At 43.7% G+C, this 67560-nt stretch overlaps 1 protein-coding gene across 7 annotated transcripts; it reads right to left on the minus strand.

Moving 5' to 3' along the window:
• Nucleotides 1–33704: 33704 nt before the first annotated feature.
• On the minus strand, nucleotides 33705–59300 carry abi3bpb (ABI family, member 3 (NESH) binding protein b). Of its 7 annotated transcripts, XM_080835698.1 has the most exons (22): nucleotides 59106–59300; nucleotides 53234–53413; nucleotides 51404–51472; nucleotides 51193–51325; nucleotides 49929–50110; nucleotides 49453–49508; nucleotides 48183–48216; nucleotides 47791–47868; nucleotides 47444–47518; nucleotides 45009–45200; nucleotides 43517–43702; nucleotides 42780–42845; nucleotides 39528–39590; nucleotides 39236–39352; nucleotides 38742–38831; nucleotides 38220–38429; nucleotides 37760–37865; nucleotides 36702–36781; nucleotides 35425–35454; nucleotides 34493–34651; nucleotides 34148–34270; nucleotides 33705–33905 (listed from the first exon to the last, which is right to left on the minus strand). In XM_080835698.1, exons 1-22 carry the CDS (start codon nucleotides 59185–59187, stop codon nucleotides 33790–33792), a joined length of 2427 nt encoding a protein of 808 aa, XP_080691824.1. In that variant the 5' UTR covers nucleotides 59188–59300; the 3' UTR covers nucleotides 33705–33789. The 7 variants fall into 7 exon arrangements, with proteins under 7 accessions (XP_080691824.1, XP_080691827.1, XP_080691826.1 ...); XM_080835701.1 differs by lacking the exon at nucleotides 45009–45200; XM_080835700.1 differs by lacking the exon at nucleotides 43517–43702.
• Nucleotides 59301–67560: the final 8260 nt, after the last annotated feature.

A 67560-nucleotide genomic window follows, 5' to 3' on the forward strand; every position in this document is an offset into this window, starting at 1 on the left:
TTACGCCGCAGACACTGTCATGACCCATATGGCTATGAGCCTTGTCATTCTGGCTTTGGTCTCCGACACTACTCTACCCTGTCTCTGTCTGTCTCCGAAAAGAACTGTCGCATTCGCATGAGGGATTCTCTCGCTCTCTCTATCTCTCCATCTCTGTCTCTTTCTCTCCATCATGAGTGTCATCAGGGTTTTTGAGGCTCCCCCAACTAGGTCGATGTGGGTTGAGGACAAAGCTGAGGCTAAGCAGCCCGACAGATCTGTGGAGCCTCACAGTGTAAAAATAGTCCCCAAATTGATCTTCAACACCCTTCCCATCCAGATGCCTGACACACACACACACACACACACACACACACACACACACACACACACACACACACACACACACACACACACACACACACACACACACACACACACACACACACACACACACACGCGCACGCACACACACACACACACGCACGCACACACCCTTTTATGATGAAGAGGGGGGTGGTCTGTGCAGTATCAAATGTGATGGGGTTTGAGTAAGCCCTAAAGATGGCACTTATCCCCAATCAAACTCAAAGCACTGCTTCTTATGGTCATAAATCATTTGTGTACTAAATGATGTCCCCATCTTGCAGACCTTTCACTGCAGTGTGCATGCAGATTACACTAGCCAGAGGTTACCAGGCTTTGAATGTCAGCTTGAATCGAGACCAGTTAAAGAAGGCTACATAGATTTATAAGAGTACTAAAAATACTATGTCCTAAAAAATGTTTAATGAGCATATCAATAATCACCTGTAGAACCCCAGAAGAAATTACAAATCCCAAAGAGAGGAAGGGCTTTTATGTCAACCCTCTGGGTTTGCCAAATAGCACTGTTCCCTGAAAATTTCGATTGCCTTTATAGATATCTGTCAGTTTACTGCATTAAAGAAAGGATTGAGGTATCTTTACTTTCTTTGCAATAAATATCTTATACCTCAAAAGACAGGGAGTCTTCTCTTTATGAGATCTCAATAGAGTCTGGCACAAGTTAAGCTTTAGCCTTTGTGAACACCTCAATGATAAAGCTCAGCTAATTAAGGCAAATATTATCTCTCATGTCTTTCAAATTTGAAATATCAAATGCATTTTAGCCCCTGTATTCAGTGTTTGTGTATCCTATGCTACATGGCTAGACGACCTATCAGATAACGATAATCAGCAACTACTGACTAGCCGGAATGTAAACATTTATGACATAGATTTGCAGATTAGGGTTATATGCACTTATGTGACACAGTGTGTCTTTAGAACTACTGCAGTAAAAGGACTAGAAGTCAATATGATTGAGACACAGTCTACATAACCCACATCGCCCGACTCATTTAACCCTAACAATAAGATTAGTGAATGCTGATTGTTCTGCCGACATCAGTGGATGAGCCATATAGCAATGACTCAGCCGCTAAATTGCCTGTAAACTTCTCCATACAACAACAGTCCAGATTGCCCACAGCCTCCTCACATTATATGTCTTAGTTAATGAGTAATGAGAAACCTGTCGCTGGAAGATAAACTGTTTTACAGATGAAAATGAAGTAGAGATAACTGACACGTTCTACTGAATGACAGATAGTCTCTCAGATTCTGATCATTTACAGCTACACGGACTTTACTTGTTAAAAATATCCTTGCCAGATTAGCTTCTGTTTCATTTAGTTAGTCTCTAATTCAAGTCTGTCCTCCAATCCCAAATAACTGTACTTCATAAGGAGACATGACAGTGAAAGAGAGAGATTGAGAGAGAGAGAGAGAGAGAGAAAGAGAGAGAGAGAGAAAGAAACAGAGAAAATTATAATTTTTTTATCTGCATTCAGGATGAGGTTATGGGAATAGTGAGCATGAAATTCAGGCCATAAATTACTCCCCCTCTTGAAACTGTGCTTCTCTCTAAATCTGAGGTTAAATGAAAAGATGCCTGAGTGTTAAGGTAGTCTTGTCAGAGCAAGTATTTTGCCATCTTCTTCTCTCTCTCTCTCTCTCTCTCTCTCTCTCTCTCTCTCTCTCTCTCTCTCTCTTTCTCTCATGGTGCTGTTGAAATACTCAGTGTTTGACAAATACACTGTGCACACTAAATCATCCAGATAGATGAAGACAGCTGGCTATGATCACTCTCTTTTTGTCTTATTTCCTTCTGCAGTAAATCGTCACTCGGAATTTCTGATAACCAATAAAAAAAAAAACACATTCAGATAAACATAGCCTACCATTGTGTTTTGATTTTCTAATACAATAAGGTGTCTACTAAGAATGAAAAAAGAAAAAATCGATTCATGTTTCCCCCTCCATTTGTCTCTCTCTCTCTCTCTCTTTCTCTCTGGCTCTTGACTTTGTTCAGGCATGCGTCAAACAAAACCAAATACTTTCCCCTCATTTGAAAGGCTGGCAAGCAAGGGCTGCCATGTCTATGATGGATGGCCCTTTGTCTGAGCGCGGCAATGCTAGGCAGGTTTATTTCACCCTGGCAGATACGCAGGCTCCCCCACGAATCCTTGTCAGAACTGTGCAATAGTGCATTGCTGTGTGGAGTAGAAGAACATCACAACAATGTAGACACGGCACTCAAAACTTTGGGCATAATGTTTGTACATAAGGCACAGGTTATTAGACGATTAACTGCAATATTAAATAAGTAGCATGCTTACATAGCACATTTCACTACAAACTGGTTACTAGATATCTATGATGTGAATTAAAGCACATTTATGCCCCTTGACTGCCCATTTCTGCAGCTCCCTATTTAGACTTTTTCTGAATGTTTCAAAAATGTCTTTCCATAATTGAAGTCGTAAGCTGGAAAGGCTGGGATAGTAGCCTGTGGAGCATCTGTGGTAGCCGCACTGCGAATCCCACGCCGAAGCTCAAGGATGTGGTCTCTTTTCAGCTGGGTAGCAGGGAGTGGCCCTAAAACAGTGCATTATTGGCATTTAAAGTTACAGCAATTCCGTCAACCACTTTTCCTGTAAGGTTTTGCAGTCCTATCTCATTATGTGCTAGTTATTAATCTGTCATCCTAATAGGGGGGGATAGTGGGCTGCCAAAACAGCAAGTTATTACAATTCAGCCAGCCAGCCAACCTTCATCCATTCATCATGCTTTAAAATAGTGTTACAATACCAATATAAACTGTAATTTAAAGGTGTCATAAATGATCAGTTTCAAATATCTGCACTATTAAAACAAAAGGCTATGTGTCACTGTTGCCACTATATTTGTTTAATATTTTGTAAAGGTTTTCCAATGGACTATTTTGTATTTGTATATAGCATTACTGTGTAATAAACAATAAGACTTTTATTTTGGAGCCTCGGTTGAGCTGCTGGTTAGAGCGAGAGACACAGAGAAGCAAGCAGATGAAGTTATACACACATCTAAGAGTTAGCTAGGTAAGAGAAATATTAATGCCTTTAAAAAGTGAAAATAACTTGTTCATGTGCTAAATAGGTTATCAATTTGGAGTCCAAATTCCTCATGAATTAGGAATTAATACCTGGCCTTTATAATATATTTTTACTGTTTTCCTTTTAAGAGATAATGCAGGAAAACACTCCAAAAGCCTTTCAGTCAAGAACAACTAACCCAACAGCAACAGGTGGACTCCGCTCTCATATAAACGATACAGTGGTCCTTTCCCTATGCACATCCAGGGCAATCAACTTTCATAAGCCTCCGTGGGGCTCGGCAGAACCCTCGGCCAAGGCTTTTCCTCCCTGTTACTTCGGTTGAATGAGGTATCTAGGGAAGTGTGCAAAAGACAGGCCCTTGATAAGACCCAGAGCCTATAGCCAGAGCCAACCCTCATCTCAGGCCTACAGATCCCACCTGATCCACTGTGCAGATGTGCCCGCGCCACACTCCCTCTGGACACCTGCGCGGGTTGAACGCAGCAGAGCGGGTTGAACGCAGCAGTGCGTGCAGTCCGGTGCAGCCGTGCAAAACAAACCAGCAAAGCAGATGTTTGCGTAATTTTTTATTTGCGCTTGCCTCGTATTGACAAGGCACATGGAGTCTGTGCTGCAGGCTGTGGTTGCTGTGCAGGGTCTGGGGAGCTCTCCTCGTCTGGAGGTCTTTGCTGACTGCAAGGTGTTTGTGATTAGGTAAGAGGCAGATCCTTTGCAAAATGAAACAGTCTTGTAAAAACTAGGCAAAACAATACACACAGTGATTTGCAAAACACGACTACAAACACACTTGTATACATTAGACACTACACAAGACCAATGCTGCAGACAAATATAATTTATTTCTCTCCATACCCAAATCAGTCAACTAGTCAACATGGAGAATCACAACAAAACCTGTCCCACTTTTCATGCCACTACAGTAGTGTGCATAAACCTGTACGCTCAGCAAATATCATGCATGAATATGGGCACCCTTCCTCCTCTCAAATGAATTAGATACATTTGGTCCTCTTCTTCTTTGAGCATGTTTTCCTCCTGCTTTAGGTCTTCCTCTTCCTCTGCCTCCACCTCGACCTTTGGCACGGCCTCCGCCTCTTCCTCCTTCTCCTCCTCCCTGGATTCCCCCTCTGACCCTCACTCTTCTTCCTCTGACTCTTTCCATTTTGGTTGAAGATAGGTGTTTGGTGTGTCTACAATTACAGTTTTTTACGATCGGATACACACAATTTTGACTGCTTTGTTTTGCTTTTCAATCGCCTCACACAATAAGCACAACCACACACCCAATGAGCAAAAACATCAGATCCATTGCAAAATGAAACACTCTTGTAAAATCTATACACTCATTTAACAAAACCATATTTTGTTACCATATGAAACACACACATTGCATATACTGAATTCTGTTTGTACCACTTACACACTTCTGTTATAAACCTAAAACACTTTTAGCAATACTACTTCTCAGTGATTAGAGTAGTGTAATTGAAGTACACAGAGAAAGTGAAAATACACAATACAGTAAAAACACTACCCAAGACCAATGCAGATGAAAATATTATTTACGTAATTCTCTCCATATACCCAAATCAGTCAACATGTCAACATGGAGAATCACAACAAAACATGTCCCAGTTTTCATGCTACTTCAGTAGTGTGCATAACACTGTAACTCAGCAAATATCAGACAAAGGTGAAAAGATGTTTCCAATACAGGTTACAATTCCATTTACAGTAAAATGTACAGATTTGTCAGTGTCGCCAGCAGGGGCGGAGTGGGACACAAAAATCCACCGGGACAATTCTGACTGCACCGGCCCACCACGTGCCCAAAACTGGCCCAACCCGCATCCCCTCCACCTCCCATATCAACTACACAAACAAACGGGAGGCTTTTGATCATTATTGTTAGATTTAGTGTTGATGTGTGGGTGACAGACATGACAGTGACAGTGTATTTGTATATGTACTTTTATGGAAATACGGAACAAATCGCGTCCCGTATTGGCTCAAATGTTATGCTAATTCGCAACAATGTGTCCTGTCAACTCACTCGCATCTCGTTGACGGCTGGTTGAATAAATCCGGAATTCTTGTACATTTTGATGCACTTTCCTCCAGCATCCGCCTCTTTTTCAGTCTGGCCTTTTTGCCCCCTCCTTTCTAGCTTTCTCTTATGTCCCTCCATCAGGTCCGCTTCACATGCTCTCTCTCCCTGATAGCCGCTAATTTATCTCCCTAGGTTCACTTGATAAAGGCAGAGCGATACGCATTTCCCATGAGGCAATTTGCTCCGACCATTCTACATTCAACAAAAAAACGAATTAAATCGCTGGCCAATTTAAATTTTTGGTCATGAAAGTAATGGAGCGTCTGAATAAAAAGAATCACATCAATATAGGAGGCTAAACAAAAATCAGAAGGTTGGATTAATGGGAGTGAGTTTGACACACACCATAGGTGTGATGTACAGAGACAAATAGTGCTATAAATACTGGTTGGACTGCTACCTTGCACAACTCTCGGAGAACTTAAAGATTTTCACGGGACCATGATTTGACGTACATGCAATCTCGATGGGCCGCTCATGAATTTGACACGACGGCTGCGAAGGCCGGTCTGCAGGCTGGTTCTCGATAGATTATTGGCCGACCGGCCGACCGGGAAAAATCCCGGTGCTCCCGATGGCCACTCCGCCCCTGGTCGCCAGTGTTGACTGAGAGACCTGATGGATATTACTGTATTGAAAATGGCATGGTCACGATAATGTTTGCCTGAATTTCTCTGAGCCTGATAGCATTACGTATTTGCCAAAAGCATGTTTATGATCTCTATATCTTGTTCTTGAGTGAATATGGGCCTGTCTTCCTTTCAAGTTTACTGTATTTGATACATTTGGTCTTCTTCTTTGAGCACATTTTCCTCCCGTTACAGGTCTTCCTCTTCCTCTACTTCCACCTTGACCTCAGCCTCATGGCATGGCCTCGGCCTCTTCCTCCTTCTCCTCCTCTGTGGATTCCCCCTCTCACCCTCACTTTTCTTCTTTTGACTCCTTCCATTTAGGTTGAAGACAGATTACAGTTACTCATCTGCTGCATTTCTATAGTGCTTAAACCTGTTTGTTGTGTCTACAATTAAGCAATCATGTGTTTGGGCACTTGATGGCTGTGTTTATTTGACCGGCTCATAGGTGTGGTAACTTGACAGAGTGTTTTGGAATTGCAAGGAAGTGACCTCTTGATATACGTCTGTGTCTAAAGCATAAAAGTGTGTTTAGTGCTTTGCAAATCACTTGTGTGTATGGTTTCGCAAAAAGTGTGATGTTTAAATGTGCTTATAGTTGTGCAGATCTGAGCCGTTGTTTTGCTCCTTGAGTGAAGGTTTTGATAATTGTGTTACACTTTTGATTTTAGTGTGTATCCGATTGTAAAAAACTGTAAGCAATCATGTGTTTGATGTCTGTGTATAACCAATGGCACATAGGTGTGGTAATTTGACAGTCAGTGTCTTGGAATTCCAAGGACGTGACATCTTGATATACTTCTGTGTCTAATGTATATGTAACCCTCTCTCTTACTATCCAACGGCCCGCTGCTACTCTGCGTTGTGTCGGTTGGTTTTATGTTAGCGGGTGGTTGGGCGCACCAAGGAATTGACACGGGAGATGAGTCGGTTTGAAATGTTTTTAAATGTTGTGTGGCTTACCTAGAGGATTGATCGCAAACATTAAAGATAAAATTGTGTCCTAGGCAAAACACGGGTTATCAGAAACACTACGGGTTATCAGAAGGTACAACATTTATTCAAATAAACAAATTATCAGGCAACACTGCCTTACATATACAAGTGTGTTTAGTATTTTGAAAATCACTGTGTGTATTGTTTTGCAAAAAGTGTGAGCTGACATTGTGGTTGTAGTTGTGCAAATCTGGGCCGATGTTTTGCTCCTTGAGAGTAAGGTAAGATAATTGTGCAATACCTTTGTTTTAGTGTTTATCCAATCATAAAAAACTGTAAAAGGAAAATCTACTGCGGAGCAAAGTTGAGTCATTAGATTCACATTGTGAACTGTCAATGTTTATAAATACGTTCAAATTGGCATGTGAGCAGGGGGCTTGCTTAAAGGGATAATATTGTCCATTTTCTTTCCAATAGTTTATTTTCTGTTTGGGGATAAACCAGGCAATCAAACCAATACAGGATATCAGTTAAGATTTGATATGTGTGTCCATGTGTTTTACTGTGTCTATAGTCTATATGTGTGTAATAAGTTGATGCTGTTGCTATGAATGTGCCTATATTTTAGGAGAATAATTTGTATTAAGAAAGTGCCTCTGTGTGTGTGTGTGTGTGTGTGTGTGTGTGTGTGTGTGTGTGTGTGTGTGTGTGTGTGTGTGTGTGTGTGTGTGTGTGTGTGTGTGTGTGTGTGTGTGTGTGTGTGTGTGTGTGTGTGTGTGTGTGTGTGTGTGTGTGTGCATGTAATGATGGGGGGTTCACCAGTGGTGTTTGAGGGTGTCCTGTTCACTCACACTGTCTGCTCTTTAATAAATCACACATGGTGTTAGTAGTCGGGAGAGTGTGCACAGGTGGACCCCATGTCATCCACACACGCGTGCACACACAAGCACACACACACGCACACACACACACACACACACACACACACACACACACACACACACACACACACACACACACACACACACACATTCACACCTCATTCCTTTTCTGGACTACTTGAACACAGCTGCATTCAATGTATCCTATGTCATAGGAGTGTCACAGTTCAAGAATGCCTTGCCTGTGGGAAGAGCATCGAGAGGGTGGTAATCATGGGTGATGAGGAAAGGGGGCGTTGACACCTTCCATATGCCTTTCACCTCCTAAAACTCACACAGCCATAATACAGTCCTGTGCCATTTCCATTGTATTGTATATTTATTTTGTATATTTATTAGATTTATTATATGTTTATTGTATGTGTAATTTATGTTTAGAGGTCTTTTATGTTATGTTATGTTATTTTATGTTATGCTATGGTAGTTTGTCGTGCGGCGTCTTGTCCTAAGAATTTCAGTGCCCAGTCTGACGCTGTTTTTCTGTGCATCTGACAAATACATACTTGAACTTGAACTTGAAACACATCAGAAAATATAAGACAACAAAACTCCTCTTGTGCTTTGAATTTGAAACGGCTCCAGGCCACTAGTCAGCAGATTCTTAGTGAAAAGGAAAGGAACGTCTACTGCTCATGCTGAGCTACTCCATTAAGATAATTAACGCGCCACTGAAGCAATCATTCGCCATTTTAGGCCAAGGCTCTAATAGACTGATTGTTTACACTCCAAGTGTGGAAAACAAACCATGCTGCGCCGCCATGTTTTTTTGTTTCATTGGCGTGTTATCACACCAGCACCACACCTTGGCTTGGCCAGCTAGCTAGCAGGTGGAACTGTTTTCCGTGGCTTAGTCTGGGACTGTAATTATGCCTTTTATTAGGTGAGTGCTTCTTGCATGTTACCGTCCAGACGACTTATTTTGAAGCACATCATATTTTATAAGGCCTTAGCATGTAAATATTTTGATGCGCTCACCAGATGTTGGTTTAAGAAAAACAACGCTCGCAACATTGCCATGCCTTCGTCATCGGTCTGTGTTTCCTCATCTGTGTCTTTGGGTGAGGGTGTGTTGTGTGGACGGGTGTGTGCGTCTTCTCCTCACATCGGCGGTTCACTTTTCCTCGCTCCGTGTTTTACGTACTCTGCTATCCAGATGAACATCACAGTGGTCATAATCCATCATGATCACCAAACCTTAGGATTCTACTTTTATTCTGTTCATTTGGAATCAGCATTTCTTTGTTTCATTTTAAGGCTCATTCCCTCAATTCGTACCAGTGGCACAGGACAACTCCTTGGACCACAGACCTTTGAGAAGCCACATGGTGCAGTGGTAAAACCATTCCAATCCCCTCTTACCGCAGTGTAACCTTCAGTGGTACTTTGCATGCCCACACTTAAGAAACACGCCCTCATGTGGTGAAACCATGTGTTTTGGGGAGGGAAACTGCATCCTCCTTTCAGAGTGTCATCTTCCTCTCAGTTTCTCCACGACGGTTTTGGTATGAGCTTCGGATAGCTGTGATGTTATGTGGTGCCACCCTTACGGTTTTGACCACGCTCCACTGCTCCTAAATCCAAACCACTTCCAGCATCACAAATAACTCAATTCCCGCCTCTTTAGAACCCCACATATTAATACTGCAACACCCCCCCCCCCACCCCCCCACCCCCTTTGTACCCTGTTTCTGCTCTTTGAAAACCACAAAGTGCAGGAAGCAATTTGCCAGAGTCTGAGGTCGCTCTGCGTTTCTGTTGTTTGTTTGTTTTCATTAGTGTGCTAGAGTGTTGTGGGAGAGAAAGAGAGACAGATACATCTCCTCTGGAAACATCTTTTTTCCATCTGTGCTGTTGATGGTGGTGGTAGTGGTGGAGGTTGGGGCAGAAGAAGGGGTGTTGGAGCTGTAAGCACTAAGGCCCCATCGAGGGGTTTCTTAGAAATCACCTGCGCTGGGAGCTTTTTCTTTTTCTGGGTGATTGTACACAGCTGCTTTGCTCATTGGTCCAGGGTTTTTGTGGCACGTCATCACCTAAGTCCTGTGAAGCCTGGGCCCACAGTACAAACAACAGCCAGAACAGGTTTGATCTTGGAGGAATTATTTGGGCTTTTCCTTTGGGAGGTGCTGACATGCCTACATTTCATGTTTTCATCTGCTTGCTGTACATCATAATTACATTTGGATATTAAGAGGGATTTCTATGATCATGAATGGCATTTGGCAGGATTTATAATCTACACATAATCGATCAATTCATCTATCAATGACACATTCTTGACTCTGGGTCAAGGTTTTCAAACTGTTTCCATCTGATGATGAGTGTTCTGGATTCATTTAACAAAGGAAATAAAACACCTGGGTTTTTTAACAGGAAATTTGTTTAATTACATGTTTAAGTATTACCAAAGTGGCACTTTATCTGTCAAGGGTTAACTGGTAGGCTTTACAAGCGCAACACACAACGATCGTCATTAGCGATGGAGGAAACAGTGCAGCATACCCGAGTGACCGCTGCAGCTCCTGGATGGCCCATCAAGCTCAGCAGGGGTGAGACTTAGCGTTGTTTTGGAAATTCAATCTGTTTCCTGACCTGCTAGATTCATTAAGGTGATTGTTATACCTCTACTCACAACATCCCCTTTCCCCAGGCCAACTTCCAGTGGGCTAGCCTTGCAGGCGAGACTTAGGGGGGCATGAATTGTCTCCCTGTTTCAAGGGCTTGTCTGGCCACATCTTCTTGATTGCTCATCATGGGGAGATGGAGAGCTGTTTTCAGTGCACTTGACAGGGGAACAGATCTCCCATCCCCTAATGGGTTCTGACAAGAGATGGTGTTTAATTTCCTGGCCCCCCTTTCGTCCGTCTCGGGGCTGGGCCAAGTCGCTCTGAGCTTTCTGAGGGAAAATTGCTTCAATGCAAAAGAGATTCCTCGCCCTCCCCTCTCCACATTTATTTTTGCTGTACACTGTATGTGCGTGAGCCATTTACTGAGCAACACATTCGAACAGTCAAAACACCACACACAAACAGAGGGAGTTGTGTTATATATTATGTCAAAATTACTTGCAGGAATTTTCTAAATAGCCTCAAATAATGTTCCTGGGTGGTTTTGAGGAAAAATAGAACAAGAGCTCTAAACCTCAAATATTAGCTCATCGTGTCTAACCTTGGCACATAATAGTCCCAACTGCCTAATCGGCAAAGTAAAAAATATGCGATACTTCACTGCAAAACACTCTGGCCATTTTAAGGCATTAAACCTCACTTTAAACCTCTCCAGCTTGCATGATTAGCTTTGGATTTGGCAGGGATGAGATGCCTGGTTTGGTTCAGAAGTTGTGATCCCTGGAAGAGCATGTCGTATCTGTTTTTGGAGATCGCCATGGAGGTTTTTCACCAAGGCATTATATCCGCGCTCTGAACATTTGTCTTTTTCAAGTGGTTCTGTTGGTTGTGTCCAGGATATTTATGGGCCCAAGACAAGGAGTACATATTTGCTGCCTGGGTCTTACAGTCCCTCTGCGTTATTCAAAATGGACTCCCTACTTAAAGATCTTGGAAGGTTCTGCACCTGTTACCTGGCAACAAGCTCAAGCATGCATACCTGATGGGAACAAAATAGAACCTTTCATTTTCCTTCTCAATTGCTCTTGTCTCTTCTTGTTTTTCCAACCTTTCTTTTGCTATCCATTCACCCTACCTTCCTTACCCTTTCTCTCAAAACTGTGGAGAGCTGTGCTGATGGGTTGTTTATTGTTTTTATGTATTTTTTTTCTGAATTTGTCGCAACCTCAAAGCGCATCAGCTCCTGATCTTCCTTTAATCCTTTCTTATCCTTCCTTTCTTTTTTGCTCTCTTATTATCCTTACCATTTTCCCCTACTCTCATTTGTTTGTGAACTTCAGGAAAGCCCTTGGGGATGTCATCAAGTACGTGTAATGCCTTTCTGAGGTAGACCACGCTCTCAGAGGAGGGCGACTGAGGCAATCACGCCGAAAGCATTCCCTAATCATCGCACGTCCGCACATCCGCACCACAAAACCCACCAACTCCAGGAATGTAAAGAAAAGACTCAAGTTACATGATGAATTTTTTTGCTTAATATCTCAGTGGTTGGTGTGCGGTTCTCCTAGTTTCCTCCTTTCCTCTGAGGTTGGCACACTCCTGGGTGTTTTGAACTTGCGAGGCGGCGAAGGGGTTTTAGTGTGGTTTGCCCCGTGATGAGTCTACACGGTGAAGCCAAAACCTCTGCGGCGAATGTGGCTGGACCACACTGACAGGTAATGATAAAGAAAGGAGTTCATGCACTTTCAGGACAACAGAAATCTCCCTCCACCATGCCTAACTCCTCCACCATGCCTGAGGCGAGGCACAGTAGAGCAGGGTGCACAGTGGGCTTTACCTCTACGGAGCTCTTAACAGACTATGGAAACTTCTAGAAACTTCTTTACTAGCTCTGTAAGTGTTGGCCTTGGGCAGAATGTCTGCATCTAAGGCAGGCCTTCCTCAGTTTTACCTCTAATGGAATTCTTGGAAGGACTGGGCCAGTGCCACCCAAAAAGGCAGCCCCTCACTCTCTTTCTCTCTTCTGTTCATGTACTGTATCTGGTCTTGCTCACTCCATCTTGATTGTAATTGTTTCCATATTCTATCACTCTTGTTTTTCAACTCCCCTCGGTGCTGTCTGCTCAAATGGGCACTGACGCAGTGCAAAGCCCCTCTGGGACAGCAGCTGGGAGAAACATGCACTCAAGCAGACAAGAAGATAACTGACCGTGCAAGAGAGCAACAACACAAGGCAAAGAGATTTTTCAAGGTTCTTTCAGTGACTAATCATTGTGTACACACAACTATTAGTGAGAGGGTTTCACAAAGAACGTGAAACAAATATTCATCAGTGCAACTTTCATAATTGATCTCGTGCAGTGAGGGCAGTAGGCCAATTTGTTGACCACCATGGTAAAAAAAAAAATGAGGGAGAGTATAGTGAGATGGGTTGTAGTGGTGTTGTGGTTGAAGAGAACCACTGTATGTTTAGAGGCTTAACTGGACTTTAGGTTTGGTTTCATTTCGAACATACCCAAAGACTGACCTGCCTGAAACCATCCATCTCCATCAACCTTTGTATTTCTCTCTCTCCCTACATCTGTCAACAAAATGTATATTCTGACCAAACTAGCAACATGTCCAAATTCATCACAAAACAGAAACGTGACTTGCTTTTGCACGGTGCATATTTGTGTTTCTGACTCTCTCGTTCACTCTCTGAGCTTCTCACACACAGTGTGGTCCGTGCTACATGGGAGACCATCCGCATCACTGTAGCATTTGGCACTACGCTATCACGAGAGAGGCACTCAAGCTATTCAATGCCAAGTCTGATCAATTGGAGCCATGTGCTGCTCTCTGTTACCGAGCCATGCAGTGTAACGGGAGGCTACAGTAATTAGGAAGGGTCTTCTCTCAGCACAGATTCTTCGGCTCACCGAGTGGCACGGTCATCAATCTCAATTCATTTTCAGCTGAAGACACAGAAAGGTTAGTTTACCATGAAAAGCATAAGCCTGTTGAAAGACTTGCCAACAGACTCAAAAAATGAGTCAGTGGAAGAATGAGTAGAAATGCTGCAGTCCCATTTCTTGTTAAACCATGTCTTTGATACGTGCAAGCAGATGTTTGTAGATAGATTTCATAGATACTGTAAACTTTGACAACAGCCTTAACAATTGATGTATGTTTACAAAACTGTATTAAGCCATAACACTTTGAGACAGCTTTATGTTATGCTCATTAATCTAATAACAATCTAATTGGCCTTTCTGTAAACTTGTCAAACTATTGGGTGTTTTTCTTTGACAATTTGCCATCTTCGCTGATTTTCATGCTCAGCGCTTGATAGACGTTGTATATGACTGTGACACAGACTTCTGACCTGGTACAGAATAGGGGCAGCATTAGCAATAGTATGTGGCCTGGTGATCTAGAACTACAGTACTGAGCTATCATTCCAGTGCAGTGAAGTTCCGTCCACAGAGGCTGGGTCATGAGCATCTGAGACTGACCACTGTGTGCACTACTCTCAGAGAACAGTGATGGACGAAATGATGGACCAGAGATTAAGGAAGAACAAATCAGCCAACGGATCAACAACCAAATCACCTGGAGAAAAGGAAAAAAAAACATAGCATACAGTATACTGTACATTGTGTGTTGGTGTGGGTGAAAGGACCTTAACAGATAAACACATTGGCGATCAGCATTCAAATATCTATGCCTCACTCTTACTGTTTTGGTTTTCAGTGAAAACAGCTTTTTTTTTTTTCAAGTCAGTCTGATGTGACCAAAGTGTGACCAAAAGCATTACAGCTCCCTGCATTCCATCCCGATCGCAGCCTACTATTCAATGAGATCACATTTCATCCCTCAAACCAGTGCAAATCAGGTTTGCAGACAATTACCATTCCCTCCCCTCCGAAATGAGCAACAGCTGCTTTGTCCACACAAAATTTGAGAAAGATGTCTTTGGGCCAACAGCTTTTTTCCTTTTTTTTTTCTTGCACGCAGCCCTCTTCTCAAGAGCAAAACATCTCCACCGAAATGAATTTATCAGCTATGAACGAAAACACGGCTTGATTGCTGACTGAAAAAAAACGAGAACTATGTGTTTCCTAAGATTTTCTATGAATTCCTTCTTCACTTTCAATGAAAACTATGCATGGTGTTGTGACTGGCAAGTAGCAAGAGAGCTATATGAATGCCTCAGAATAGATTTATTGAGCAGGTGTGGAGTCTACCAAAACTGAGGGGCTTATATATCCTTTACAAATGTAAATGGTCGTTCATCACGTCTTGCTCCGTCACCTTCAAGGTAATTGAAGACATGCTGGCTGGAGTTTTGAATGCAGTTTCTGTGCATTTCTTTCTGGTCACTTGAGGTAACGGTTACTTATTCTTTTCTTCTAGACTGAAGAGGTGCGGAAAAAAACAGGATGGAACAGTTCACCTGTCGTTCTTTTCGGTAGGGGTGAGGAGATTAAGAGACTAAGAACATTGGTTGGTGATCTATATTTTTTTGATATACATCTATACTGTCTCAGTGGAAAAGAAGGCTGGTTTAAATCTAAGGAGGTACTCTCTGAGTGTCTCAGAAGGAAATCACACATCACATACAACCCACCACACAAGTCACCATGTCAAACTCTTATTAGAAATGTGCAGAGAGGTCAGGGGTCAAGTTATGCTGCTTTGCAGGAAGATAGGGGGTGTACGTTATTATTATATCGGGGTCACTGGGAGTGATTGTGACAAGCAGTCTGTTAAAATAATAAAATATGGTCCTTCGAGGGCGGTCTGCTCCTAATTCTTTCTGCTAATGTTAACACTTCATTGCTGCCTTCCTTCAAACCTTGGCCTATTTATGTCATCTTTATGACAGCTTCTCACCTCATTTTTCTCCATTATGTGATTTCTATGCTCTGTCTGCAGAGAAAGAACCCTTACACCAACATGCTGGAGCCAAGCTCAGGGATCAGAAGGTTGAGAGGGCCTCAATCGTACCACAATCCTGAAATGCTTCAAATATTCAGGATTTTAATGTTTCAAAAAATTCAAGATAAAACATTTTAGTAAACATTTGTTGCTTGAAATACGACTAGGTGGGCACATTCCCCATTAAACCAAATTATGACCCTGGTAGTCCCCCAACCTTGTGTTCTCAGCATGTAGTGGTACAGAAGTACATTCAGGCTTAAGGGACCTATGGTCATCTGTCTTACTGTCTTCCCCTTTCCTCTCAAGACACCTTTCATCAGCACCTTCACAACGTTCCTATGCACAGCAAAGTGAACGCTCCCTTGGCCCCCACACACACAGAGTTCTGCAGTTTTGCTTAACTCTGACTCGTCCAACACATACACTTTAATTTATGGTGCCGTTTGGGGAAATCAGTGAGCTGTAAAAGTGTTTTTTAGAAAAGATCGATCCCTGTCAGAGGTGGTGGTGGTGGGGGGGGGGGGGGGGGATGCTTCTCTCGATGCTCTCCACTGTGCCCTGTGTGAGAGCGAACCCAAAAACAGCCAGGCTGCCTCACCATACTTGGCTGTTTCCGCCCTTTCCGCCAGGTTATGTAATGCAGTTATCTGGCCCCAGGTAAAGAAATAAAAACATATGTAGGTGGGAAGAATGGACAATTGCAGCCACAGGGTGCTGCAAAATGATGACTGAGTTAGCGGCAAGATCCTAAAAAATTACGAAGTCAGGCCCCAAGACTCCCATCCGACCCCTCCGCTTCTCGCTCACCAGACTGCGGGAACCCCTGGTGCTTGACCTTACAACAGCATCATTTAACGCGATTTATGGATGGGGAGATTAAGTGGGATCTTTGGCTGGAAGAGCCGACCACCTTGGCGTGTGGCTAAGATGCATCAGTCTCCCACACTCTTTCGCGCTTCAGAGGGAGTGAGGGGTGAGAGGAGAGGAGAGGAGAGGAGAGGAGAGGAGAGGAAAAGACAGAGTGCACGTCCAAAGGGCTTAAAGTTTACCCGAGCGTGACCGCATCAACGACATGTGAGCCTCCCTGCTTGTGAACTTCCATAAACAATGCAGGCACTTGGTTTAGAGTGATAATACAGGTTTGGTCTTGGAAGTCCACATGAGCCACACACACACACACACACACACACACACACACACACACACACACACACACACACACACACACACACACACACACACACACACACACACACACACACACACACACACACACACACAAACACACGCACACACACCCACCCACACACACACACACACACACACACACACAGCAGACTGTGCACCAAGGACTCAAGCATACAACAAGTAAAGTCTTTCTAAGAACACAGCAGAGTACTTCATCAGAGATCAATATCCTAATGTAGTGCATTGAAATCCAATGTTTCTTGTGTTTCCAGGGATGGTGCCAGGTCATCCACTTTATTGCATGGCGCTCCATTTTTAGTCCCAGAGCACCCATGACATAATGGCAACAAATGGGGCCAAATGTGTCGTGTTGGCTTAAACTGGAAGTATGTGCATCTGTCATGATGTGGTACTCTTAAGCTGATCCAATGGCCAGACACTGGTGGTGTCCCATAGCTATCTGTGGAGAGACAGTGCTTAAAGGGAAACTAAGGGGATGATGATGGCAACCTGGTATCCAAAAAGCCTGTGTTGGTTACTCATCACTTAACCAATGCTAATGATAGATGATGGGCCTTGCAGCTGTTTTCATCAGTGCTAAGGCTGTGTGGTTGATTCTCTGACTTCTCGAGCATTGCATGTTGGTTGTGCGAATCGTACCATTTGTGGTGACTGCCGGAGGTTTCGATTCCAATTTTAGATGACTTTCACCCCAAAGGTTTTCACTGATCCCCTATTCCTCCTATTTTTTTATGCATCACCACCATTGGTGCTGTAAATCTCGATTTTTGAAAAGATCTACAGTTCGCTTCAAGAGGACATCTCTCGAGCCAGTTATGGCTATGCTTGTTAATTTTGTAACATTCGATACTTCAACACGGGTGATTATTTGTGCGGGCTGGGGTGGGTTTTTTAATGTTGATCCATAATAAAATGTTTGGCACTCTCTTCCAGGGGTCCTTGCTTCATTGCAGTTGGATGCCTCGTCTTTCCCTTTGATGTTTACATCAAAGCACTTACCATATCACTTTGATGTATGGGCTCTGTGGAACAGAGCACTTTGTAACATAAACGCTTTGTGCGTACACGTATCTCTGCATAGGTGCTGAGGAGCGACATACGCCCCAACCACAAATACACTATACATGCTCACTCACTGGTAAATGATTACACTTAGGCTAGCACTGTGTCATTATCTACACATATAAAGACACACAGACTCATTAAAAGGGGACTTTAAAGTTGTCTGTATGTTTTGTTGGGGGGTTTGTTTTTTTCTCCCTTCCTGGAATTAGCAAGCCACAGCTTTTCATCACAGCGAACATTGAAGAGACAAGGGCCTGGGCCTGTCGCCTGAGAAGTTCTAGGTAAGCGTATATCCTTGTCAGTTGCACCATGCTACTTATCCTGACCTGGAGAAGCCATGTAGACGGACCCCCTCATCAAAAGCAATCATACCGTGCTTGGATGCCGTCAAGCGAATTATGTAACCCTTTCTGAGGAGGTTTTCTCCCCCCTTTCATTGTAAATGAGAAACATGCTTTGCGGTACTGTGCATCGGTCTGGCTCTGGTTTGTCGTACAGTCCATGGGACTTTGTCGTAAAACGTAAGCAGACAGACCTGGCGCTGTCTGTACACGAGGCAGCTGCCTCGCCCGGAGCAAGGCCGGCGCAGAAGTCTCTAATGTGGTCCATGTCTCAGAAATATGTACAGAAGGACTGAGCTTCCATCCTCATTCCATGACTGTGGTGTCACGGAAGCAACAGCAGAGACATAGGCCTGTGTGTTTGGAAAGATAATAAAAGTCCAATTATGGTAATACATCATAATTTAACTTACATTTTCTGTAGGATAATACCACCAATCTACGAAAGATTACACAAGCAATTATCTACGCTATAGAGGTTTGTTATGACTTTTGTTGCATTGAGTGTTGCAGTGAGAAGCTTTCAGTGCTGTACAACATTTTCTTTACTAATCGCATATTTCTAATCTGTCAACCTTCGACCTGTCTGAGCTACATTGAGTGTGTTTACTTTTGTGATTTAGAAAATGCCATATCATGCCGACAACCAACTAACCAACCAACACAAATAAAGATCTCTTACTTTTCCATGTCTACTGTGATCAAAAAAGCATACCACATGGTAATGTTAAATTCTATAGCATGACAGTGAAAAACAGGCTTATTTAAAGTCACTGAGGTGTGATGGAATGATCGGTGATGATGGAAGAGAGGAGGGGGAGGCTTGCTGTGGTGCCTTGGGTGATGGCACAAGAAATCCACACCAGATAGACTGGAAGAATACACCACCACTATTCCACTCTGTGGATGTATAATAGTCCTTTTCATGCATAAATCTCAAGGCCCCTGCTGAGAGTCCAGATCAGAATGCCTCTTCTGGGAATACTTCTTCTCCCATCCCTACAGTCCCCCTTCACATACACACACACTCACACACACACACACACACACACACAGACACACACACACACACACACACACCGAACACACACATAAACCTACGTGCACTCACACACACACCCACACCCAAGCCACAAACACATACACATACACGCACACACACACACTCACACAGACAGACATTCTCAGAGATGTAGAGGGGAATACTTCTCCTCCTGTCCCTACAGTCCCCCTTCAAACATACAGATACAAACACGTGCACACACACACATGCATTTACACACACCAGCACACGCGTGCACACACACACACACACACATATAGACACTCTTAGTGTGAGCTGTTAGGAGCTGTAGAAGCAATCAGGGAAGGAGAGGTTTTGGAGGATTCACTCTCTGTGTCCTTTTAGTCTGTTTGAACAATCAAGTTCTGGACATGACAGCGAGTTGGCCCGGGCGACTGCTGCAAGTCCCCGGTGTAAGATCCCAGTCCAGCGCTGATTAAGTGATGTCTTTTGGAAGCTCCATTTAGTTTAGTTATTTCTTTTGTTGGAAACTCCAAGGAAAATCTCCATGAGAGCAGATGGCTTGCAGGCAGGATAGAGGGATGGAGGGAGGGAGGGAGGGAGGGAAGGTGGAAGGGAAGGAAGGCACGACAACACGTTATCCAGAAAATCACCGATGGCGTGCCGTTTACGACTCATCAAGAGTTTTGTTTACAAATAGGACTGAGCCATTTGGTTCAGTGCGATCCAGGAGGAAAACAATGAAACTCTGGGGCCACCTTTGGCCTGTTGAGATCTGTGTTTTTTTTTGCTTTTACTCTTTTGGCCTTCGGGGGGATGTCTCTCTGAGTGCTGGAGTCTGAGTTGAGTGACTGTGCAGAGATAGCACAACTAGAGGTGAATAAACTTTATCTCCCTCTGGAACGAAATACTGTTTTCTGATTGGCTAATGGGGTGTACATTAAGTTTGTATAACCGGACACCTTGGACGTAGTCCCAGTAGAAACGTTAAATCGCCGTTCCATATCAATGCTCTTGAATGGTTACCATTGACAACCAACGTAACGTTTATTTTTTGACAGCTAGGATAATTTGAACCAAGATGGCGGCGTGTTGGGACAAGTTAGTGGGCAATGTTTTATGTCAATTAAGCTATCTACACGACTTTTTATACGTCTAAATTGACTCAGTTAGTTGTTTATGTTCTACACGAATGTTGCAGAGTATTGTAATTCTTAACTGAAAGTCTCGAATATTATTTGTAGGCGGCTGTTAGCGCTTAGAAAAAAAAAACATTGAAACAGATGGTAGCTCACACGGCTAACTAGCCGGCTCGATTGTGAGCCTTCGACCAAAATTACTAAACTTGACCTCCCTGTTGCTCTGTCCAACTTCACCATCAACGGAAACGTGGAGTTCAACTGTAAATAGTAAAACCTTATGAACAATACCTGTGTCCGTGTGTCTGTTTACTTTACAGAGGTGAGCTCATGAGTGTCACTTTGCAGCAATGCCCGGGGAAACTAAAGGTCCAGTTCCACGCACTACTTTCTCACTACTTTCTCTAACGGGAGCACTCGGCTTCAAATCAAGAATTCATCAGGTTATTTTGCATATTAAATGTCCTAAAGATAAAGTAAATTCTAAATAATAATAACAATAATAATAAAAACATTTGGATGTTGTAAACGGGAGATAAGCGGGATAACGGCCTCCGAGCTGTCCAGTTCTACGAAGTTAGCTCCGCGTCGTGGTGTTCTTTGCCCCGCAGCGTCCATTAACTTCGTAGAACTGGACAGCTCGTCGGCCGTTATCCCTTACATAACACATCACATCATCATTTTCCCATATTTTTTTCCAAATTTATCAAGGTGTTATTAAGCCATGATGTTATTTGTCCAAGTCCATGTCTTTACTGAGTTATTCTTAGGTCATAGTTGTGAGGTTTCTTTGCTTTGGGATAAATTCAGGTGAATTTCTGCAGTGCACCATTGCAGATTAGTCAAACACAGGCTACTGGTTTTAAATTGGAGAGAGGAGGACGAGGTGTATTCAATCCAGTGTACAAAAGGTCCATTATCACAGTTGAACCCTGAAAGTTCCGTTTGCAAAAGTTATCCTATAAGGTTCTAAAAGACATTATAATAATTGTAAAAAATTGGAACCTTCTAGTTCTTTTACCACATAGCACTGACTGTTTTGTTGAAGAGGATTAAATAATGTTTTGGTCACACTGCACCAATGTGAGTCGAGAATGAAGAGGATTAAGGAATCGTTAGGTTACTCTGCACCAATATGAGACCAGAATTGTTTTTTTAGTGGGCTGATCTTCCAACCCTCTGCCCTGTCAACTTGACACAGCACTCAGTAGCTCAGAAGCTCTATTGTTTGCCGGTGTTGGCCGGGACTACACGCATGGGCAGATGGTGAAGTCATTTATTTCTGGTTTTTGTTTTTTAAGAAATTGGAAAGGTGAGTTTCAGAGTGGGCCGTGGCCTGTCGAGAAAATTCCTCCAGAGCACAGAAGATTTTTCTGAAAGCGTGGTCTTAAAATCAAATATATTTTCTCTCTCTCTCTCTCCCTAGTTTTTTTTCTCTGTGCACATATTCATGTGCTTTTGCTCTCTCAACACGATGAATGATGCAGTGTCTTTTTCTGATCAGGCACGATCAAATCCCTCGGTTGATTGAACATGCATACATGTCATGGGAGACATTCTGTGCATGTAATGTAATGCCAGACAGCAGGTGCAGTGGAGGTGCTATAGAAAGCCCCAGGCCCACAGAGCTGTTAGCCAGTGCCAGAACCCAGATTCCCTGTACCCCAAGACAATTACTAATGCAATTTTTCAAGAATTACCCCTAATTGGTAGGTAGTTACATTAAGAGCCGTTTGACACCCCATAACCCATAAAACAAAGTTACCTACATTAAGAGCCGTTTGACACATGTGAACCCATAAAACATACTTACCCACATTCACACACAGGGACGTGCACAGGAGTGGGCCAAGGTTGCTCGGGCAACTGCCCGTTTGAACTCCTCGACTTAAGTTGTCCCACTGAAGGAAATTCATATAATGGCGATCAGGGGACGGGGGCGTGGCAGTGGTGGTTAGTGTGAGTTGAAAATGATATTGGCAAAATGTGCGATCAGGGCACGGGGCGTGGCAGCAGGTTAGTGTGAGTTTAAAATGATATTGGCAAAATGTGCGATCAGGGGGCGTGGCAGCAGTGGTTAGTGAGAGTTTACAATTATATTGGCAACATTTGCGATCAGGGATGGGGGGCGTGGCAGCGGCGGTGACACAAATTTACGTGTTGCTCCTTTTTTCCAGGGCAGAGCAACTGCCCTTCAAAATTCCTGTGTACGTCCCTGTTAACACACATACACATTCACATACGTACACATTCACACACATACACACATTCACACATACACATACATTCACACACATACACATACATACACACATACACACATACGAAACACACACATTCACACACATACACACACATACACACATTCACACATACACACATACACACATACACACATACACACATACACACATTCCAACATACACATACATTCACACACATGCACATACATACACACATTGTACACACACACACATACATTCACACACATACACATACATACTTACATACACAAATACAGGCACACATTGGAGTAGACTGACTGTACATACATACATACACACACACACATACAGACGCACATTGAAGTACACTGAAAAAGAAACCCGTAAGCCCACACACGTGTGAGAAACTGGGTCCAAAAGCACATGTAAACACACACACACACACACACACACACACATCTGCACACACACACACAAACACACACACACACACACACACACACACACATAAACAAACAAACAGGCAGTCCCGAATCCTACTCTCATTAAACAGAACTGTCTTTGGACTTAATGAGGAGAAGATGGACGCAGGGTTACTGAAGGGCCAATGAGACCCCCTCTCCCCCATACACACACACACCACCACCACAACCCTACCAAACTCAAAAAGAAATGAACTCCCCCATGCAATGAGCCTTGACAACAGTGCCTGGCCAAGCAGCACTCTTTGCTTTCCTGCGTTATGTAACTGGGCTTGATAGATAACAGGCCATGGACAAGGCGCAAGGGCCAAGTGGATTTGCACATGCCGGATCTCTTGCAGGTACGCCGAGTTCAATCTGCGCAGGCCCCTTTGAAAGCATGCCCGCCCAAAAGCCGAAAGCCTTTCTCTCCCCATTCATGGATTACTCCTGCGTTCATGGGTCTTACGCAGTCATTCATGTTTCTGATTGGCATGACATTTGATCTACAAGGATATCAGAAAGGGTGAGCTTTGTGTTATGCTACTCTCGTCATGTCACACTATGAGAGAGAGGAGAGAGAGAGAGATGTAGGGAGTTAGAGAGACGTAGGAAGAGATAGAGAGAGAAATGTAGGGAAAGAGAGAGAGAGATGTTGGGAGGGAGAGAGATGTAGGGAGAAAGAGAGAGAGAGATGTCGGGAGAGAGAGAGAGAGAGATGTAGGTAGAGAGAGAGAGAGATGTAGGTAGAGAGAGCGAGAGAGAGATGTAGAGAGAGAGAGAGAGCCCTAGGAAATGCTGTATGTAATGGGGACGTGCAGGAACATTATGGCATGGCTTATCTTATAGGCCATATGCTGCTGAACCAGACAGACAACCCCAGGGGAGCAGAGGAGGCAGGAAGCTGGTCACAATCCCAGATGTAGCACATTGTCCATATGCTCTTTGTCTCATTCTCTTTCTCTGTTTCTTTCTATCTCTACAGCTCTTAACTTCTTTCTGTCTTACTTTCTTTCAGCCTCTTCTTTCAGTGTCTCTTCAGTGTGTATTTTTTTGTAGTTGACATACAGAAAGCAGCACATCGTTCCTTGAATACTTCTTTCTCGCCTTCCTGTTCGTCTCCATATATCTCCTCTTCTGGTTTCCTCTGCCCCACTATTATTTTGGCCTCTATCTCACTCAAATCTATTTCGCTTTTCTTCTTCATTCCATCTCTTTTCTCCTCTTCTTCCCTCTGCCTTGATAATTCAAAAGTGTTTTTCTTCCCAGCTGTTTGTCTGCCGGACTGGCTGCTTCTGGAGTAATGGCCTTGATTGAACCCTGAGGTGCTAGGCGAAATAGTAGACAGTCCAGCGAGCAGCTGTTCGTCCAGGACCATTACTGTTTTTGAGCCTGATTGTCAGACCATTTATCCAGCCGGGGCTCTGAAAGAGAGAGAGAGAGAGAGAGAGAGAGAGAGAGAGATAGAGAGAGGAAATAGAGATACCAACATCAAGAACCAAAACTTTTAGCAGCAGCCGAGAAAAAAGGGAGTACCTCCAGTGGCGGTCCGTGCATTTCACGACTAGGCCTTCAGCGATGTCCTACCTACACGATGTTAAACTGAGTGAATCCACCTACTAATACCATCATTATGACGCCATGGCTCTCGAACCATTATATTTATACAGAAAGGCAGTATAAGTGAGCATTGCATCACCTTAACATAGTCGAGTACAACAGACTTTATTAATATTTCCGGAGGATTTAAAATCAATACACCCGTATTAACAATACATTAAGAGTAGTAAACTCTCAGTTATATGATCGCTTGGATATTACTGTCACAACTTAAAAATAAAAGGCGATTTTCAGGGATTAGTCTACAAAGTTTTATTAAGTCCACCGAAAGTAGCCTATGTGAGCTGTAACAAGTTTGTCCACTAAACATCGCATTGTCCCACCTGCAAAGCAGTTTCATTAAACTTCCCATCCTCACGATATCCAGTTTTTCTTGAAAGTTCCGTCTTGAAAATGGCGTTGTAATTGTATCAAAAACTGGAATTATCAAGTTGGTGTAAACTAGTTTATTTGAGTTGGTTAATGTAATTATATTTAGTCTTACCAATTGAAACAACTAGCATAATAAGCATTGAAACCGATGTACGTCGTTTTCGCATTAGCCAGCTAAACTGAGCACTGAAGCACTGCACCGGTCTGCCTCAGTATCCAATCAAAGGACGTTTACGTGTCACATTCAACGCGAGGAAAGAAATCTTCCGGGCCTTCTAGAAGGCCCAGTGTCGCCAACTCGAAATCTGATTGGTTGTCACAACTGTCTGTTTCAGTTCATTCAACTTAAATGAACTGAAACAGCCAGTTGTGATAACCAATCAGATGTACACGGGCCTTCAATGTGAATTCTGAAGGCCTCAGGGAAGATTTCTGCTCTCGGGGAAGGTTTCTTGGAGCGTGGCAACACATGATAGCTGAAATATGATTGGATGAAAGCTCGTAAATTAACAACGCTGGAAGCTATGAAATGAAGATAATGGACTATGGGGAATAATTTAATACATATTTATGAAAAGAAAATATTATTTATTTTATTACATTTATTTTCTGATGATGTTTAGGCCAGCAGAGAAGGCCTTGAAGGCCCTGACGGACCACCACTGAGTACCTCGCATGCAATGGTGGACGCTCACAGCATGGAAGGCTGTTTAGTTTTAATGGTAGATGAAAAATTAGTGAACCGTTTATACGGCCTTTGCTCATTTTTTTACTGTGTCTTTATTTTTATGTTAATGCCCAATGTTGGGTGCCAGCAGTTTGATGTATGTCAGGGGGGTGGTGCAGGGTGGTAAAGGGGAGGGGGGGGGGGGGGGAGGGGGGGCAAGGAGGCAATGCCAGAAACCTCTTGCTCCAGGAGGCCAAGTGGTTTCCATGTTGTCCATAATTTGCTTGCATGCTGTTAATTCCCTGGCTTGAATGTTGACAGGCCCATCTCTATCATTACAAATGTCCTGGGCACCGACCTCAAAGTGTCACACATGCCCACTCAAACTCACACAGAGAGACAGACACGCAAACACACAGGAGCACATTAATATTCCCCAAAACAGACCAATGCATGGACACACACACACACACACACACACACACACACAGCCACACAGAGAGAAGTGTGCTTACACACAAACTGACGCCTACAGTTCCAAACCACAGTTTCATAGTCACCAGTTCCCCTTCTTTTTCTCTGCCCAGTTTAGTGAGTAAAAGCTTGGCTCCCTCTGTGCCCATGAAGAATCATTGCCGTGTCTCACACAAACTGTGAAAAGAAAGTTGTTGCAGTCATGACAATTACATCACAGCCATGTTTGTGATTGCATACAAATATTAATAAAAAAATAAGAATAAGACAGTGTTTGTTAATAACAAAATCTAGTGCCTACCACAGTGGGTCTGTGACAGTGACAATTGCATTTCCTTGCATTTTTTTAATGTAAGTATCATTTCTTATTCTAAGTAAGCTCATTAGTTTCTGATGTTACAACTTAAGTATTGATTTTTTTAACTTAAAGCCTAACAAAGTTTGTGGGGACCTTTCTATCCGTAATGTTTGAAATATCAGCCAACTTTAAATCACTTTGGATTTTATTTGATATACAGTATTTATTTGTTTTGCATGGGCAGGGGGTGGGGGGGCATTAGCAACACCATGATGACTGTACTGTAAGTGCATCTGAATACAAGCATCTGCTTAATAAATAAATGCAGATGTTAAGTGCAACTAACTATTTGATTCCCCAGACGCTTTTGTCCGGGAGGCGACTAGACACACTGAATGAAATATGAAAATGCACACATAAAAAACACAATGTGTTTAAAGCACATTGTGTCTATGTATGCTATATGAAATGCAGTGGCGGTCCGTGCATTTCACGACTAGGCCTTCAGCGATGTCCTACAGTGTACCTACACGATGTTAAACTGAGTGAATCCACCTCCTAATACCATCATTATGACGCCATGGCTCTCGAACCAGTATATTTTATACAGAAAGGCAGTATAAGTGAGCATTGCATCACCTTAACATAGTCGAGTACAACAGACTTTATTAATATTTCCGGAGCATTTCAAATCAATACACCCGTATTAACAATACATTAAGAGTAGTAAACTCTAAGTTATATGATCGCTTGGATATTACTGTCACAACTTAAAAATAAAAGGCGATTTTCAGGGATTAGTCTACAAAGTTTTATTAAGTCCACCAAAAGTAGCCTATGTGACTCAATGTTAAGTTTAACAAGTTTAACAAGTAACATCGCATTGTCCCACCTGCAAAGCAGTTTCATTAAACTTCCCATCCTCACGATATCCAGTTTTTCTTGAAAGTTCCGTCTTGAAAATGGCGTTGTAATTGTATCAAAAACTGGAATTATCAAGTTTGTGTAAACTAATTGATTTGAGTTGGTTAATGTAATTATATTTAGTCTTACCAATTGAAACAACTAGAAGAATAAGCATTGAAACCGATGTACGTCGTTTTAGCCAGCTAAACTGAGCACTGAAGCACTGCACCGGTCTGCCTCAGTATCCAATCAAAGGACGTTTACGTGTCACGTTCAACGCGAGGAAATAAATCTTCCGGGCCTTCTAGAAGGCCCAGTGTCGCCAACTCGAAATCTGATTGGTTGTCACAACTGTCTGTTTCAGTTCATTCAACTTAAATGAACTGAAACAGCAAGTTGTGATAGCCAATCAGATGTACACGGGCCTTCAATGTGAATTCTGAAGGCCTCAGGGAAGATTTCTGTTCTCGGGGAAGATTTCAAGGAGCGTGGCAACACATGATAGCGGAAATACGATTGGATGAAAGCTCTAACATAAATGAACAACGCTGGAAGCATGAAATGAAGATAATGGACTATGGGGAATCATTTAATACATATTTATGAAAAGAAAATATTAAAATTAAATTTATTTTATTACATTTATTTTCTGATGATGTTTAGGCCAGCAGAGAAGGCCTTGAAGGCCCTGACGGACCGCCACTGATGAAATGTGCTATACAAATAAACTTGACTTGACTTGACTTGACAATGCAGTCGCACTAGACCAGCAGATCGTCCAGACACAGCACCACCGCAAAAGGCCATAAAAAATAAACACACAAAACAAAGCAATGTGTTTCACGTGTGGCATGTTTGCTGTTTGTCCTCTGCTGTCCGTCATGTTCTTGCGGACTCCAGTGTCAGAATGAGGTAAGTGGAGTTGATTCTGGGCGAGAGCTGTGCACTGTAGTCGCGCTGCCTCCATTACCAATTCCTGCTGTCTCCAGACATGATTAATGGATCAGTGGATCACTCGCCTGGACTAACAGCAGCGTGCTCCATCACATGTCTTGGCCCCATCGCTGGAAAAGTGTGTTTGTGTTCAAAAATAGCCATGTGAATAAAAGTGCTTGACAAGGGTGGGGTAAGTTTGTGTGTGTGTGTGTGTGTGTGTGTGTGTGTGTGTGTGTGTGCGAATGTATGAGTGTGTGTGTATGTTTTTCTGACTCATATGATACAGCAGGAGAGTGGGGAATACTGTGTTCAATTAGAGCCTCACATCGTCCACAAACTCTGTTTTGGAAATCCTGAATTTCTCAGTTTTTTTCCCCTCTTGTTGTCATGTTGCTCTTTTGAGAAGAAGTCTTTGACGGATGAGCTGCGGTCCGAAGGAAATTCCCTAATCCGATTTGGCAGGGAATTCCCCCATTTTGAAAAAAGAGAGAGACAAAGAGGAATAGGTTTTTGAGGGATGACCTGAGAGAAAAGGAGAAAAGGATGGAAAGAGGAGAAGATCGGAAGAGTAAAAGCATGAAGAGTGCCTGGCGCTGAGAAGGGATGGCCCACAGAGAAAGAAAGAAAGACAGAGAGAGAGAGTAAGGGAGAGAAAGAGAGGGGGAGAAAGGGAGAGAAAGAGAGGGAGAGTAAGGGAGAGAAAGAGAGGGGGAGAAAGAGAGAGGGGGGAGAAAAAGAGGGAGCAGATCGATGTCCCCTCTCTCTTGTCCTGCTGATTTGTCCGCCGGCCAGTAGGGCATCCTATGGAGATGTGATGGTCTTAGCAGGCTCTTGTCTCCACATGGGTTCTCTCAGCACACTGGTGAGCTAGCCTGGGCCTGTGGGTATTCTGCCCTGACATGACATATTACGCAAACTAGGCGCAGCGAAGATGTACCTCACATAGAATCTCCCAAAGGCGTAAAAGTGAAACCCTCTCGGCCATTAAGAATGCCACACTCTCCATCTTCACCTCTCCATTCATTTCATGTCTCTCTCTGCCTATTTAAATGTTGGACAAAAATAAAAGGCATTGTGGCTGCATCTGCAGTTCCATAAAAAGTCCAGTGTCTGCTTATTTAGTCATCTTGTTGGTTTGCCTGTTTTAGTATTCTACAAGCTGTCATAACCGGATTTTTAAGGAACTTTGTGAAGCTTTTCAGATTATGCCTGTTGCAAGCTTTTCCGTGTTCACTTTGAAGCTTGTCAACAGAACGCATTGTCAACAAGTGCACATCTGTTTCTATTCAAGTGGATGCAGTCCATAAATAAATAAAAGTCAATATAAGACTGCACTAACAGCGTATGTTTATACGTTCCCCTTAAACATTTTTCTATCCCGTCTGCAACACATTTAAAATAAAACTGAATTATTTGACCACATAAATGTTGCAATGTGCCTACGATGTGAAGGCTAATTCAAAACAAGGAATATACAAAAGCGCCGTGACTTTAAGTAAAGACACTGGTTCACCCAAACAGATGTTTTACAGAAATGTGATGTATCTTCTCAGTATATCATCTTCTTTGTCTCCAGATGCCCCCACTTTGAGGACAATGTTGTGGATCACAGAAGGAACAGCCAATCAGATCAGTTTAATGTGAATACCACAATGTCATGGTTGTCTAGTGCTTTAAATGAAACCCAAAACATGTTTTCCTCTTCACATTTGGACGCCTTTAAAGCACTGATCTAATCAAACTGGGTTCCAAACACAGGCCTACAGAACATTTGAATTGGACATATGCTATGCTGTTCCTATCAAAAGGGTCTACAAGACATTCTTTAAGCCCAAAAGTACAATATATGATCAGTTATACAATCATTTTGGGGGAAACGACCTCATCCTTCATATTCTGAAGTGAGTGATGTGTCATCGTATTCTGTGTAGTATGGTCAAGGGAAATCCACCTGAATGAACCCTTATGTGATGAGTATAAGCACTCGATTAAGTACGTGCCTAATATTAGAGTGATTTGTGGTTAAATATGGCAACATATACAGGCATACAAAACTATGCAGTATTTTGTTTACATTGCTTGTATTCCTTACACACATCCACTCTTTCTCTTAGTACCAGGGTTCTCAGTTTCCATGCACTGACAGTGTGAAGGAAAGACAACTGTTTTTTTTTTTATCACAAGTTTACATCACGTGTTCACTGGTTGCAAATCAATCTAATTCAGTACTTATTGTAGTTGTTTCTGAAGAGAGGGAATTATTTCCCATAAACAATGAACCTTCTCTCACACACACACACGCACACACACACTCTCACATGCACACACATACAGATACACTCACTCAATCAGATGTATGTATTGTTTTTATGGAGGCCCACTGACTACCAAGCGCCCCAAATCACATGCAGTTTCCCCGAATCTCTTTGGCCTACAAGGAATGCACTCACAAACACACACACACAAAGAGAAAGAGGGATAGAGAGAGAGAGATGAACACATTTACACACATACGAAACATTACGTAAAGCAATTCCATACTGTTTGGTTAGGCCGCCGTGCGTTAGCACTGCATGTTTTCGTCCTTCGTGATGAATTGGTGTGGCTCACCGAGAGCGAAACTGTGCACACATTCTTCTCCGCTGCTTGGGTTTCACTAAAGGTTCACACAACTTCAGACTGGCAATGGACTACAATACACACCGCGTTATAAAATATGGAACATCTGGACCTTCATAGGACAAATTATTGAGAAGATGCATGGTTTAATCACACTGAATCAGAGTGGCCCACATCCATCCTCATCATCTAGAACTGTCATCTTAATTGTTGTCTGTCCTTATGTATTTGCCTGCAGTGTGTTTTAGCAGTCCACAGGCTAAAGCTACATTTATGGGTGGCTGACTGGCTCAGCTGGCAGAAATCCATTTTGTGTCTGAGATTCAGACAAGACTTATGTTGAATTACAAGGTAAAGGTTTTAGGACGACTACATTTTTGTCAACATTTTGAATACTGGGTTGGGGGTACAGCCATTGAGCATTGCACTATTGCAAACTTGCAAAATCCTTGAAGGTCACTGCAAAGGTTTTACATTGTTTTTACAGCAATTCTTTTCCAGAACTTCAAACCATGACCAGTTTTGATTGATGTTTCTAAGCATCACAACTCTGCAAAAAGACATGCATGGAGAGTAGACACTACATACCATGGTGTCTCCATTCCCAATAGTTACCCTTGATGGGCCCATGTTTAACACATCCACATTTTATGTTTCCTTAAAGAACGCTTACACAATCAAGTTGGCTGTCATTTCCAAATTCGATAATGAGATCAAACACTGTTGAGAAAACCTTAATTTTAGTGGCTTCTTCCCCCTAAGTCTCTCTCTTTCTCACACACACATCAGACGTTTCTTCTTGTCTTTCTTTTTCTTTTTCTTCCCCACTTCTCACAGCTGGATACATCTCCTATCTGCGTGAAAGTTCCACCTCAAAGTGACATTAGTTGTTATGCCCAGGCTATAACTTTCTCTTGGAAAGCTAATAAAGACATGGAGAGCCATTTTGAAGTTTTCATGGGATTTCTTTCCTGGCCCTGTGGTTTTCAGAGAATGTCCCTGTGTTGAATTTGGCTCTCAGAAAACTCTCTCTGTAGGTCTGGAAAACTGTGGTAATCCATGTATTTCTGTTGATTTTTCTAATTGGGGCTGCGGTTCGGCACAGACGGGGAGCGAGAGAATGCACCAGAATGGGAGCGCACCGCGAGCTGCCTGGCTTGGCGGTGGTCAAAGTCCCACAGGTCACCCTGTCACCGAAAGAAATGGTTGGTCGAGCATAAAAAGAATTATAGCTTTCACCTAATAGTACGCCTTTGCTAAAATAACGGCAGTTAGGCAGACTTTGGGCTGTTAAAGTCCAAGCCATGCTGGATTATGAAGCAAGCAGAAAAGAATGGCTATTACACCAGGAGACTTTTGTTTTTTATAAAAAAGGAAACAGAACTTTCAACTTTATTCAAATAGATACAGACATGTAATAAGATACAAACATGTAATAATGCATCAAAAAACCAGCATCAAGTTACAAAAAGTAAAAAACTAAAAATTAGGGGTAAGCACCTTTCTGCCATCCATAGAACAGAAGGAGTATTTCTGTACAATCACAACAAGGACAATTTTCTTTTGCTTCTTATTGGAAAAACAAGAAAACATAGTTTCAAAATTGAAAACAAAGTTGAGTCCATTTCATCCAACAAATACAGACACACCTGGACATGACTTACATCTGAGGTGCTGCTCATTCGCTGATGTACACACTGATGCAGAAAGGATTAGTAAACTTTAACTTGAGTTTTTTTGTCTTGTACATTTGCAAAAAAATATTTCTTCTCCATATACATATAAATACATTTATGCTGTGCAAATTGCAAGTGTGATGTTCTCCAAACTGCTGCTAGCCCAGTATACCAAAGCTAACAATGGAGCACATGGTACAAGACTTTCACTCTCTGCTGTGTGTTTGTGTGCGTGTGTGTGTGTGTGTGTAACTGTTCTATATGTGCATGTATGCATGTGTGTCCGTGTGTGTGTGTGTGTGTGTGTGTGTGTGTGTGTGTGTTTTTACTGTGATTTGACCAAATAAATCAGGTCACTAATAGACAAGGGGGTTTGACATGACTGTTTGACCTCACAGCTCATAGTGTGTTGTAAACTCAGACACTGTGGGCCTTTACCCACTCTGTTAAAATGTACTGCCACGTACATGTATTGTATTTCTCTTTATATACGAAACGGATGCCAACACCAGTGCATTTGTCAGGAGGGCACAATTATAAAGCCAACCCTTCCAGATATACATATTGCTATGTGCTGAGTCTATGCTAACGGTCGGCACTTGTGACGTATAAGAGACTTAAGGTATCCGGAGCACATCTCAGGTGATGTATAAGCTAAATCTTAGCCCTTGTGTCAAACCCGAGGTCCCCTCAGCTAAAGCACTGCGTCAAAATGGCGTCTCCTACCGCTCGCTGTCAAGCCAGCATGAGGAAAATGGCGCCACAGACTTTTGATAAATAATATTCGACACAATATCAAAATAGTTTTAGGGAGCCAGCTTCCCAATATTTAAAAAAATCATATTTTAATGTGTTTGTTTACCTCGCTGCATTTGAGGTAACTTGACTCTTACCTTTTTCTCTCTTTCTCTCTTGAAGTTTGCTCTTTTTTTTGTTATGTTTGATAAATAGTGAGATGAGATTAAGTTGCTATCAAATGCGCTCAATAAATTTCCCTGCCACTTGGATTCTGTACATGTTTATACATGGTTTTGGGGCGGGAGGTGAGTTGCTGTCTATGCTGTGCACTCTGTGATTACCCCCTCCCCCACTTTCTCCCCCCTCCCTTTTGGTGTTAATCAATCACAAACCCCCTTGTAACATGACAGCCACATGTTCCAGCCAATGAGATTCTTTCCTCCTGACTCCCCAAGAATTTGAATGGAAAACTACCACTTCCCGGGTATAGGTGTGCCGCATTCGTACCATGATACATAAGTGATGTGAGAATTTCCTCCTATGTGACCAAAGTTGACTGGCTCTTGTCTCATTGCTCTGTAGTACCCTGGAAAACAAACAAGAAACTTCAGTCAGGCATGTATGTTTTGGACCACACAGAAGTAGACAGCTATCATTGAGTAAACTGTGTTAAAGTATCAACAGAGACCATGCATTCCATACACAGACACCATACTTTGACATATTGTGTATTTAAGCATAAGTCTCAGCTCAGTCAGGTTTTTATAAAACACCCCTGGAGAGAGCTCACTATCACAATGCAGAAATGTTTGCAGTAAAACCCTTTACCTGATCTGGCTGGCAGGCTATCAGCAGGCACCTGGGAGCCTGTTCTACCATCAAGGAAGGAGTCCACAAACTGGCAGTGGTCTTCTCCATGGCCCGTCTGGTCTCCAATGTTGTAGAATTTACCTGGGAATACAATCAATGCAATATTTAAAAATGACTATGGTCTGGAAGTTAGTTGTCTGAAGAAAGGTTGTTGTGAGATTGATCTTTTTCTAACACATTCTGTCTGTATAAGACTCGTTTCTTCCCTAAACTAGACAAAAGACTTATTAACACGTACAAATACTGGCATTCAATAATGAGACTTCATTTTAATTGCAAAGACTTAAAAGGGATCAGACTAACCAGTCAAAGAGTCACTCAGGTAGATCTTGTATCTGAGAGAGTTGCAGATCTGAACCCCCACAAATTTGCGGTACCAGGTTCTCTTTACATACTGCTTGCCATTGCATTCAGAAAATGAGTCAGTCTTGAAGGGGAACTGCGTCCAAATGGCGTCTTTTCCTAAGGGACAAATGTTTGACTTGTCATTGCAGTCTTGTAGATGAACGAGCAAAAGCACAGCACACTTCTATGGGATCCTCATGAATCCACACAGGGAAACAGCTCATTGTGATCTAATGCTTCTTCTTTTAGCAGTTTATATGTGCCATTTGCTACTTTTTCTACCAATAAAAGTGCCAGACGTGTAAAAGGTTAGCGTGCACTCTGTTAGACACTATTTATTTTTGTTGGCCTGTCTTCCATTACATTTGAGGGCTGGAGTTAAGTTTTTTAACTTTTGACTATAGCCAGACTGCAGGAATAACAATAAGAGATAAACATAACACAGGGCACCCAAAGAAAACATTTATTTGAGTGCATCAAGGTAATTGTCCCTGTGTATGAAGGAGCTGTATGGGGAGAGGGGCAGCTGAAATAAAAAGAAAAAAGCCGCCTTCATTTGCTAGTCCTGAGTAAATGTTTTGTCTGGCTGTGTGTATGATGTGGAAGAAGTGAACTCATAGGATAGGAGAAAGAGAGCGAGACAGAGAGAGGGAGAGAAAGAGAGGGGGAGAGATGTGGAGAGACCATATGTGAATTTTGCAAAGAAAACTCTGTCTCGGTGGACTGTGTGCTCTAGTCTTTCTTCCTCCCCTTCCTTCCTTATTCCCTTCCATCTTTTCTATCTGTCTGCCAGTGCTACTCATTAAATTATCCATTCATTCAGCACAGAGGAATGTGTGAGCCGAGAGCAAAGCATTAGGGGGAGAGAGAAGGGAGAGATCTGCTCTTACCTGAGACGTTTTCACTTACTCGCGGATCGGCTGCATGGGAGAGGTGGGAAAGGAAAAGAGAGGATTGTGAGTGTTAAGAAACAAGTCCGTTTATGCAGCAAACTCTCAGCTACTAATCCTTGTGGTAACCAAACTAGTTAGAAGAAGAGCAGAAATTAACCAAACAAAACAAAACTGTGTGTGGGCAGTGTTTCCTACTGCTCCTCCTCAAAAACAAAAAGCCACAATAGATCAACAAAACATATTTTAACAGGAGAACTTTTTAAGAGTGGCGCGGATGGACTTGAGGGGCTTTTTCCAAGTCCTTCTCAGCCCCATACCTCCACAGAGAGCAACTGGCAAGACGTTAGTGGGGGAAGACGTTAGTTAGGGGAAGGGGTGGGGGGGTGGGGGTTGTGTCAGACTCTTGGAGCTCGGCGGAGGTTGGGGTAAGTCATCAGACCCTCCGTCAGACAGGCTCAGCTCACACGTGGAGGGGTGCCGGCAGAGAGTCGGCCTAAGCTTCCCCCTAAAGCTAGAGGTACGCCGCCGCCATAAAACATAAAGATGACGTGAGTCTTTATTGGCTATTTATTTATGACATGTTGTTAGTGAGGCCTGGACCTCAGCCCACAGTTTGTAAGATGAGGGCCGGCGGGGGGGGGTGGGGGTTGGTGGAGGGCAGGATAGAGGGGGTGGGGTGGGGGGAGGAGCTGGCTCAGTGACAACGGGCCGGGGAGGCTTTGACAGCCCTGTGCCTTGCGGGAGCCAAGGTTATGAAAATGGAGGGACATGCTGAAATCATTAAGTTAATAACGAGCGGTTAATTACATACATCTCTGAGAAAGGTAAGAGAGGGGGGACCACAAAACGGGTCTGGCAGGCCTGCGTGGCTGTAACGTTGGCCTCCTTGTACTGTACCATATGCACTTTGCGTGTTTGCATGTGTCAGGGATCTCTCAACATTAAAGGCCTTGTCACTTAATGGGGATAACTTTTCGCCTTAAGCCAACACCAATAAAGGGCTTAAAGGATTTACAAGTGCTTTGTAAACATCTATTATTTCAGTAATAGGTGCTTAATACTTTCAACATGCATATGTTCACAATGACAATTTATGTGATTGCATCTGGGCTCTACTATATTAAAGACTCTGTCACATCAGGAGGAGACTATATGTATGTTTTATAAATCAGAGTCCCCCATCGCTATTCATTTGTATGACCTTTACCTTTAGTCATTTGCCAGATGCTTTTATCTGATATTAATAGTATTCATGCGTGCAGACTGGGCTGTACCTGATTCAGTGTTGAAGGAGACTGGCTCACTGGAGGGACCCTCTCCCAGCTCATTCTTGGGCTTCACTTTGAACTCATAGCTGGGAAGTTCAGAAGAGAACGGGTCAGGGTGGAATTACAGCAGAGATCCCAGATATCGCATCAAAAGCCCCCAAATCACTTTCACTTCCCCTCTTAGGCCATATGCTTTTCACAGAGTAGGAATTGGACTTAATGCGGAGGATATTAAACTGGATTTGGTATGAATCTAAAGGAAATATGGGATTCTCTCTTTCTCTATCTCTCTCTCTCTCTTGTTCTCTCTTTCTCTCCTCTGGTTGAAAAGAAATCCAACCCCCCCCCCCCCCCCTGCCCCCACCACCACCATCTCCTGGGCCCTGACAAACGATACATTTATTCTCCAGACTCGGGCCAGAGCACGCCAGCGACCTCCTCTATAATAGCTCTTCCAGACAAGATGTTCAGATGCTGGGATGATGGCCCATGGGTCTCCGCTCCACTCCTAGGAAGCCCTGGTTTATATTCTGTCAGTCACTGTGTGCCAGATCGCCATCCCTCATGAAAAATCTTGCAAGCGTGGCGGCCCGCTGCCCGCCAGCTTTCGCTCCATGAGGCCCGCACCTTTTTTTTGCCCCAGATAAGCCGCTGGTCCTAGCGCCCCTCCCCCCATTCTTATAAAACTCAGGAGCACTCGTGGCAGTGACCAAGGTCAACTTGAAGTCACAAAGAAAAGATACTGCCATACTATTCAACTCTACATAAACTAAATAGATTTTTTTTTTATCATAGCGATAACAGTGCATACAGTATACAGACTGCCAAACAAATAGAGTTATATAGAGTTTGAATGAGTTTTTCTTGAACAGTTAGTTAGCCCCGCTGCGGAAAACTTTATAAACATGAAGTATATACTTCACCCTGTAAAGGACAATGTGATGAAGTAAACAACCACAGCTGAAGCAAGTTGAGGGCACTAAATTGAGGGCATGGGGTTATTTTTTTTCTTAGGACTGGCTGTGCACACCCACGCTACATTCTGTGTCTGCTTTGATTAGTACCTGCTCTCTGGTCGGAGGTTCTCCACGGCGGTGTGCGTCTGGTTGGTAGTCAGGATGGAGACCTGCTCACCATCTGGGCCTTTGGTGGTGGAGATGACCTCATACTCTAGAGCACATGCAAAAAAACAGCCCAATAGTTTTACCAGCAATGTAATACGTAAGTAAGTAAGTAAGTAAGTTTTATTTATAGAGCACATTTAAATACAGCATAAACTGACCAAAGTGCTGTACAATGACAATAAAAGGTAAATGATACAATATAACAATACAAATTGACCATAAGTCCTAACATCCAATACAAAGTGCATTGGAAATAAGCAGGAAGCAGGAAATCTTAACAATAGAATTCATATGCTATATTGTTTATATTCTTAAATTCGTTAAGGTTATCAAAACCCTCTGACACCTTTTTCTTTATCTCTCGCTTCCCTCTTTGTCACCTACTTCCTGTCTCTCTCACCTGTGGTGTCATTGTCCGCTTTCTCCCAGTCTAGGATGATGAAGGAGGGACAGCCCTCCACAGTGACTACAGTGAGGTTGGACGGCGCAGACCTCGGTGGGGCCGTGACGTTGGACTCTGTGGCCTCGCCTTCGGGGAAGTACGTGAGGGAGGTGGTGATGGAGCAGGGCTCTTCCGGTTTCTTGTCCGTCTTGTAAACAACATGAGGAGCTGGTGGCAAAGATATTTGTCTGTCAATGATAGCTATGGCTAGGCTATGTATGACCAATGATAAGTACAGTTTCTCCTAAGTTATAGACATAGACAAAGTCCCAGTCCAATATGGTTATTCATGTGATCTGCAGAATGAATACATTACACCATCTTTTGGCTAAACACAATGTGATGTGGATTATATACTGTATATAAAAAAATATATAAAAAACAATTTAGTTCAATTAATTCAAAATGAGACCATACGTCATTGCCTTTGCACAAATGTTACACGGTGTATCGGAATATTACTAGAAAAATATACTTTACCAATATAGCGTTTCTTGCCCAAAGCATCAACCTCAGAGGCAGGAAGGGAACTAAAAGCTGAAGAATTCTCCCAGCTTTCAGAGCGATTGCCTGTGGGAAAATAATATAAGACACTTTTAAGACATTTAAGACTGTAATTCAATTAAAGACCTAAAGTTTCTCATACCACTGATTGATAGAAAGATATGACTAAACCCCTGTTATATTCCATCTCATATTTTGCTTGTGTACTTAATTGAAAGTGACAATGTAATGTCTATGATGACAAATCACTCGTCAAATAGCTAGCATAGCTATTGCTTAGTGCCATACATTGCCTTTTACACACTACAGCAAAGGTCAGTTATGAATTTCAAAATGTCTGACCCTAAAGTTTTGATTGGTAATTAACAGATAGCCCATAAATGGTCACATAGCAAGTGACATAGCTGGCGATATCCTAGCACAATGCTAACTGATTTTGGAAGTCAGCATGACGTATAGTTATTTTTTACCGTTTGTAGCTGGGTCAGCCGTTGTCTTGCGCTCTTGCTTGACTGGCTTGGGTGTTGGAGCTGGGAGCTTGGGCTTGAGAATATCAACCTTGTCTTGTTTCAGGTCAATCACCTTATCTGGAGAAAACAAAATAGCATTGTGTAAGACATCTCTGTCTCTCTCTCTCTCTCTCTCTCTCTCTCTCTAATTACTCGGGTGATAACTATGCCAACTGGAACTTAGCTTAAGTCAGGAACAAAACCCTCTTAAAACTTGTAAGTTTTCGTCACTACAGCATAATAGACTCCTCACCCATGCCTCCAGGCTTGCCCACCAGGTTGGTCTTTTTGTTGAGGGTAGGACGGAGAGGTGGTACTGTAGATTGTGGTAAAGAAAAACAACACAAAGGTCATTGAGAGCATGCTACATGACTTGTGCTACATGATCATTCTACATGACATTATGCTTATTTCACTCTCTTATCTGCTAGCACGAATGAAAAACAGTGGAACACTTAAGGGGACCTACCCTCATAGTAGCCTTCACCTTAAAGTGTCAAGTAAACTACACTAACACTAGAAAATAATTAAGTGGACCTCTCAAATTGATGAGTGAAAATCACCAAAAGGCTGTAAAATGTGTGGCTTAAACCCGTTCTCTCAATTTTAGTTTTGAGCCCTTGGGCAAGATAACATTTTCAGGTTGTTGGTGATTGATACCATAGTGTACCTTACGCCTAATTATCTCTAAATCAACAAAATATAAATGTCATAAAGGAGCCGTATTTAAAAAGAAAAACCTTTTTTGCCGGCATACTCTGAAATTCACTCTAAAGAAACAAAAGCGTCTGTTGTCAATTACCCCTTTTTTGCAGCCCAGCTAAATTCTTGATAATCAAGACATCGTTCCAGCTCCAAGAGAGACTATGACCAAACATAAACCTCCAGGTGGAAGTGTGCCCAGTTCTGAAACATTTTAGCTTGTAATTTAAAACAATATGGATGTGATGCTTTCAACCCATGCATAAATATCTACACTGACACAACAGGCATTGTGTCTGTTCTGCCAGAACATGGTCTCACTCAAAATGCTCAGGCTTTGCAATATCCAGATGGGTTTTTCCCCCTATTATAACACAAACTTTCATGTAATCTTAAATGTACTCTGGATCTAAACTAAGAGCTGGAGCAAACACAACTCCACAGGATTCTTCTTTTTTTTATAACAACAATAATAACTCAAGCATTTATGTATGGAAACCATGCTCTTTTCCCTTCTCTTTTTTTCAAGTCTACTTTTTCTTTCTTCCTAGAAGTATAGCACTATGTTCAGTTCATCAGATGCAGATTGGAAATGAAACACATTTGTGCTATTTATGATGAAATGAACAGCATCAAAGCCCTGCCCAGTTGCACGAAGAGACTAAACATTGGCACCTCGGTTGACATCCAATGTTCTCTGAAGCACATTGTTCTAAAAAGCCATTGGTCGCAAATGAGCCAAAAGCAAAGGAGGCTCAAGCGATGTGGACCTACCCCAGGAAAATAGATTAAAATTACATTAAAAAGGCACCAGTCGGAATCTCTAGTTCATCAGAGGACAAAGTAATTAAACAGAACTTAGCTCCTTACATCTAGCAGTAAAACAAAAAAGCTTTGCGAAGCTGGAGAGGAACATGCCAAATTCTGGTTCTTAAAATAAGCCCGGAGACCAAAAGACGCCATACTTCCTTTCATGAAAGTATTTTCCAAAGACCCAGTCAAAGCCCTTCAGTGATTGAGATGGGTGTGAGGCAGCAGGCGGTCAGTGCCTTGAGTACTAAACGAACAACTTGGACTTGTGTCTTTTACTATAGAGCTGCTCCACAATGGAAGACCCTGACTGCTCAGTATCACCATGGGCATGTGGTTTGCTGTCCTGCCGCAGAGGGTTGTCTTCATGGAAAGCACCGCAGTATAAATGGATTACACTTGGGAGGGGGGGGCTGGGGGGGTTATTGGATTTGTTTTTGAATATTTTTTGGTTGATCTTGGTATTTTTTCTTGGGTGCCATTCAAGCAATTTACTCAAGGACAGTATCCGATTACTACATCTGTTCTCTATTTTGGGGGCATTTGTTGGACCTGTTTACTTCCCAAGTATTCCACTGTTTCGCAGAAGTAGTGCTTAACCTAGTCAAAAACAACCATTCCTGTGCTGTTAAACCTATAGTACTTTTACAGTTGAATGTAGCTGTACCAAAGATATGTAAATTAAGTAATACTGTACATAAATACACAGAATTTACCCATTTCATTTTTCCATTTACCCAAAAGTATATTTTAAAAAACGACATCCATCTTCAGGTTAAGAACGTATGAAAGCACCATACAAATTATTTGGTGGCCATATGCAAGTTTCCTATTTGGATTTCTTGGTCTTGAATGTAAGTAAATGACAGCTAGCTTAGCACCTAGCATTCTCGGGTGCTAGGTGCTAAGTGCACTGCGCATATTTTTTAACAAAGTGTTGTAAACTTAAATCGAAAAAGTACAGCACACTAACTAATACAAGTAAGAATAACTTAATTACTTAAAATAAGGTGATGCTGGGGAGTGCCCTCACATTGGATTATTTAGTATTTTGACCTGAAGTTCATTGGATGGGCTTTTTTAAATGCACTCTTGAGTCAGACACACAATTAATTCACAATGGAAGACAACAGCAAAACCCCCACACCTTGTTGGAGCTCATGCCCAATGCACAAAAAACAAAGACCCATGCAGACACTCATGCAGATGGTAATCCTCAACCAAAAGCTGTAAAACACAGACAGAGGACACTAGGAATCCTCAACAAGAAGCAACCTTGCCCTTCATTTACCATTGACTAGATAACCTCAAGATGGCTCTTTTAGCCACAGGTCAGTATTATTTTATCAGATGGATGTGTTAGATGTGTTGAAGATATTCTCATTTGGTTCTTTTTTTGTTACTTAAGTATTCAATTCTCTATGTGACATTAGCATTGTATGGAATGGTGAATGACCAAAGATCCCAAAAGATTACTTTGGGTATCTGGGCCAAAAGATAAAACTGGAAACTGTCTCTGAATGGGGTCTTCAACTTGACCCGTCTGAACTACTGAACTCCACTAATCTGTCTATGGTGTCAGTAATCTCTGATGACTATCTGTACCTAGTTGTAGCTAAATCTTTTTTTGGTGAGTGTGTTTGCATCTGTCTCAAATCCCCCAGCTGTTAGGCTACAACGTGAAGCTCGCAATAGCGGTGATTCTGCAGAAGCTTGCAGTACAAAACCCAAGACATATGAGAACAGGACACATGGAGGTATGGGTGAGGAGGGGTGGAAGGTGGACTGATGGATGAACAAAGACAATAACAGGTACTGATGGCATGGCTTTGGGATGAGATGGATAGGGTTGGGTGGGGTTGAGTTGGGTACAGGACACCAACATGGAGCTTGATCACAACAGCAGCTGCGGAAGGTTAATGGGCGAGACACACAAAGGGGGATGGGGGGGGGGTTGGGTATGGATGGGGGTGAAGTGACCGGTTCTCATTACCCATTCTCATGCGGGACCATAAGACAGGTTTGGGCAGGGACAGGCCCTTATGGTGCTCCCCATTGGCTGTTGGGGGAAAAAGAGGGTACGTTATGGAGAAAAGTCGCACGCCAAGCCACCATCAACACTGTTTATGCTGTTGTCAGGAGGAGGAAGAGGGGAGTGGGTGTCAGCGAGGCAGCCTGGCGAGCACACACGCTACCAGGTTGCAGAACTGGCGGGCGTTCACGTTTGGAACACCTTTCAGTCGTCTTTAAGGGGGTGTTGGCATGGGTGTGTGTGTGAGTTGGAGAGGGATGTGAGTTAAGGGGTAGGGGTGGGGGGGGATCATTCAGACCACATCAAACACTCGTGACGGTCAAATAGACGTGCCTGTCAGAATGAATCATGGCCACTGTTCTGACTGTAAACCTGTCAGAAGATGAGGAAGCATGATGCCTTGTATGCACACACACACCACATGTCTGCCGCTGGGCGGGGGGGGGGGGGGGGGATCTGAGGCCAGGCAGAGCAATGCCAAGCTCTGGCCAGGACATGACTACATGTGGATTTGGATTTTTTTTGGGGGTGGGTTTGGGTGGAGTGGGGTCAGGAAGGTAAAACAAAAAGGGAAAGAACGTAATACTTCATAAAAGAAGGTTATGTAAGGGGGTCGAAGTGCCTGTGGAGAAGGTTTTGCAGGTTTACACTGGGGGAAGAAGAAGGTGGGTGTATGGGGGTTAAAACAGGTCCATTACCCCCTGGTCTCCTGTAGATCTTGGAGGAGTTATTGGCCCTGGGGAAGTAAGGGTTTCTCATGCCGTTAATGAAGGGAGAGAAGGGCTTTCTGCCTTGAGACGTCAGGTTTCTGGCAGCCACTGCAACCACGGAGTCAGACGGTTTGGCTGGATGAGACGTAGCCAGTTGTCTTATGTTGCTTTTACCTAGAGTGAAGAACAGAAACAGTGCCATCTCTGGTTACAGTGTTTAGACTGTGGTAAAAAAGTGGGTGGTAGGGCTTGCCGAGGCCTTGTCAGCAGCTATGGATGGTGAGAAGAGGATGATGAGAATGGATCTGACCTGCTATAAAGATGTGAGAAGATGAAAGTCCTGTTTTCAGATGGTCTAGAATACCTGACAAGTCAACTACTGTGCTGGCAGAGTATACTACTGTCAGACTTATCCAGTGGGTCTGATTGCATTGTGTATTCATTTAACTTCACATACCAAATCTTATGTGAACTGATATACATTACTTTGTACTACACATTTTATATCTATCCCATACATCTATAAGTTAATAGAAAACAGCTAAGTGCAATTAAAGTGGAAGGTGATATAGCAGCCATTCCATTTCTTTCCCCTTGTCACTGTTGGATTTCCTTTTATTCAGGGCATTTGTACATGCAATCTAGTGATTGATTGTATAGTTTAACAGCTTAAATAAATATACATTATATAAAATATGTCTCACTGACAGCTTTGCCATTCATAGCAATGTTGGCAGCACAGTGTTGCCTTTCTCTGGAAGATTGACAAGCATAGTAGATAAGTGATATGACTAGTGTAGTGTGGTTTGTGTGTGTGTGTGTGTGTGTGTGTGTGTGTGTGTGTGTCTATGTTTTGGGTGTTGTTGTAAGTGCAGCAGTCATTCCTGTGGATAAATGAATCGACGTGAGCCCCAAGAAAAACAGGAAAGGAATGAAAGTCAGATGACTGAGGAGACAATGCGATGTACAGCAGTTAGACAGTGGAGCCACACGAGTCGCAAATTGACAGGGGGATTAATGCACTGATGTCACCGTAAGCCGAGGTATTGTCATTGGCTTGATCCCAGACATAGTCCGGAACAGAGCAGATTGTCCTTCCTGTTAAGAATTAGGGAGCTCTGTGGGAAAGAGAGGCTTTTATCTGTTTGGGGAGGGTTAAGTTACTGGTTTAGCAGAGACCAAAAAAAAAAATGTCTCAGCGCATCTGTGTTTCCCTGCTGTGTTCAGAACCAAATTCACTCCTGTTTGCTTATTCTTTTGTTTTCATTCATCAGAATGTTTAGTCTCTCTCGGGAAACACTGTCTGGTCTTTTTTGTCTGTCTAAATACCTTCAAAAGTGTGCTTCATATAAAGAAAAAACTACAAGGAAAAACCTTCCCCAAAATCAAGACATTAGTAAAGGGAAAACCTTAGGCTGCTGGGAGGAAAGAAAAACAAACACAAAAATTAGCCAAATTCAAATGAAAACAGGGCATTTACCCGACGGGTTATGGAGCTTCTGTGTGGTACTAGGTGCCCTGGTCTGAGTTTGTCCATGATGCGCATCACCGTGTGATGGGGCATTAGGGGCAGTGGTGGAAGAAGAGTGGGGTTTGGAGGGCACAGGTTGGGCAAGGGCAGATGATACATCCACTGACTGGGAAGAGGTATTTCTAACATGGTTGTCTGTGTCTGTCAGAGAGAGAGAAGAGAGAGACGAGCTCTGACTATGGAGACCACTGACTGGTAGCAGCTCGGATTTCAAAAGGGCTACACATATGGATTACTTTTTCACTGCCATCTTTTTTTAAACGGTGGTTTGTGCCAAACCGAAATACAATTGAGTGGCAGGCATACAAATCCTCTTCATAAGCTCCAGGCAGCATGGAAAGATGAGGCTCTTTTAGTGCCTTTTATTGATGGTTCCTTAAAGCTTTTTTCTTTCCAATTTTTGATTGAGTGAACTACAGACCGTTCTCTGTTTATACAATCCCAACTTATAAAGTGAGCTTTTATTGACTTGATGTGGTCTCATAATCAAGAAGCCCGTGGAAAACACAAAGAGAAAAGTAGTACATTCTCAGAGGAAAAATTAGAAGAGGGGGGGAATCTGGAGTCTTTAAGGGTTCTGCCAGTCTATAATAAAGAACCCTTAAAGTTGCTATTGAAGACCCTCGGGTGAAGGGTTATTTGACTATCAACATCAGCTTTGAAGAGACCTTTTTGCCAACAAAAGGTTCTGAGTTCAGTGAAGAATCTTTAACTTTTTAAGAGCCAATTAAGAACTTAGGTGTTTTTTAGAGGTTTCCTAAGTGTTTAGTTTGAGAGACAGAAGAAGACAGCGAGGAGGGGAACCTCCAATGTTCTGTCTTTCTCTGATAGGGAATCAAAATGGTGACTGAGACTTTTAAGGTCTAATTTAAGAGTTACTGTGACCGATGACACCAGGTGCAATCTAATCAAGTTTCCTGCAGTGTTCTAATCCACTCGCTAGCTAACACGCTTCTCTTACCTTGCACAATTACAACACAATTCATGTGTTTTTACTGGCAAATGCAAGTTAAGGACAGTCAACTTCCTAGCTAACAGTAGGAAACTCCATTAGATAGTATCTGGCATTAAGGTCACAGTAGCCCAGTCAAACTAGAACCTTCTGACTTCTTCATGCAGTGACCACATGCAGACTGAGCTCTCCAGCTCAGCCAATGGCTCAGGGCACAGCAACTCTGAAAACAAAAACCTCATGAGGGTCAGACAGACCTGAGTTCAGACAGTTGAGATGATGGGAAACAGAAAGAGGTAGAGAAGTGATTGTGGATCAAAAGTTGTAGCTGACAGAACCATGCCAGCTACAAAGATCACGGGCCCGAATTTCATTGACGGGCAACTACCAACAAGCAAAGTCCACTACGCATGAACTGAAGACAATTTTAATAACTCAGCAAAATCTTTTTGATAATTTAATACCATGAGCACAATCAAACATGGGTGGGTCAGCCCAATGCTCCCACACGCCATGTGATATCTTTATTTCATGCGCGATAGACTTTGCTTGTTGCTTTGCTTGTTGCCCATCAACGAAATTGGGGCTCCGTGTGTATACAGTTTCTTTTTAATCTTACTTACGTATATTTTTTTATACGTGTTTATATATCAAAATCTATTGTCACACGAATGTAGACTTAAGGAGTTCTATTTGTTTTAAAAAAAGGAAAATATTTGATCCTTGAAAGACAGGAAAGGAGTAAATTATTGCACTGAAAAGAATGGAACACACAGACATACTCCGTGGAGACAGATAAACTGAAGAAAATGGTGGACATGAACATGGAAAAGATGATGATATGAACACGAGGTGATGAAGTGAGGGAGATATGAGAGAGGCAATGAATGGAAGTATGAAACACACACAGATGGTTGAATACAGAAAGAGAGAGAGGAGAAGAAAGGAGAGAAAAGACATCGATAGAGGTACAAATGAGAGACAGAATGACCTGTGCAATATGACTTATATTATATGGAGGCCAGTGCATGAACAAGCAATCGCTGTGCCCCTATGGTGGCCCCAAAGCCTCAGTGCGGATGCGTGGATGATACGCTCGTTCAAGAAACCATGCGTGACCACACGAGGAGGCCATGGCTGCTGAGTCACCCCAGCACATGACCCCCCCCTGGGTGACTTACTCCTCTGTCTCTTTGGCAACCTCCAGGCATCCTCTCGCCGGGAACTAGAGACTTTCGTAGACTTGCTAAACACTTGATGCAGCATGCAGCCAATCAGACCAGCTGATTTTTTCCCCTCAGACACCCACCCCTCCCTTCCCCAACCAATCGGTATCATTCGCAGCCAGATGGTAAGCCAAGCGATGACTGACTGCTTGTGAAGCTGAATGGATAAAAAAGGAACAAAATAAGACAAAGTGCCTCGTGGTTACCGAGTGGGAACTGTGGCCATTGCGGCTCATTGGAGTTCAGGCCGGGCACAGTTTCCTGGTGGCTCTGGGGAGGAGCTGCGGGGAATAACGTAATCGTTTCATAACCGAACGCAAACGTCACAAGAGAGAAATTAAAGAGAGAGAGAGAGAGAGAGGACATCCCGATTTCATCTTGGGGGTTTCTTAAAATAAAAGTTGTGTGCAAGATAGAAGAAACACTCTCTCTGCTCTCTGGGTTTCTAAACAGAGTCAGATGTTGGAAAGGGAGACTGCAATAAAACGGAGAGATGTACAGAGGGCAGAAAAATGAAAGAGGGGGGAGAGAGAGAGAGAGAAGGGAAAATTACCAAAAGATGTCCTGGGAGCTCCAGGAAAGCCTGGTTTGTGGAGAAGAGGTAATCTGGGCTGGGTTCTGTTGTGAAGAGCTGCCATTGGGAGGAGAACAACATTGCATTCTCAAAGCAACCTCAGATCATTCTGTGATTTGTGTGTGTGTGTGTGTGTGTGTGTGTGTGTGTGTGTGTGTGTGTGTGTGTGTGTGTGTGTGTGTGTGTGTGTGTGTGTGTGTGTGTGTGTGTGTGTGTGTGTAGGACATCATATTAATACATTCTGCAACAGGAAGAAACAAATGATGTGCCTGGTAAACCAGATGATTTGCAGTGCCTTTTCACAATGATAATGTTCACTTGGTTAAAATAGGAAATGAGATCGGTAAATAGAAGATTGCCAGGTGACTTACCAGGACGTGGGGGGAAGAGAACCATCATTGGCTTCTATACAAGCAGGACAGAACAGAATAGAATATTCGTTTAGAAGCAGACAAATTGGCTCAGGGTGACTTAAGAGGATCATATTTCAGGTCTCATCAAATCTTTTCCTACTGCTCCTCTTAAGGACACTTTCTGTTGGCAGTTTAACAATAACATATCACAATAAAAGGACTGCCATTTTAAAGGTATGCAACACAGTCGGCCTTGACCTTTCAGCCATGTCTAATGTTCTCCTACTATCTGCCCCCCCCACTTTCCGCACAGAGTAGAGACCAGATGCAGACATACCAACACCGCTCCTCTGCCCCCAGCTACACTGTCCATGCTTGCCAGGTAAAATGCAGGCGTGTGAATACCAGTGAGAATGAGATAAAAACAACGTGTGTGTGCTGTGGGTTTGTAAGGATAAGCGACTATATGTAAGTCTATAAAATACAAAACTGGTTATGGTTGGTTATGCTCATCGATATGCTCAACATTGCTCAGTCAACTATTATTTGTTTGTATATGTAATTGTCTGCATATGTGTTCCTATTGTATGTGCACATCAGTCTGTTTGTGTTTTGGTGTGTGTCTGTGGAGTGTTCACAAAATGTCCAGGTTGCCTCTGTCTGTGTCAGAGGTGAAAGTTCAGTTCCTGTCTCTAGATGAAAGACTGCTTTAACAAGTCTGTGTGTGCCAGCTGTGCCTGGGTTTAGTGTGCATGTATGTGCGTCTGTATATATGTCGCAGTGGGTGGATATTGTGGTGAATGCAATACGCGTAGGTTCGAGACGGAGCACTTGTTTGGTATAGCAGGGGTGTTACAGAGGGGTAGCACTGGAGAACAGATGTGTTAGAATCAATGTCCTTGACTCTCCAGTCTTTTATCTCTCTTCCTCTCTTTTCCCCCTCTATGTCCCTCTATTTCTCACTGTCTATACCTATCCACCATTCTGTCTCCACGACTATTTGGTTTGATCATACCCTATACTGTAACTCTTCTGATGACAGGTTCTCAAACCTTCTTTACACTTCTTCTTTCCCTAAATGATGGGTTTCTTTGATCCCTTCCACATTATTTTCACAGGTCGCTTAATGACCTTCCCTCTAAGTACTAAGTACTGTTGAGTTATGTGATGCATTCTCAATGATAATTATAATAATCATGTTCATCCTCATGCTTTTGGAGTTTTTTAAGGTTGAGAGGTCAAATCCCTTACATGACATCTTTACGATCAAGCAAAACTCCATACATACCACAGGCTTTGAGATAATGGTCCTGCTTGGCTTCATGGGCTTCTGCATGCTTTTGTCTGGGGGGAAACAAAGCGGGGAAACATAACAAACAACTTGGAGTTAATGTCATCTCTGACAGATACTGTAAATGTTCAAGAGGAAGAGAAGAAAATCATCTTTTGCACTATTATCATTGGGTTATATTGGTGACCTGATCCTTTTTTAACATAGTAGTTCTCACACCCTGAACCCGAGTCTAGCTGAAATCTGCAGTTTTTATGCCAAGTATGACGTGGCTACTTTGGCAAAACATTAAAAAAAACTACATGGTATGTTTTTATGAGGAGTGACCTTGCTTTAAACCACTCCAGGTATAATAACATTGGTTCCCAGTATTCCTGGAACCCATGGTGTTAAAGGTTAGGGTTGATAGTGGTTCCATGTGGTTACAAGTTACAAGTTTTGAAAACAAATCAAATTGAATGAGGAGTTCTCACCTCCCATGTTGGTGTTGTGAATAACAGGTTTGCTCCACATGCCGCTGCGATCATCCTTGTTTGATTTGACCCCAAACTCGTAAGGAGTGTTGGGCTTCAGGTTGTCAATCACTGTGTCGCTGGTTGGGCATGTCTGATAGTTCCACTTGCGGTTCCTCTCTCTGTAGCGGATTGTGTAGAACCTGGATTTGATGGGTCAGATAAAAAAATAAAAAATAAAAACGTTTGAGTAAACATTTGTAAACAACAAGTAAACATTTGTGTGCTCTCTGGTTTCAAACCTGCATGGCTATGGTTTGACATTGGAAAGGTCCATCCTTTTAAGCTATTGTTAATTCTGGCAAAAGTACACTTAAACTAACAGTATTACTACAGATTCAGTTTCATTCCCTCATGTTTCTTTTTCTTTCTCTCTCTTTCTCTCTCTTTCTATTTTTTTTTTTTTTACATTTTGTTCAGTAATGCACAAAGCAGTAGCCAGGCCATAAACAGACGGAACTGACATTAGGCTTTTAATAAGAGCACAAATGGTTTGGGACACTTTTTAGGTTTCAGATTGGGTCACGATTTCCAATGACTTTTCCAAGATTCTCCCCTTCTGAAGGAAAAAAAGAGAAAAAAATTGCACACATGCATGTATGAATGTGTGTGTGTGTGTGTGTGTGTGTGTGTGTGTGTGTGTGTAGGCAGGAGTGAGGGGAGAAAGGCAGAACGAATGGGAGAAATGGAAAATTGTGTCAGTGTGTCCCAATGTGTCCCATGTATCATCAGACTTTCTCTCCCTTTGGCTACTTCTCTCTCTCAAACACACACACACACACACACACACACACACACACAAACATACTCATTCACACAAAACACACACACACCTGCAATGGAAGCAAACCCCATCTCCCCTCTTTCGTACTTTTGTTTCCAAATGCGTGAAAGTACACACTTGCTAAAAATGCTGAATAGCATTCTGTTGCACTGCTATGCAACATAAATCTGAATTACTGCACAAAAACAACATTGATAGCACTACATTGCTTTTCACTATGAAATACTGCAAAGGACAGGTCACAGACCAAGGATGGACCCCCTTTACCTCGTTTTGGCATGGATGAGAGGATCTCTAAACATGATGTTAATGCACCCATCATTCATTGTTAGGAATCTTGGGCAAGTTTATGAAAAGCATCTGGGATGAAAGCAAAAAAAAAGGAAAAAGCAGCTCCAAGTGGTTCCAGGTGTTGAACTGCTGGTGCTGTGTGTCACTCACCCGTCTTCCAGGCAGTCGTTCATGATGTTCCCCTCGTAGGGCGTCTTCACAAAAGTGCCCCAGGACAGGAGGACCGAGGTTGGTGTGACGGAGCCAATCACCAGGTGGAGAGGTTTGTCCAGGTTGACTTTACCTGAGGACAGAGGCCAGTGAGTTCACATGGTGGTGCGAGTTAATGCCGAGGCATGTTTGCATGTGGGAGTATGCTTACCTGTGCATTGCTTCTTGACGTCATTGATTGGAATCGGCTGCACCGCAACCAAGTACTTGGGCTCTGCATCTGGGGGAGCACAGAAAAGAGCGATTATTGTAAGTTTTGTGCGCCGACATATACCAATGTGTGACAAGTGAGGTTCAAAAGCCATCATCCAGGCCAGAATGAGGCAATGTGCATTCGAACATGTCTGCCACTGGAACATTCTTTAGTGTGCCTGAACTCTGCAAGTTTGCGATCAGGTGGCGACCTTTAGAAGAATACATTTGACCTCATGTCTCATACCTTCCATCTCCAGCAAGGACATTCTGCCTCTACGTGGATCTTAAGATCAACCTCGGTCTTGCTCAGAGTTTAGCAATCGATTGAACTCCAAGCTGTGTTTGGACAGAAAACATGCCGTTCTCTTTTGGACGGGCCATGTGCTCGCCTGTGTGTTTGAAAGGAACTCTCTAGAAACCTTGAGTACAAAAGAGAGGCCGGTCCATTTTGGGGCCTCTGCCACCCTGTGTTGATACTAAGAGCCGGGGGGAAACGCATGGGCCATGGAAGCTCACTTATCTGTACAGGGAGACCACCTGATACTAATTTGTCCAGGCATAGACATTCTGGACTTTATTTGTTGTTTTTTAGCTGTTCTTTCTTCCCTTCTTTGCGCTTTCCTTATTTCTTTCTACCCTCTTTCATTCCCTCTCTTCTCTTTCTTCCTTTCTTTCTTTTGGACAAGCTTCCAATCGAGTGATTTATAGTGTGGCATTTACTTCTATAGCCTCTTTGGTCTGGGAGCTTACTGAAAGGGATGACATGGCACCCCGAAAGGACATTTCTCTCTGGAGCAAACAGCTCTAGTCAAATCCCCTGAGCCAGGGAAGGTGCCCAACTGATCCAGTCCTATTCTTCTCACTGACTTCAAAGCAGCAGGTTTGTATGCGTCTCCGGAAGCCCTTTGCCCCATGGCTGGTCCTAACCTGTTCTGATTATACCCCCTGTTGCCATGGAACACAATCAACATCAAAATAAGGCTGCCTTAGCTTTGTAAGTGCATTTGAGTGTTAAGAAGGTATTATCTGTTTGTATGTGTGGTTTTTAATCACCCTATTATTAGCTGTTAGAGACTTAGTTAAAAATATGGGAGCTGGGTTAAGTTTGAGGCTCAGCTAAGTGTCAAGGCTTAAAAAAAGAAAAGAGTGCGCTGGTACAAGCATGTCCATTACTCATGGACTAACATTAGCTTTAGGCTATTCCTGTGGTGACCCTGCCGTGACCTGCCGAGATGGGGCAGGGAGGCTGACCTCCGGAGGGAGAACAGGCCTGCAGTGATGGATGGGAGAGAGGAAATGTTTTTTTTTTTTTTTTTTTTTTAATGGAGGTAAATAAACTTTGCATGGAGCTATTAGTGTAATGTGTTGCCTTTTCACCCTGGTGTGGGTGATTCGTCTATTGTGGGTTTTACCTTTCTGCTTATGTGTGTGTGTGTGTGTGTGTGTGTGTGTGTGTGTGCGTGTTTGTGTGTGTTCATGTGTGTGTGTGTGTGTGTGTGTGTGGGTGTGTATAAACAGAGGCTGTGTGTTTATGCTATGACATGCATTGACAAATATCATGGCATGTGATGAAAAATATCATGTGATGAAAATGTGATGAAATAAAGTGAAAAGAAAGCATGCATTGGTACATTAGAAAATCTATTGACATTCAGATCTAGTAAACCATTTCCTTTCACAACTCATACAGCAGCATCTGACCACTGTAAAATGTTCCTAAATTCAATAATGGTTAATTGTGTGTCAAATAATGTGTTTTTCAGAGCAATTTAGGAGGGCAGCTCACCTATCTCAGTCTCATAGGGCTCTCCATTCTCAGGCAGTTGGATGAATTGTTTGGAGAACATGCTGCTGCCATATCCCAGGATGTAGCCTTCCAGCTTGACATCAGGGTTGGGTCGAAGGAACTTCAGCACAATGGTGTCGCCAGTGGCATTGATGCGGACCTTCATGTTCTGTCTTCGCACTGTGAGGAATAAAATAAAAATAAAACAAGAACTTTTCAGTAACACTGAAAAAATGTCCCGTTCAGGAAGAGGAGAGATACTTACTGTTCGTCTTAGATGTTGATAAGTTTAAGCTAACCCATTACGAGAGGCTAAAGTGGATATTCTGCAAAGGCAATCTTTTTTGGGGCAAACCAGCTGCATTTTCACATGGGGGGTTTGATTGATGGTGTTGGATGTTGTGGCTCAAGGCTGGTGAGGTGCTGGTCACGGCTTGGTGCGTTTGGGAATTGGATGCCGTAAATCTTTAGCGAAGGTGCGTAAAAGCGCTCTGTTAGGCTCACAAGTTTACTCTGTTCACACTGTTGCATGACCAGCATGGTAGGCAGGCACAGCTGTGCGTCATATCACACTTATTTTCATACGTTAAACATCTATTCGTATTGCTCAAGACAGAGCCTTTCCCAGTGTGATGTAGCTGTAAGACTCTTATTCTCTGGCCAAACAACACGATCAATCAACTTACATATGCCTTTAAGTGTATTTCCAGCGATGCCAGCAAAGCTTTGTAAGAAATTGCAGTATTCACTGAGTTTTCCATAATTGTTTTGTTTGTTTGTCGTATGTATATAAGAAAAAAAAATGGCAGCCACTATAATCCTTATGGCCCTGTTGTACAGTGGAGCTTTCCCTTCTCAATAAGTTTCCTATTTGTCAAGCCTTTGACTGATTTGAATGAGTTTTACTCTAGACTTACTCTGCTCAACTTGGAAATGAAAGGGGCTTTTGAACTGACAAATAATTACAAGCTTGGCAACGTCTGTGTCCTCCTCAGTCACATCAGTCAAAGTCAAGAAGAAGCCACTTTGCTGATCCCCAAACCGCAAAACGCTAATTAGGCTTTAATGTCACTTAACTCGCTCAAGCCCAACGTGGTTTGAGACGATGAACCGTCATGGAAAATATACGTCCTCATTAACTAAAACTTCCTCAAGCCCTTTAATCAAGGCAACGTGTTAAACAAATACCTTCTCGTAATAGACGAAAAGACTGGAGGCGGCCAGAGACCACTGGCTTGGCAAGGATTGAAAAGCTACTGAGTGAGTCTGGGTGTTACGCAACCCATCGTACAGGGAGTGGGTATTAATTCACACGCTCCGTTGATATCTCCTTCAATTTTTCATGCCTAAAGTTGTGCTTCGTGTCACCACTAATTATGATGCATGGTTAGTGATATTATTCTTTACATATGTCTCGCCTTCTTTAATTAAACACCTGTGCTTTTCTTAAAGGGCTTGTGTCATTTAAAAGTGCTCTTGGCCTAAAGTGAAGCAAGTCCTTATTACCTGGCTGTGGGAGCTTGTTACTGCAGCCCCCCTGTAAAAGATTTATGGAGAAGGATGTTTTCCGTTACAGGGGACTTTATAGCCTCGGATCCAACAAGAGCAGTAAAAGTCTCCTGGGACTTACAAGACTTTTACCCAACGGCTTTGGAAGGACTGGACCATAGTTTGACCTCTGCGGTTTAGAGTGGAAAAAAATGGAAGAAGGTAGCAACTGGTGGTTTACCTGAATGAATAAGACATTGACATTGGGTTTTCAAGTTTGGGGGTCCCTGCTGGAGTGACATTTGTGTTGGCATTGATACTGACATAGGCAATGCCCTTCACCAGCCCCCACAACCAGTCCTATATACAAAAATCCCTATCAGGTCAACATAGTCACATAGGTGGGCAACTGCCATCCCAATGATTTATGGAGTTCAAGAGCTCTGAGAAGCTCTGAGACATCAAGACTTTTAGAGTTCAAATGCTTTAGTAATTGAAATGGATGTTTGTGTTGGCCACTGAACTCCTCCCGACTGACAAATCTTGTCTTAACCTAATGAGCTAGCATGGTTGCAGGTTTCTGTTTCACGTCTTCCTTCAGTTTTCTTTTTTTTCATTCCCTAAGGTCCTGCTGGCACCCCGTTCCTCTCTTTCTTTCTTTCTTTCTTTCTCTCTTTCTCTCTCTCTCTCTCTCTCTCTCCCCCTCTCTCTTTCTCTCTGTGGTGGGGCGGGCCCAGGCCCCTTTGTTGGACCTGACACTCAAGGCATGTGAAATCATGCATGCTCATTCTTGGCGCTGACATCTTGTTTCACAGTTGAACAGTTTCCAGACCTGCTGATTAGGCCACGTGTGAAAAAGAACGCCCAACCCGCCATTCAGTTCTATCCGAGGTGACCCCCACCCCTCCTTCTCCGATGGGACATGATTATTGACTAGCTTTGAGAGGATGGACCAAGTCCTATCACAGGTCATCCATCCACTTGAAAGCCCACGAGCAATGCAAACTCATATCATAAAGTCTTAAAGGTTTTGCAAAAGCATTTGGCGATGGAAGTGCATCAACCATAACGTGCTCTTGCAAATGTCAGTGCCTGTGGTTTAGACAAAATCCATATGTAAAAGCCTTAAAGCCAATCTTTATCCAGTAGTGGATTTGTTAATGCAAACCGGAAAGTTCTAGTCAATCTGCCCAAATCTCAGCGAGTTCTTCATTGCTGAATGTAAAGCACTATTGCATCATATGAATGGGCCAAATATAAAGCAGAATGGCTGTGAATGGCAGTCAACTTTAATGGGAGGCGCTGTGGGGAAGGTAAGCCTCCCTCTAGCCCAGGTCCACAGAGCTCATACACTATATCTTCTGGTCACATTTACAGTGGCAGCCATCTCAGAGTGCCACAGCTGTTTTCATCTCTTCCACAGCGGGCCTCTGGTCTATGGGGACATTTTGGGGGGCATCGGCCTCACTCTCTCTCTCTCTCTCTCTGACACACACACCCACATGCACAAAGAGAGACAGGTACACATACATGCACACACAAACACAGTCACTGTGTCTCCAACACATATGCTCTTATCCAAACACACAAACACTCTCTTTCTCTTTTGTCTCCAATACCGGCACACGCCACACCCTCCTCCCTGCAAGCCCCTCACTTTTTCCAGCTCTGGCCTTCCAAAAAGAAAATCAGTTGCAGGCCAGGCGGGAGCAGACACACACACACACACACACACACACACACACACACACACACACACACACACACACACACACACACACACACACACACACACACACAAACACAGATACACACACACACACACACACAGGCAAGGCGGGAGCTGTTGTCATTGCATTTGTAGCGTTATCTAGAGACTTTGTCCCACTCCTCACTCCTAGTCTGGTTTTCTCTCTCGCAACACAAACTGACTCACACACACACACACACACACACACAGACACACACACACACACACACACACACACACAAACAGCTCCCTGGTCTTTGGACTTCCAGCACTGGTGTGGGTTAACTGAGTTTATGTTTATCCTCCCGTGCCAAATGCAACTTTCCCGCTCCGAAACTAAGCTCACAATTCAAACTGCAACACCGCTGCAAATCAACGCTCTCTGTGTAGCGCGGCCGTATCAAAGACAGTCGTGATTCTTCACTTAGAGCTCTGCATAGAAAATAAGCTTGTCTAGAGTACATGCAATAAATCTCAACGAACATCCTACTGTTTCATGTTTCTACTCTTAACTTTTTCGAAGACAAGTTATACTGCAGTTGCCCAGCAAGGACAAAAAAAAGCATATGGACAAAGACAGAATTGCACAATGGCTAAGCAATCACAGTGTACTGGGGTTCTTTTTTTTTATTATTTTTTTTACTTCTTTCCCCATTGCAGCCAGTGATCCATGTGCAGCTCTATGAGTCTGGCCCCCTGCCAGTAACAGCAACTGTGTGTCACAGGCCTCACAGCTGAGGTGAGCGCACTGGGACGGCTGAGCAGGAGGAGATTAACGTGAAGACAGAGGCCGGCGATAGCATCACTGCTGTGTGATGAGACGGGCAGGGGTCCAGACCAGAGGGGAGAGAAAGAGAGAGATGAGAGATAGGCTGAGAAGAACGTGACAGAGAGAGAGAGAGAGAGAGAGAGACGGGAGGAAAGAGGAATGGGGTGGGAGCGAGAGAATAGGCTGGGAAGAGAGAGATGGGAGGAAGGGAGAGAGAGAGAAAGAAAGAGAGAGAGAGAGAGTGATGGGGTGAAAGAGGGGAAAGGAGAGAGTTTCCCTGCAGAGATCAAACACCCTCTCTCTCACTGCCCTTGTAAAAAAACAATTACACGCACAGACGTATGCATGCACACACACACACACACACACACACACACACACACACACACACACACACACACACACACACACACACTCATACGTGTACACACATTCACACCAGCCCAGATGTTCAGGGTGCACAAGCCCACGCAAACAGGTCGGTCTGTGCACGTTTCCCCTTGTGTTAAAATGTGCCTTTAATGTAATCACTCACATGTATGCACATGCACACACATACACAAACACACACACACACACACACACACACACACACACACACACACACACACACACACACACACACACACACACACACAAACTTGCAAACCATACATCCACCTTTCCACCTGAATATCTCACACTTATCTTATGCTTAATGTGTCTATACTTTCACACACACACACACACGCTCTTACTCATTTATACAAACCAACACATATACAGTGAGAGAGAGAGAGAGAGCGAGAGAGATTAGCAGGCACAAAAAAGTGTCACACACGTACTCACACACCCTACACACACAAAGGAAACATTGATTTTTGCCAGAGCATGCCCATGAGGTACTTGCTAGGCAAAGTTTATCTGCGTCCGGGATCCTGTGTTTCTCCTTGGTTATTTTCACCGAATTAGATTTGTCACATTGCGTAACGCTCCACACACGAAATAACAAAGAATGCTGTTCACCGTGTGTGGCAGCGGGCTCACACTCCTGCAACGCTATTTTGATACAATAACAAATCCAAACTGCACCTCATTTTTTTCCACTGCCAGTTATACCCCAATCAGCCAAATGTGTTTTCATCACGCTGCTGCTCAGACTAATCAAAGGAGACACGCATGCTCTGTGCCAGAATGAACCTAAAACCACCATAACCAACACAATTAACAACGGTACATGTCATGTTTTAGTTTTTACAGAAGGATCACACTCCATTATTTTTTTTACACACACACACACACACACACACACACACACACACACACACACACACACACACACACACACACACACACACACACACACACACACACACACACACACACACACACACACACACACACACACACACACACACACACACACACACACACACGTGTCTGGACTCCTTTTTCATTCGTTTTTTTGTCTGCGTAGCCCTCATTAGTCAGCAGTATAAGCACACTTGGTTTTCCACATGTGATATATACAGTGTGACATGCCTGTAATACAAAACAGTGCTTTCCCCTGTGCAACAAAAAATTGGTGGCAATTTGTCCTCTTATGTGTCAGATCCGTACTCCGTAAAACACTTACTGGCAATTCAGAAACACTTCTGCATATAAAAGTCCAGCCCAGTGCAGTGCACCGTCAGATCATTTCAAGACATGCAATCTTGGCATGCACAACAAAAACGTATTTTTCCGAAGTTTCTTTCACGTATCTGAGCACACCTGCACTCAAATCAACATGTATATTATAAAAAAGACTTGATCATATTTACACATTCACACGCCTACTTGTACATCATTCACACACACACACACACACACTCTTCTGCACTTGCCTCTGCTTCTCTGCGCGCTGCTGCAGCAGGCGAGCAGTAAGATTCCAGCCAGAAGGATGAGGAGGGCTCTTCTCAGGGCCATGGTTGTCTGTGGTGGTGGTGGTGGTGGTGGTGGTGAAGGTGGTTGAGCTCTCGCCGAGGATGCTGCACCAATTTCACTAAGGCAGGGCTGCTGGGGCTCACTTAGGACTTCTTCAGCTCTCAGCGGCTCGTTGACTGTTGAGTGATGGCCGGCTGTGGCGTCCTGCACCACCATCTATAGCCGGACAGCGAGGGGAGGGGACTGCTGACATCACAGTCCCACACGCACACTTACACACGCACACACACACATACATGTGCTTGCCTGAACACACCTTCTCATGGGGGATGGGGCGGAGGTTGGGGGTGTATGCATGTGCATGTGCGAATGTGTGTGTGTGTGTGTGTGTGTGTGTGTGTGTGTGTGTGTGTGTGTGTGTGTGTGTGTGTGTGTGTGTGTGCGTGTGTGTGTGTGCGTGTGCAAAAGTGTAAGTGTGTAATGTGTGCAGTAATTCTCTGGCTCGCTTCTCCCCTCCCTTTCCTCCTCCCTCTCCCTCTCCTCTCCCTTGCTCTCTCCCTCTTGTCTTTTTGGTTCCAGCTTTTCTTTGTCATCCACAACACAGTTTCCCTTGCTGGAGTAGTTTTCTCTCTCTCTCTCTCTCTCTCTCTCTCTCACCCTCTCTCTCTGTCTCTCTCACCCTCTCTTTCTTTTTCTTCTCTCCTCCCTTTCCTTTTCTTTCTCTCATTGTGATCAAGTCCAGTACAAGCACTGAACAAGTGCCAGGGGCATCTCAAAGACTAAGGCATTCCAAGAAGAGGTACACAAAAAAAGGGGGAAAGGGGTGGCATCCTCTTACATCAGGCAGACCCACATATACACAGTCACACATACACACACACACACACATTTACACCCTCCCTCTCTCTCTCTCTCTCTCTCTCTCTCTCTCGCTCTCATACAAGCACTCTCTCTCTTTTTTCTCTCTTTCTCTTTTTCTCACAAACACACCCCAGGGAGAGAGCATTTAGTTCTCCCTTTCACCTCCCACACACACACACACATACACACACACACACACACAAACACACACAAACACACACGCAAACACACACTTATGCACACACACACACACACACTACCTGACTCCGCTGCTCCCTTGTCTCTCACGTGTGGCCAGCAGGATCAGCCCCAGCCCCAGCCCCAGCCCCAGCCCCAGCCCCAGCCCCAGCCCCAGCCCCAGCCCCAGCCCCAGCAGGATCAGCCCCAGCCCCAGCCCCAGCCCCAGCCCCAGCCCCAGCCCCAGCCCCAGCCCCAGCCCCAGCCCCAGCCCCAGCCCCAGCCCCAGCCCCAGCCCCGGCGTGTCCCTCCCCACCACACTCTGCTTATGGGAAACGGCTGTGTCTCCAGGAAAAGAGCCCTGGCACTGGTACCTCCACCCAAGGCCACCTCCACTCTCCACTCCACTGACCTCTCCCCTCCTCCCTTCTTTTCTCCTCTCCTCTCCTCTCTCTTACTTTCTCACCTCTCCTATCCTCTATTTCCTCCCTATCTACCCTCCTCCCTTCTCTTCTCCTCTTCTCTCTCTTGCTCACCTCTCCTCCCCACTGCCCCCCTCCCTTTTCTCCACTCCTCTCCTCTCCTCTCTCTTTCTTTCTCACTTCTCCTATCCTCTATCTCCTCCCTATCTACCCTCCTCCCTTCTCTTCTCCTCTTCTCTCTCTTTCTCCCCTCTCCTCCCCACTGCCCACTGCCCTCTCCCTTTTCTCCTCTCCTCTCTCCTCCATTCCTCTCTTCTTCTCTCCTCTCTCCTCCTTGGGGTCTAAAGAGGCTGTGTCATGAGTGCCCAGCATCCAGGCCCAGCAGGATACAGAGAGGATAGAGCGCCAGATAGAAGGGATGCTAGGGAGGAGGGAATGGGAGCCGGGTTAGCGGGGCGGAGTAGGGTGAAATTGGGCGCTGGTGTGGTGTTGGAGGGGATGTCTACACACACACACACACACACACACACACACACACACACACCCACACACACACATGGTTGTGCAGACTCAGTGATGGGCCATCTCCTTGACACGTGCGGCCGCGTGCGATGGGAGGCAACCGAATAACAAGCGGTGTCCAAGAAACGAACAGACCCACAGGAACTGCAGGAAAGGCGCATTCATGATTCATTTCCTCTCTCTCTCTTTCCCTCCCTCTCTCTCTCTTTCTCTCTCTTTCCCTCTTTCTCTCTCTCCCCAGTTTCTCCCTCTCTCCACCTCGTCCCTCTTTCTCTCTCTCCCCAGTTTCTCCCTCTCTCCACCTCGTCCAGCATTATGCAACAATCGAGCGGCTTGCTGCAGGGATGGAGCCAAGCGAAATCCCCACCTCCGCCCGGCCCATAACCAAAGCACTCCTCAAACTGCTAGGCCAGACTCTGTAGTCGTGAGTGAAATGTTGAAAGGCACCACTCTGTGACCCCCCCCCCCCCCTCCAATTGGATTTCATGTACTGTGCAACCTTTACATTACACCCCGCTGTTCACGACCAGGGTGACAATTTTACAGCGACAAATCGACCACCATCGGCCACCATCGAGCCGGTGGCCAGAGTCAACATCACGGGGCCTGTGTACATGGAGTTGTGAAATCCATGATCCCCCCCTTTCCTTCTCCTCTCTCTCTCTCCTTCCACTAGAGAACATAAACGAAAACGTTGTTATTGCCTGTGAGGAGAGCTGGAGGGAATGGATAGGGGCTGTTTGCCCAGCTTGTAAAAGAGTTCAATGAGACCACTTCAAAAGGGAGAGAAGTACCCCACCAGCGGGGGGGGGGGGGGGGGGGGGGGGCATTGCCTTGACTAATTAAGGAGGCCTTGGACACAATAATCAGCCAATTAACTTCATTTTTTCTTCTTAGGTGAATAAGTGATTAAGTGCGTGCGTGTGTTAGTAGGTGTGTTTGTGTGTGTGTGTGTCTGAACGTGTGTTCAATAGTGTCCTACTATTAAGCAAAAACAGACTCTCTCTCCCCCCCCCCCCCCCCCCCCTCTTTTTCTCTGGAGTTTTATTTTGAAAGCCAAGTTTTGTTATTGGCCAGTTGGCTCATCCTTCAATGTCACCCCTCAGGTTTAGAAGGTGACCCCTTAAGTTCTCCACCAGGAGGAGATTTATGAGTGTCATCCAGAGTCCACAAAACCAGACCGTCCCAAACCACTTCACCTGCTAATTGACTTGAGAGCTGATGAAGAAACCCCTCCGCAAATGAATCAAATCAGTGCAAATGAAAGTGTTTACAACCCCCGAGTTTATAACATTTTCATAGTGTTTTTGAGTTGCTGTTATTGTAGCCTGCTGGCACCATGATTTCTCTTAATAAGACTCATTTAACCCTCTCTGAAGAACTCAACCGCCACAGCTTGAGTTCTTGTAAAACCATCATCAGGGCCAACATGACCATGCGATACCGATCTTGATCCATCCAAGAAAAATCCCCCCGGTGTCAGGCTAATGGTGCTATGAAAGACAAAAAAAAAGTGAAGAAAGAAAAAACACACGTCAGCTCGGGCAAACGGGCCATGATTCTGGGAATCTGAGCCATGGATCTGTCTGACGTAGGTGGAGTTGTTTTTCGGGGCTGAAAAGTCCCCTCAACAAATCGAGCCCCATCAAAGCGCAAGCCAAAGCAACAGTCAGCACACTCATGCACACACTCACTCTCTCTCTCTCTCTCTCTCTCTCTCTCTCTCTCTCTCTCTCTCTCACTCTCTCTCTCTCACACACGCGCACGCACACACACACACCACATGTATTCTGTCTCCCTTGTCTCTCCTTCATAACTGTCTGTCTCTCACTCTATCTCTCTATCACACATACCCCCCCACACACACACATACTTTTTTTTTTGCCTCAAAACGGCACCTGCAACATATCACTTTGATGAGTGTTGAAGGTACAGGAAAGGGCTCACGGAGGCAGTGCAGTGATAAGTTTGCTAAGCTTATATAACGAGCCCTCTCCACGGCTGGCCTGCAAAGCGCTAGTCCTTTTCGAAGGAAAAGTCATTCTCCCCCTCCACAATGCAGCCATTGTCTTCCCTCAGAGTGGGCAGAGACTTGGAGAGACGGAGTGTGAAGGCGAGTTAAAAAATCACCAAAGGGAAACAAATACTACCCCCCCCCCCCCCCCCCCCCCATCTCTCCCACATTCCTGCCCTGTTATATATACCGTTCAAATTATATAAACAGGTTATTCCATGACCTAACTGTAAGGAAGTATTTCCTTTCTTCCTGGCGATTGCCAAACTGAAACAAGAGCCACACAGCACTGTGGTGCTCCAGCCATGATTCCTTCGTTCCCTGTATTAGGGAGTGACCTGCTGTGATTGCCCTGGTTTGGTTTGTTGTTGTTTATCATTGACGAAACTGGATGCTATAACTGATTTTGCTAACACATGGATTCTTGCAGTGGTGGTCCGTCAGGGCCTTCAAGGCCTTCTCTGCTGGCCTAAACATAATCAGAAAGTAAATGTAATAAAATAAATTTAATTTCAATATTTTCTTTTCATAAATATGTATTTAATTATTCCCCATAGTCCATTATCTTCATTGCATAGCTTCCAGCGTTGTTTATTTATGTTAGAGCTTTCATCCAATCATATTTCAGCTATCATGTGTTGCCACGCTCAAAAAAATCTTCCCCGAGAACAGAAATCTTCCATGAGGCCTTCAGAATTCACATTGAAGGCCCGTGTAAATCTGATTGGTTATCACAACTGGCTGTTTCAGTTCATTTAAGTTGAATGAACTGAAACAGACAGTTGTGACAACCAATCAGATTTCGAGTTGGCGATGCTGGGCCTTCTAGAAGGCCCGGAAGATTTCTTTCCTCGCGGTGAACGTGACACGTAAACGTCCTTTGATTGGATACTGAGGCAGACCGGTGCAGTGCTTCAGTGCTCAGTTTAGCTGGCTAATGCGAAAACGACGTACATCGTTTTTATGCTAGTTGTTTCAATTGGTAAGACTAAATATAATTACATTAACCAACTCAAATAAACTAGTTTACACCAACTTGATAATTCCAGTTTTTGATACAATTACAACGCCATTTTCAAGACGGAACTTTCAAGAAAAACTGGATATCGTGAGGATGGGAAGTTCAATGAAACTGCTTTGCAGGTGGGACAATGCGATGTTTAGTGGACAAACTTGTTAAAGCTCACATAGGCTACTTTCGGTGGACTTAATAAAACTTTGTAAACTAATCCCTGAAAATCGCCTTTTATTTTTAAGTTGTGACAGTAATATCCAAGCGATCATATAACTGAGCGTTTACTACTCTTAATGTATTGTTAATACGGGTGTATTGATTTTAAATGCTCCGGAAATATGAATAAAGTCTGTTGTACTCGACTATGTTAAGGTGATGCAATGCTCACTTATACTGCCTTTCTGTATAAATATAATGGTTCGAGAGCCATGGCGTCATAATGATGGTATTAGGAGGTGGATTCACTCAGTTTAACATCGTGTAGGACATCGCTGAAGGCCTAGTCGTGAAATGCACGGACCGCCACTGGATTCTTGGATACTCAAAATGATCTACATGGAAACATGGACTGTTTAACCCTGGTGAAGCAGGCAAACAGTACGGAAACATAAAGACAGATGTGCAGAATCTGTTATAAGTTCATAATTATACATAATGCATACTTATAATTATACATAATAATACTTCATATAAGTATTATAGTTGTGTGTTACGCTATAGTAAAAAAAAATCATACTGCACAATACCTTACGTCTTAAAATGATCAAAATGATGTCATATTGTTAACATAATGTTATTAGTATGCATTAATGTATTATAATGCAGTATGTATTTATATTTATAAACCCTTGTTCATGCATTTATAATGCCTGGTGTACTAGATGTACTTCTTGAAAGGCCTTGTAGGTTGCATAGATGGTACAAAGGTTTCTCACATATGACCTGGCTGTGTGTGTGTGTGTGTGTGTGTGTGTGTGTGTGTGTGTGTGTGTGTGTGTGTGTCTGTGTGTGTGTGTGTGTGTGTGTTTGTGTGTGTGTGTGAGGGGGTATGTGATGAGTATGGAAAATACAGAGATTCACCTGATTAGTCAGGGCCAACTTGTCTTCCCTGACTCTGCCACCTGGGTTCTGTCAGGGCCTGACACCCAGCCAGGAATCCCAGCCCCTCAGCTCCGCAGGCTGCTCCGACCTCACAGGACACGCGGTGACCTCCAGAGAGCTTCCGTGAGCTACTGATGATTAACCCCATGAGCCAGGTCACATTCATCTCCATTTGGCTGCACGGCTTCCCTATTGTCCTCTCACAGGAGGTGGAGGTGTGCATTTTTCTTAATTTTTTGTTCCCTCCCAGTGCCTCTGTGCATGCGTGCTCTCATGGGTTCAGACCTTGGGTTCTGTAAATGGGATGGAACTGAATTGAACAGCGCTCCATTGAGAGAAGGCCCAAGAGAGCACTGATTTGTCTCTCAGCCTAAGTGAGGTTTTGACCCAAATACAGGCTTGTTTACGAACATCGTTTTGGAAAAAAAAAAGAAGAAAAGAACAGGAAAAAAAAAGTTCCCACAGCCGACTTTCACCACGGGAGGCGTGCAGTGAGTGATGAATATTTGAATAAATCAGAGTTGCGTGGCATGTGGCGCAGCTGTTCCCCATCTCAGCACTCCTGTTAAAAATGCAGAGGAGCCCTTTTAATGGCCGAGGAGGGCAGGCGGCTGCATCCCCTCCAGGAGAACTCGGGCTGCACCTGGAGAGGCCAGAGACCGGTGCTGGCCTAGAATCGAGATGGACTACGCACGTTCCCCCCCCCCCCCCCCCACAGCACCACTACCAACTCACCCCCACCCCCTTGTTCTTTCATACTCGCTGTTCTGGTTAATGGGGGTTTAGAGGTAGAAGGTTATGGGAGGGTGGAAAGAGGAGGAGAGAGAGTGTCTAATGTAGGTCAAGTTAGAGCGTTTTCTTCTTCTGCTTACGCCATCAGCGATCACTCGCTCATCAATCCCTCCATCTCTGTCACTTCATTTTCCCCTTCGCCCTCCCTCTCTCTCTTTTTTTTTTTTTTTCCGACGGCCCTGAATGTCATTTTGGACATCACAGACACTTGTGAATGTCAGATGACTTTAAAAAACCACATGCTCAAGGCTGAGCAGCCTCTATCCTGATGACCTGTTGCCCAGTGGTGTAGTGGTCCCTGGAGAAGTGGGTATACTCTTCATTTTTTTAAGCAGCCCATACAGCAAAGGATAAAAACCCTCTTTTGAGAAGTGGGTATACGCAATGCTGACTGAAAAATAAGTGGGTATACTCCGTATACCTGCGTATACCCTGGACTGCACCACTGCTGTTGCCTTCCCTAAGCTCACCCCGAGGCTCCCACACTAAAGGCACAAGTCATGTCTAGGGGCCCCGAGCGAGAGGTGCAGGGGTTAGGGGGCCGCTTCTCCCTGGCTTGTCACCTGGGGTACCGTTAGAACCAAGGCCAAACAACACGCAAGTCTCGTGCAGCACAGAGTTTTTTCCACTCGGTTTCGGTCTCCCTCTCTTCTCCTCCCTCTATCCCTTCTCTCTCTCTCTCTCCCTCTCTCCTAAACATTCTCCATTTCTGTCCCTGCATATCTTTTAATGACTCTCTCACTCGTATGAGCTTGATGATCCATGCCCCCTTGGACGGTATTCTAAAATATTGGCAGCCTTAGGTGATGGCCATCAACGCGTGGGTTTATGAACTTGTGCGTAGTGATTCTCAAGATGGATTACCCTCAATCCAAGTGGAAATATGGCTTGTGAACCACTTCCCCCACCACCACACAAAGAAAATCCTGAAAAACACCTGAAAATACCAAATTAAAAATCTGGGCTTTTGTGTGTCAGCAGGTTTTGAGATTTGGAAAATGTTTGCAGATGCAATCCATATGGAGTCCTTGGTGATGCACAAAGTCAGTTTTCCCCCAGTTGGACCATCCCACACTTGGAGACAGTGCAGATTTTCCATCCCCCTATAAAATGTCTCGCACTCATTTGCGGAGGCGGCCTGCTATGAAACGGCTATTATGTGTTTTTTTGGAGGCACACAAAACATTTACGGTGCATACTCGATATTTCAGGACAAAACACATGTAACTTCGTCACAGTGGATCTGCATTTCTTCTGCACAGTATGTCAGAATCCATGTGCATGCATGTCATGTTAGTAATATACAGACTTTTTAAAGGGGGTTTGGAGTTGCTGATGCCATTTCAACAGGCTTCAAAATGTATGAATTGAGCAACATCTTATTATCCTAGATGTTTTATCACTGTTTGTCTTGGAGGGGGGCTAGAGGAAGAGACATGGATTGATGGCTTATTGGTCCTTTCCTCGTGGCTGATTTCGCACGTTGCCCCGAAAATAAACACCCTCTGCCT

This window comes from Sprattus sprattus, assembly GCF_963457725.1.
Source record: "Sprattus sprattus genome assembly, chromosome: 3".
In the NCBI taxonomy this organism is placed as follows: Eukaryota; Metazoa; Chordata; class Actinopteri; order Clupeiformes; family Clupeidae; genus Sprattus; species Sprattus sprattus.

Excerpts from the sequence above, each read along its gene's own strand:
- abi3bpb (XM_080835698.1), bottom strand. The coding sequence starts at position 59,187 with ATGGCCCTGAGAAGAGCCCTCCTCATCCTTCTGGCTGGAATCTTACTG. Across the intron at positions 39,353-39,527 it reads GGGCAAGCCTGGAGGCATGG|ATAAGGTGATTGACCTGAAA; the intron begins GTGAGGAGTCTA and ends TGTTTTCTCCAG. Across the intron at positions 37,866-38,219 it reads AGCGGACAATGACACCACAG|AGTATGAGGTCATCTCCACC; the intron begins GTGAGAGAGACA and ends CATGTGCTCTAG.